The 72,089-nt window shown below is 35.4% G+C and overlaps 4 protein-coding genes across 4 annotated transcripts in view; 1 reads left to right on the top strand and 3 right to left on the bottom strand.

Annotated features, from left to right (window-relative positions):
* Positions 1–31,741: 31,741 nt before the first annotated feature.
* LOC108989033 (1-aminocyclopropane-1-carboxylate synthase 3-like) lies at positions 31,742–33,842 on the bottom strand. The gene is made up of 4 exons (XM_018962476.2): positions 33,533–33,842; positions 33,277–33,408; positions 32,976–33,136; positions 31,742–32,795 (listed from the first exon to the last, which is right to left on the bottom strand). Exons 1-4 carry the CDS (start codon positions 33,677–33,679, stop codon positions 31,805–31,807), a joined length of 1,431 nt encoding a protein of 476 aa, XP_018818021.1. The 5' UTR covers positions 33,680–33,842; the 3' UTR covers positions 31,742–31,804.
* Positions 33,843–45,946: 12,104 nt separating this feature from the next.
* LOC108989032 (squalene epoxidase 3-like) lies at positions 45,947–49,943 on the bottom strand. The gene is made up of 8 exons (XM_018962474.2): positions 49,296–49,943; positions 48,577–48,688; positions 48,211–48,385; positions 47,865–48,033; positions 47,404–47,622; positions 46,958–47,233; positions 46,475–46,753; positions 45,947–46,303 (listed from the first exon to the last, which is right to left on the bottom strand). The coding sequence occupies exons 1-8, from the start codon at positions 49,875–49,877 to the stop codon at positions 46,166–46,168; spliced, it is 1,950 nt and encodes a 649-aa protein (XP_018818019.2). The 5' UTR covers positions 49,878–49,943; the 3' UTR covers positions 45,947–46,165.
* Positions 49,944–66,958: 17,015 nt separating this feature from the next.
* Positions 66,959–69,863, top strand: LOC108982405 (pentatricopeptide repeat-containing protein At3g49710). The gene has a single exon (XM_018953778.2). The coding sequence runs from the start codon at positions 67,393–67,395 to the stop codon at positions 69,553–69,555; it is 2,163 nt and encodes a 720-aa protein (XP_018809323.2). The 5' UTR covers positions 66,959–67,392; the 3' UTR covers positions 69,556–69,863.
* A 1,939-nt stretch (positions 69,864–71,802) lies between these two features.
* The window catches only part of LOC109022319 (squalene epoxidase 3-like), a 4,012-nt gene continuing 3,725 nt past the window's right edge, over positions 71,803–72,089 (bottom strand). The window contains exon 8 of the mRNA XM_019005194.2: positions 71,803–72,089. This exon is cut by the window's right edge and continues 56 nt beyond it. Within this exon, the coding sequence (XP_018860739.1) occupies positions 72,008–72,089 (82 nt within the window). The 3' untranslated portion in view covers positions 71,803–72,007.

Below are 72,089 nucleotides of genomic sequence, written 5' to 3' on the forward strand. Positions count from 1 at the left end.
AACAGTTAATGAAATATAGATTAATGACAGATCAACTCCAAATAAAGTTAGTTTGAGATAATTCCAGTCACTCAAATGATATTCACACACCTTTTTCTTTCCGTAAATGCAGATAAATGGGGGTATTAATGGTGCTAACTGTTGCTCAATATATATTTGGATCGATCGCGGACTTTACAGCTAGAGACAACCCAAATGAAAAAGTCCTTAAAAATTCAGAAAATTGGAATATGATGTTCCAAATTTTGTATATTTGTGACGTAATTGGTATGTAGGGTTGCAACCCGAGCAACATTTGAGCCCGATCCGATCCGACCCGTGCTTCTGGGTGCGCAAGCCCGGCCCGGCCCGACCCGGCTCGACCCGACCCGAAGATTCAACCCGTCTTCTTCTAATTAGGGATGCAACCCGAGCAACCTGTTCAACATTTGAGCCCGATCCGATCCACCGTCTTCTTCTTCTTCTTTTTTCCCCTTACCGGGTACACGCCCAAGCAAACTAGAAATGGTTGCTGAACCCTACAACACCACCTCTTCGCGCTGGTGATTCCTGTCGGATTTTGTGGAATACTTCACCCAGAGTTGCGGAGGAAAGCAACGGAGAAAAGCAGCAGAGAGAGAGAGAGATCGAGAAGGACCAGTGGGATGGAGATTTGCTGCAGAGCTTCACAGTTTCGATGGCACACGGGATCTTCGACCAGAACATCCCTTTACTTTCTTACGCAGTTGCCGAGTGTTGTAGATAGCCCAGGTTTCGTCCCCTTTGCGCCGGTGATTCTGCACTTATTCAAATGGTTAGAGTCTGCAAAATGAGAGAAGTTGAAATGGGTAGAGACATGGACAAAGAGAATCAAAGAGAGTGGCAAAGGAAATATCGCGTGTTGTCAAAACCGTGAAGGGAATAGAGGCGATGGTGAATGGTATCGGGAAGAGAAGTGGCTAGGGTTTCATCTGCAGAGGATAAAAATGTGGGCTTGGGTGTTTAAAGAGGTGGATTGCCGGGTTGTACGGGTTGAACCCAAACATTAGTTAAAACCGATTTTTCGGGTCGGGTCGGGTCGGGTCGGATCGGATCGGATCGGGCTTGACGGACGGGCCAATCGGTTTCTTGCACAGGCCTATTGGTATGTACGTACGTAGGAGCCAAGAGATTAGAATTGTGACATGGAGATCGATCGCAGCTTTACGGAGATCAGAGTGATGACTCATGTACGTATGTGTGGATTAATTTAAAGTCCCCGTAAATTAAGAAAGACACTTACTGATCAGTACTTCCACTAACTTAGTGGCATATATATACTTGCTGTTAATCAATCAATATTTTACTTAATTTTTATGATCAGGATATTCGAAATTGAAAATTGAGATGCATGCAGCATGGGTATTCTCCCGATCGTAATTTTTCTGCCACATTGAGTTGTTTAATGTTCATCGCAATGATCTCCAGCTTGAGGTTATTGGAAATGTTGTTTGTTGGGGGCTTGATGGGCATATATCACGCCGATCGAGGAGTTGATCCCAAGATTGCAGGGTGAATAAATTTATAGGCTTAACTCATTAATTTCATAAACCGATTCAACAAGAGATGATTGTTCATTCTTGATAAATATGCCCATGACCTTGTCTATAGACAATATGAAATTATTCTTCAATGCTCTCCCTTATGTGCAGGTCAATATTTTTATTTTTTAATTCTTGTCATGGGATAAATAGCTAGTGTGGCCTTGCAGTTGTCCTATAGTAAGTTCTGATACTATAAAAAAAATTCATGAGCTTAATTCATCTTATAAAATCTGTTTAACAAGAAATAATTATTCATTTCTTATAAACATATCTAAGAAATGATTTACAAATAATATGAGATTATTTTACACACAGGGCATGCAAAGTCAATATCAGATCCTGGAACTTTAGTTGCATGCATGCAGGAGCTTTCAACACCACATCCGATCGAGCACGCACTTAATTAGCTACAAAAAAATTAGGACACAATAATGATGATTAATTAATGATGAAGCGAGAGGGAAAAGAGTAGTACACTAGTACTGACTGAAAGGACGAGGAGGAATAAGGCAAGACAAAGCTGGCAATTGTTGCAGGAGACATTACTTATTCAAAATCTTGTAGTTTCTCTTGGAGCTGAATATATTATATAAATATATATATATATATATATATATATATATATATATATATTATATAGCGCTAGGGATAGAAGTAGAACATCCGAGGAATATTGTTGTCCTCTTCGGGGTTGCCAAATTAACCTAGACAGCCTTTGAAGTTTTCTTCTAGGTAGTAGCTAGGTACGTAGATCGAGAGTTTTAATTAACACTCTAACTCGCCATGCATCGGTCTTTTATTAATTTCCGTTGTCTTTTATAGATCGATGTTATATATATATATATATATATATATATAGATGGATATAGATATACTCCATCTGTTAATATATATCAAGTAAGAACTGTTTTCATGTCCTGACGATTATGTCGATGACAACCAAGACGGCATCTAGCTTATAATCAACATCTTCCGATACTGTTTTCGTGAATCGTTACGGCCATTGATTTCATGCTCAGTGACTACTAGCTAGCTAGCTAGAACATGCATGACATCATGAAATTTCTTTTCCAAATATATACGATCGAATCGCGATCGTTTGCTTTATGTTTCAAATTAGCGTTTAACATGCTAGCTAGAAGAATAGAGGTTGATTATTTGGTAGAGGTTGGTAGTCATGTGTTGGAACAATATATGCTCCATTGGTTAATTGGTCGTAAAGTCTACGGGTTGTCTTTTCTTAATTAAATAATTTCCCACTCCTAGGGTTCGACTTTTCTTACAAGTCTAGCTTCTACCGACACATCACTTGAATAATCCACATAAAATTAAATTAAAAAGAAAAAAAAAAAAAACGTGATGCATGGTATGCATGTGTTACATGTTATGTTATTCATGAGCTAGATGATTTTAAAAAAAAAAAACAATAATAAGCAAAATATATATTGCTTTCATTCAAAGTAGGGGTAAAAAAAAAACTGGTGAAGTACCGGACCAAATCTATGGGTTAGGTCTAATATCGATTTCATTTTTTTTGAAAACTAGTCAAAACCAGTTTGATTATGATTTTTCAATTTCTAATACCGGACTGGTTCATATATATATTTTAATTTTTTATATTATATACTAAATTGTTAATTAATATAACATTAAATTTTAAAATCTTATTATTTATGTAGAATAATAATCTAATAACATAAAATTGATATAACATTTGACATAACATAAAATTAATCTTATATATAAATCTTAATATACCATTTGAAATAACATTATCATTAAAATTTTTAATTTTAAGACATAAAATTAATATAACATAAAATTTTAATCTTAAACATGACATTTGATCATATGTTATTAATCAAAACTATATATATATATATATATATTAGGGATAAATACATTTTATGACATAATAAATTATAATATATATTCTTTTTGATAAATACATTTCTATACATTTGATCATATACACACTCATATATATAAAAAGTGTATGTAACTATCATATTATCACTAGCATATATGTAACCAAGCATATTATTACTAACATACAAAATCAAATATTATATCACAATATGATACTATTATACATACATACATACATACATATATATATATATATATATATATATATATACACACACATACACGCACCCCCCAATAAAACTGGACTAATTGATAAAACTGGAAGTATCGATTTATAAGTTTAATCAGTTCGATTCTAAAATATATGTATATCATATGGATACCAGTTCGATTCTAAAATATATCTAAAACCGAATTGAACTGGACCGATTACACCTCCTAATTTGAAGTCAAAACGTATTGTACCATGCGCGCAACACGATCGATTCAAGCTGTAGAGGTCAGATATTGCCATGAGAAACAGTCTCCGATGACTTTCTTTCTAATTTTTTTGGTGGACCACTTAATTTGTAGCTTTGTCAATACATGTGGGTAATTTAATTAGTGTTGCTTTTGGAGCATAATTAATTGTTGTGGATTTAGTCAATACATGTGTAAACGCTTTAAAAGTCCATTGACAAAGTTAATTATCACATCAATCTCGATCGTCAAATTGAGTAGTAATTATTAATAAGTATTATACAATGAGATTAATACCCCCAATATAATATAATATCGCGGGTTCCGCCCATTAAAATTCAACAAGACCTACTCTAATTTATCTACCTTCTACTGTCCCAACCTTTGATAAATGACGTCCTATCTGTCGCACTATCGCATACTCGCAGCACCTCTTGTTTCGGTCTGATTCCTCGCTCTGTTATAGGCTTGTAGCACCTCTTGCCATTAGCCACGGTCTCTCTCTCTCTCTCTCTCTCTCTCTCTCTCTGTGATGGATTCAATATTCATTAGTTTATTTTATTGTTTAGAGTTTGTATTCTGGAATCATGCCCTGCTGTAAAACGTTTTCCATTTATGCTAATGGTCCTAAAAAAACAAAAGCCTTCAGTGAAGAGAAATGGAAGGGTATTATCTGAAATTTAGGCTATTAAGATTTTAACCCTTGGTTTAATTTTATTTTTTTTTGGGTTCACTTACATAACATTTTTTATTTTTGGGGTTGAGAAATAATCAATTTACTAGCCCTTCATTGCACTAATTATATCCCCTGACTATTACTTCACAAGATCAATATTGCTGAAGACATATATATATATATATATATATATATATATATGTCATCTAATTGGGTATATGTGATATATACTGTTATTCTTCATGTTTTTCTTCTTGTATTGTATACATTAATAACAGAAACCGCGTTCTACAAGCTTATTAAAATTTTTTGCATGTATTAATTTAGATATATATATATATATATATATATATATATATATATGAGTGGATGCATGATAGTATTAATAATTTCAAGGTCGACAAAGGTTAGTGGAAAAATATAATCATTAATTTTAGTGCAAAAAGCTTAATGTCCTCGACAAGAAGCAGCTAGCTAGCATGCATGAAAGAAAAAGCCCCAAGGATGCAACCAAAAACATACACCAAAGCTTTTTTTTTTTTTTAAATATATATATACCCATTAATTAGTGGCACACTGATCTGTCAATACCACGATGACAATATATAATGAAACACCAAATAAACCTTGATTCAAGCCTCCAGGCCGTCGCCCAAGCCCCGACAAAAACCCCCCGACGACCTTGATCAGGCTTCATGCATGCAGCCTTTATATAAATATATATATATATATATAGTATAAGAGCATAATAAATTGATAACACTCACTACCATGAATGATCAGCAGGTACGCTAGCTACTACTATTTCCCTAACCCCATGTGTTTCTTGGAGCAATCTAATGTAAAATGTTTTGTTTATTGTTAGTGTGAGCAGATTCATTGTTCTCTTTTTTCATTCTAAACCACAAAATATGAGCACAACGATTTTGTCGTATGTTTAGGGTTTGAATTAAGTTAACTGCTCTTCAATCATAATATTAAAATATATTATACGTACGTATAACCTGCATCACTTTTCTCAAAACTACTTAAATTGATTAAAAATATGTGTCTAATCATTCAAATAGTATTCTAATTAATGATAAGCACGAATTTCATTTGTATGTTTGAAACGAACTTGTCGATCATACACATTTTCATACAATAATTTGGTACGTAGCAACTGATCATGTTTCATATTGGTTCTCTTGTGAAGAAGTGTTTTAGCATATTAACCATATTATCAATGAAATCTGGCCAGGCGGCCTCTAAGGTTAATGTTCATGAGGAGTTTGACATTACATTCTTCTTCATTCATCCATTTAATTTGCGAGCTGTCTGCTTTAAAAACAGGATTCATGTTCATCTCCTACGTACGTATACCTAGCTGCAGCTTAGCATTGATCCATGATTTTGTCAAACTGTCTTGATTATATCTTTTGTCAAACCAAATTATCATGATTTTGATCATTGATCATAATTTATAACTATTTGATAGTTACTTATAACTTGTTTGCCAAAAGTTCCCAAATGTCTTGCTTATATACTAATTCGACGTGGGATGATCCATATATTGAGTTTAATTTTCCGTTTTGAAAATTACTCATGTTTATTAAAAGAGGAAACATATTTGCATATGGCCTAGCAAGTTTTGAAGCAACTGGACATAATTAATATTTTCGACTTTATCTCAAGATCAATCATTCAATAAATTTGGCCAAAAAATTAAATTGGAATCAAAATCACTTACGAAAATTAAAAGGAAATACTCCTTAAAAAAGGAGAAATTTGTGTAAATTGAGGTTCCAAAGGGTGAAAATTAACAACTACTTTTGTGGTCAAAACATGGACCACCAGACGAAGGATGGTAACCATGATGTGTTTATTAAAAAAGCTTTCGGAATGAGGATCACTATAAGAAATTTTATTTTTAGGGACGAAATTTAATTCGTCCTTAACAAATTTCATCACTAAAAGTAATTATTGGAGATGAAATTCATCTCAAAACTTGGCTGAGTTTCAAAATTAGATCGAACGGATAAATATTGGTTTGAGCTAGATATTTTGTGACAAATAAATTCGTCTAAAAAATGAAAAATTATTCGAACGAGAAAAAATAGATTTGAACATGGAATTAATGTATGTTCAAACAGTATATAATCTGTTCGAATAGTAATCTTGGCAGGAAATTAATTTATTTCTCTCGGAGAAAGTTCATAACCATTCGAACTTACATTTATTTGTTCGAACGGGAGCGATTTGGTGGAAAAATGTGGCGGGAAGGTTACTGGACCGTTCGGACAAAAAAAAAAAAAAAACCGTTCGAACCAGTTCGAACACCACATTTATTCATTCAAACAGCTAATTTGGTTGGAAATTATATAAAAATTGTTATGATTGTTAATTTGTGCATATATTTTTTCCATTAAAGTAATAAATATTTTTTCCATTAATTTGTTATCATTTTTCAAAATATAAAAAATGTTTATATATTATATATTATGATTTACGGTGAGTTAAAATATTTATAAATTTATAAATTAATTTCAAAATGTTATAGTGATTTCTTTTATGTTAAATTTATATAAATATAACTTTAAAGATAGTGTCATTTTTTATGTTATCATGAATGGTAAGTAAAATGAAAAAATATAACACTAAAAATAAAAACCATACATTAATTAGATCCCAAATATATAATATTCAATACAACATAAAAAAGTAAAATAATAACTAAAACTATTTATTTGCTAAGTAGATCAAAATCCTCATATAACATTTTAATGCGTCCATCCAGATCCTTAAGCTTCTCTATGATGGACTTAATGAACTCCACGAACAGAGCTCGTACCTGATCCAAAGTAGCCTCAGCAGGCTGTCTCTCGACACCTGCAGTACTACTAAAAGCTGGATAGGTTAGCGTACCACTATGTTGTACTGCTGCAGTGTTTCGCAAGTGCCCCTTGCTCTTGCTGAATATGATCTTGTTAAGGGTCCTCATTTGTGACGACATTCGTTCAGTCCCTTGCACTATAAACCCCGATCGGAGTAGGATGTTAGATATCAGTAATGCAAATGGTAGACTACCTCCACTGGAATAGTGTGACTCCGATCGAATGCAAATGAAGAAATAAAATGCCAAATCAATCGGCTCCCCCCGTGTTATCCGCAACAAAAATCTGGCTCGCTCAATCCTGAAATTAGTCTTGTATTTTTTCGGATCGATGTTATACCCAATAATCAAATTAAGTATTCTGAAAAAAGTTATACAGTCAGTCTGTCGGATCACCCTGCTGCCATCATATATATGGATGAGCTGAAGGGTCTCGCACTAGCTGATGAACCTGATCGTCTGTGAGACCTTCATCAGCTTGATCTTTGTCCTCATTATCATCCGAACTAGCATCCGACTCGACATTCAACACTAGTAATGAGGATGCGACCTGTGAGGCCATCATCAGAACGATCATTTCGTTCTCGTTTGCCAAGCGAATCAAGTTTTCTATGTAGATGATCCGAAGTACGGGAATCCATGGCGGGTAATGGAGAAGTTTGCACCAAGAAATGCATATGATTACATGTCATAGGCAAACGAATCACATGAAGTAGGGCTGAGCACTGACCCTTTCAGAGTCGGAGGGCCCAACCTCCGACTCCAACTCCGACTTTGTCGGAGGTCGAATCAGATCTCCGACTCCGAGACATACAGAATTCGCTCCGACTCCGACTCCGACTCTGACTTGTTAGAGCAAAGTCGGATTTTTTTATTTTTGACTTTTTTAACTTCATATTTGACCCACTTTTAAAAAAAAAATTGTGGACTTTCAAAATTCAATTTTCTCAACATTACAATCTAAACTAATAAAAACGACGCCGTATTGTATAGTAGTATACTAATTAATATGAATTTATTTTATATTATATATATATGAAAATTCATAAAAAAGTATATGATATATATATTATTATATATGAATATTAAAAAAAAGGCACCGTATATGAAATATTAGTAATACACTAATATACTTGATATATATATATATATATTAATATATATATATATATAAATATTAGTAATACACTAATAGTATTAGTATATTAGTATTAGTATTAATATTAGTTATACTAATAGTGATATTAGTTATACTAATACTTATATTAGTATTAGTTATTATTAATACTATATATTATAGTATTATACTAATAGTGATATTAATACTATATATAGTTATAGTGATAAGTATAACTATATTAGTATTAGTTATAATGATTTAGTATAACTATATTAGTATAAGTTATAGTGATTTAGTATAGTTATAATACTATAAGTTATAACTATAGTCTATATTAGTATTAGTATTAATTATAGTGATTAGCATAACTATATATTAGTATTTGCTATAGTGATTTTAATTTAGTATAACTATATAATAGTATTAGTATAAATATTATACTAACTATATCACTGATAGTATTAGTATACTAATGTCTAATACTAGTATATCACTATAGTTAATAGTATCATATAGTAATATAGTATTAGTAATTAATACTATAGTGATTTACATAGTAATTTATATATAGGCTTAAAGTGATTTACTAATAGTATTAATATTAGGCCATAAATCTAATTATTATACTAATGTATATTAGAATTACTAATATATTTATCAAAAGGAATATGTTGAGAATTTATTAGGTAAAAAAATATAATTGATACAAGATATTGTTATATAAAATTTATATGAATAATACTTTAGTTATTATACATTAGTATTATATGTTATTATAAATTTATAGATTAGTGTTTATCCATTAGTATCTGTATTACAATATTACATGTTGATGTTATTATGCATCTTAGTGTTTATAGTATATTATATATACATTAGTATTACATGCTATTATATTTATACATTAGTAATTTAGAACAACATAGTAGTAATATTGTAAATTCTTAATGGTATGATATTTACATATAGTCATATACTAAACTATTATTAGTCAATTTAGTCTATATATTATAGTATAAATATATGATTTAACTAGTATATTATTGATTTTAACTAACTATATAAGATATAGTTGATAAAATTTAAATAATTAATATATAGAAAAACACATCTTTTTATAAAATATGTATAAAATCGAAGGCGGAGGCTGAGGGTCGTAGTCGGATCGGAGCAGAGTGGAGTCAGTTCATCAATGACTCTGACTCCGACTTCCAAGAGGAAAAAAACTCCGACTCCGACTCCGACAAGTCGGAGCCGGAGCGGAGTCGGATTCAGATTCGGAGTCGGATTGTCGGATTTTTGCTCAGCCCTAACATGAAGAAGTTGATAGTCTAGCAAATAAAAAAACATATCAAGAAAATGAGTCAGACATCGATTTATTTGTTGAGCTAAGCCAAAATGACATGGTCTCATTGCGTAGAGAAGATGTTCAACCCGAAGTAATTGAAGGTGAAATGTCGGAAGGAGATGAATCAACTGAAGTGTCTAGTGAGGATGAGGGCGACTGGTCCAGCAAAACTAATAGTGAATGAATTTCAAACTGATTTTTGTGTAAGTATCAATCTTATAAATATCCGTAACATTTGTTCGAATAATAATTTAGTACAATTTCAACCAGATATGCCTCTCAAAACGCAAAGCAACACGTGCGCCATCCCTATCCATTACCGACTCCCTGTGTGGTTCATCTGTCATCAATAATGGACCAACATCACCAAATCCAGAATAAGGTATTTTATTAAATTAAATATTACATTTAATGCTCAATTTAAATAATATATATCTATAAAATAATTTAATTTGATTAAAATATATGCTTTAATTACTGTATATATTGTTGTTGTAAGCCAACGCCGAGGTCGAGGCACTACGAGGAGTGTCTATATAGAGAAAGTAAAGAACTGATGATTATACCGATGGCTCTGGAGATTCAACAGCGTGGCTTGCTTTTTATGTTGGTACGCTTACTCATACGTATTGACCAATGACTACATCCTCCTGGGCTAAAGTTTCCCAAGATGTAAAAGACCACATAAAAAAGTCGTTGCCTGGTAATAAGCTATATCCCAAGAAATTAAGCATAACATGTTAATTTAAAGTTACTTTGTATTTATACTAATTATTTATAATTTTTGAAAGGATGAGTTTGAACTTAATTTTGGCCGACGAGAAGATTAACTAATGGTTGATGAACTAATGTCGAACATATTCTGGAGGTATAAAAGTCGATGTCATGCACACTATTAGAAATTCGGTACTACAACAAAGATGCGCCAAAATCTATTCCAAGCAATGCCACCAAATGAATGGGAGAAGGTTTATGATATGCTTGAAAATCCTACTTATCAGATAATTTCGCTGCTATTCTTTTAATAGTATATGATAGATATATTAAACATATAGACATAATACTTTTTTAGCAACAGAGTATTGTGAACAAGGCATATAGATCAAATTTAATGAGTCACTATCATGTGGGTTCTCGATCTTTTCATCATTTGTCTAAAAAAATGGTAAGTTATTTTAGTCCCCGTTAAATGTTAAAATATAATACATTTTTCTGAGTTAAATTCTAATATATATTTTTCTTTTGCAGGAAGAAGAAAGTCCTGCTAACTATGATCTGACCCAATTATATGCTAAAACACATAAAAATCGTGATGGTGGTTGGACTAATCCTGAAGCAGAGACAAATTATATAAATTTATATTTCTTTAATTCCATTGTTTAATAATATTTTTATTACTTATACTAATTTTAATGTTTTGTTTTAAAACAAAATGATATCGCTTAAGAAAACTACTGCGGATCTATCTAATGAATCATCTGTCAACGATACTCAAATCATTTTTCAAGTTCTTGGATCACTATTTGAGGGGTTTAAAACGTTGTATGAAGTTATCCTTAACATCATCATCCTCTTTTCGAGCCAGATCGAATACCGACAAGACTAAGGAATCGGAGGAATCAACAGTACTTGAGATAGAACGATTGAGATCTAAGGAAAAAGAGTTGTTGACCTGATTAGATCAAACAACGAATTTTGAGGCGACATTAGAAGAGAACATGCAGAAGAGACTGGGGACGAAGGTACAAAAAGTGTATGAACAGTTACAGTCAATGATGTCCCAAAACTCTATGTCACCACCACAATCTTAAAATTTATTTATTTTTAATTGTCTTTCTATTATAATGTTCCAAAATATTTGAACAATTGTGATGTTTGAATTACAATATGTGTAATATTAGTATGATATTTTTAATTAAATTATGTTATATATGATTAATACCTTTCAAACGGTAAATAACCAATTCGAATAGTAAATCACCATTTGTAATTCCATTCGAATAAAAACATACTCATTCAAACAAACGCACCCATTCGAACGACAACCGAGAAATATCGTCTGTATGGCCGTTCGAACAATAAAATATTTTTTCAAACAACATTAATATGCAAAACCTCATTCGAACAGACAGAATTTCTGAAAATAAAATGTATGTTTGAACGGACAGAATTTATGTTCGAACATAAGTCATTTGAAAAATTTATTAGCTTGAACGCATAAAATATGTTTGAACACTCCGTTCGTTCGAACATGATCAAATATGGTTATTAGTTTGAATCAAGATTTATTATTATTCGAATGGATGTGTCGGTTTGAACTGAAAGGATTCCATTCGAACGAATTTTTGAGACAAAATTGGTCCGTCTAAAAAAAAAAGCCATTTCAAACTATTTCGACTGATTCCGTCCAATTTTATCCCTAAAAATCATTTTTTGATTTTTCGTTTTCCAAAAACCTTTTGAGACAAGTTTTTTAAGACAAAATAGAGATGAAATTTCTTCATTTCCAAAAATATTTTGGGACGAAAATTAGATTTTTTGAAACAAAATGATTTGTCTCAAAAAACTCAATCTCTTGTAGTGGATTTAATGACGATTTTGACACCTGTAGTAAAAGTTTTGACTAAAATACCATTGTATACCCGATATTGTCCCAATTCAAAGAAATCTCACTATCTCATGTTATATTTGCGGTGATCAGTCTTATCAAGAGAATCTAATGTTATCAACATAGAATCTTGCTGTTTTGTATCATCAAATCCAAATGATCCCTTTGCATAAAAATTTTTGTTATGGACAAGGTACCAAACCTAGCTTTTAGACAGCATTAGAATGTTCAGAAACGCTATATCCACTGAGAGTGGCTTAGTGATTAAGGAAATGTTTTGTAGCGATGTAGTGAATTTTTAAAAAAAAATGTTTAAAAGTATAAAAAAAAAAAAAAAAGGCTCTAGAATGTTTTCCTTTGGAAGTTTACCCCAAGTTTAAAAGGTACTTTATACTAAGAATGATGGCATAAACAGTAGTACTACTACTACTACATATAATCATTTAAAAAAACATGGCAAAACAAAGCTGAGATTGGAGCTATACTTAGAGATGCTAATGATAAAACTGTTATGGTTGCTAGCAAAGTTGAAGTTGAGGTGTTGCTTGTTGTATTTCGAGGCCTGCAATTATGTGCTCATATGGGTATTAAAAAGCTGATCATATTGAGTGATTGTCTATTGAGGGTAAGAGAGCTTCAAACTACAATAGAGTCTTCTTCAATACTGGAGATTTTATTGCAAGAAACAAATAAGTTATTGACTGTTTTTGAGGAATATCATATTCAACATGTGAGTAGGTTGGAAAATGAGGCTGCTCATTGTCTAGCCCAACATGCTTGGTCTGTTGAGTCTATTGAGATGTGGTGATGGTTTTCCGGACTTTATCTCTCAAGCAATTTGACTTGATATAGTTGTCTATAATGTTGATCATTAATATTATATATATATATATATATATATATATATATATAAAACATGGAAAAACTTAAAAGTTTACAGGTTAGATTGGCTGCAGCCATGGAGAATCTTCATGAGTAGGCTTAACCCGGAACAATGACCAGCAACATACCTTACTTAGATTTAACAACAAAATATTGGGGCAACAACATACACAATTTTTTGCCTAATCATCATGACTAACGCTTACACACTGATCCATTCCTAAAACTCACTAACGCATGTAATTTTTTCCTATAAGCTGTCTATATATATATATATATAATAGTGTTTTGCGAAGAATATTGAATGTGGCCCAAGAATTTGTTTAGGTCCGATCCAGTCTTCCTTCTCTACCTACCAATCAAGCTCCCAAACTAAGGCCTTTGTTTGTTGGGCTAGAAAGGGGTATCTGACAATAGGCCCAGAAAAGAACATAGAAGAGTCCATCTTATTCAATTAGATCAAAATTTCCTAAAAGTTGTATCGAAAGAGAAATGAGCTTTTCTCTTTATCATTTATAAACATCCATATCACACTTATTTTTATTTATTTTTTAATTTTATTCTTTCTAAACTAATTGAATTTTTGTACTCATCATCTATACACCATACATTTAGCCACTATTTGGATAGTGAGATGAAATAATATAGTTTTAGATAAAAGTTAAAAGTTGAATAAAATATTGTTATAATATTATTTTTTAATATTATTATTATTTTGGAATTTGAAAAATTTGAATTGTTTATTGTATTTTATGTGTGAATTTGAGAAAATTGTAATGATAAAATGAGATGAGTTGAGATGATTTCTCAATCCAAATGGAGCTTTAGTAAGAGAAAAAAATTTAAAAATTATGTGTGGTATGACGATGATGAGTAAAAGTTTTCGAGAGAAATATATATATATATATATATATATATGTATGAAGTGAACTCTACAATATTTATTATACATTTAATATTGTCTGCAAATCTAAATAGACTGCAATGAATTTAATAGCACCTGCCTATTTATATCTCACTTGAAACATCAAATTCAGACAAAACTCACTACAAAACAATAGGGCATTTGATACAAATTATTTGCGATGAGAATGACCATTTGGGATAAAAATAGACTCATTTTAACAGGAAATAATCTTTTTGGCAGGAAATAAGCTGTTTTCTTGTAGTGACTTCGAAGGGAATTTTAACTTTCCTATTGAGATTCAATCATAAAAATTAACCACTACACATTTTTGGGACTTGACCGTTTGTAGTACTTGTCAACACAACTCATAATTACATGAACATATATTAGATGATTTTATCATTTTGAGTTCCTTTTATACGCGTCATTAGGAAAGGAAAAAAACAAAAGAAAGGAAAAAAAGAAAAATAAACAGAAAAGAAAAGAAAGACAAACACGTTTCTATTCTTTTTCTGATCTTCTTCGTTTTGTTTAATTTTTCACACCTAAACTACTCAACTCTCAAAAGACATGGAGAGGAGGACCATGCATGTGCTAATTGATCTATCATTACCAAAATATGTACATCGATCATGTGGGAAATGCCCAAGAGCTATATATAGTCTTTCATATTTAATTTGAGCTACATATATGATGAGAATCAAGGTGGGCCTAATCTTAAAAATTTGTTGCAAGTTCTAGATGGACCAAATATATACAAGTTCAAGGGCTCAGAAATTCCATTCTCGCGAGTTCGTATCAATATAAATTCTGATCACAGATTAATGCGAGTTTCAGAATTGAAAATGGGCCATGCATTTTGGTGATTGCCGATTTGCCATTGTGCTTGGATAGCTTGGCTTTTATTTACGAGTTAAGAGTACTTGAGGAGCATTAATATTGGAGAATGGAGACCATCGTACAGGACATGGATGGTCAACATGCAACAGGAAAATATTTTCGTCGACGACAGCAATATTCTTAGACATCTACTTTAGGCACTCCTTACTTTTTGGTCAGCTAAAGAGAAGGTATAAGGGGATTCTGTATTTTTCATAAGATCTACCTAACGATTTGGAAAATAAAAGAGGTACCTAAAACACTCACCTAACGATTAGTCTGATCCCCCACGGCAATGGAACGGCATATCTGGGATATCTCAGCCACTTTAGGAAGCAATAATTTATAGAAAAAAAGGGAAACCCCAACTAGAAGAAGAGATCATGTGTTTGTTAATGGAACCTTTCAAACACCTTTTCATGTTAGTCATAGTAATGAAGCTTCTTGGAAAGATCAGTGATCCGTGCAGTTTCTAATTGGTTATTATCCTAATATAATATATATAAATATATATATATATATATATATTTCGAGAGCTCTTCTGGGCATCAGCCCATAGCCGCAGCACACCAGTGCTGTGGTTTTTTTTTTTTTTTCACCCAATACACTTAGTGTGCAGAGAATGTTATGCACAGTAGAATGTGATTTATATTTTCTCATATTTCGAACCCAATTGATGAGGAAATATTTTTCAACTGCAAATTCATGTTTGTCTGCAAAAAATTAAAAAAGAAAATTAAACTATCTTGCTTTATCATGTCTTACGTACCTTTAGTAGCGGCAGGAGTCTTAATTATTTCTTAGAAAATCTTTAGTTCATTTCCCCCATGCATAATAATGCATTGGAATATTTGAAGCACTTGATGGTTTTGAAATAGGTAGCTAGAACTAAGAAAGTAAATTTTTTCCTTTTTACCTAATTTTAGACTAATTAAACTACGGTTTGTTTAATTGGTGCTTATAAGGGGTGGGATATATCGAACCTATCCCACCTGCCTGATAGGTTCAAGAGATTAATATATGAAAAAATCTATTTATCATCCCAACTTTCATCATCCTCCCATCATTCTATGATATAAATATCAAAACTGCTACGTACAACCGGCATATGCAAACGAAATACAACCGGCTGTACGTGACAAAGCTTACGTGGAAGAGAAAAAGAAAGCAAAAAGAAAGAAGCAAAGAGAAGGCCAAAGTAAACACTTCTTCCGTCGAGTTCCAGATAGAAAAAGGAAAATCTTCTTACGGGTTGAAGATGCTGGGAAAGTAAAGTCTCTCCAAGCATTTCTCCACCAAGAAATAGAAAAAGGAAACCATCTATAGCCTTCACAATTGATATATTAAAAAACAATGGAAGCAGACGTGCTTGGAATTTCAAGAAGATAAGTCCCTCTCAAAGATGCTGGGAAGTTGACAACTGCGTGATTTCGAGGTTGAAGACTGAGGGAGATTCGAGTCTTGTGCATGACCAAATAACAGAGCCTCTTTTACTTATAAATGAAAGAAGATCATAGATGAAGAAGAGAAAACAATGAAGGCTTAAACAAAAAATATACAACGCATGTGACTCTGAACTTTGAATCCAACAAAATTTTTGCCTTTCACTTCTGTGATGCTATGCAATCCAACAAAATAGTCTTTCCAGAGTTCTTTGGCCATTTGTGTTTGAATTCGACCTCTTACCAAAGTGTCACTACAAAGTCCCAAACAAAATAGATCAGAGAAAGGGAGAGAGCAGCATTATTCAATAGCTCATTCATTTCCATTTTTTTTTTTTGTATTATTGGTCTAAATAATAGCTGGTACGAACTAGGTTTGTTCGGGATGGCGACTGGACGGTTAAAAATCGAAGAAACTGGCTATCCATGAGTTCCCAGGTGTTGATTATAGAGTCGGGGATAACAAATGCTCTGGGTCTGCAAGATGGAAATGGGAAATGGGTCTGAGGAAGACGATACAGGAACCAAAGCAGGTTAAGGGAGGTTTAGGGCATGAGAAGAAGAAGATGAGAAGAAAAACCTGCAAACGAGGAAGCTGCGTCGTCGTCGTCGTCGTTGTCTGTTCTTTGAGAGGGACTTTCGTTCTCTTACGAGTTGAAGACGCTGGGAGTAGCTCTTTGAGAGATAGGGAATTCAATTCTTCAGGGAGGGAATGTTGCATTTTGTTTCCACATGGACGCTGGTTACGCAAGGGTTCCTCTAGGCGGTTGCAACAAGAGTTTCTCTATAAATATATAGTATATTGAATATTATATATTTAGACAACCCTAATATCTAAAATCGGCTTACATGTATATATAAAAACAAAGAAGAAAAACAAAGTAACATATTTGCCCTATGGCTCTCTCGAGGCATGTTTGGATGCTTGGAGTGTTGTTCAAAACTTTGCGAGTAATAGTGAAATGACTTGAGTAAATATGTTTTATTAGATTTTGAGAAATGAAAGAGAAAAAGTTGAATAAAAATATTATAAAATAAAAAAATTGTTTGAATATAATTTTTTAATATAATTTTTATTTTGAAGTTTGTAAAAGGTTAATTAAATTTTGTGTTTGAATAATGATTAAGTAATTCTTAGTTGACAAAGTTGAAAATTTGAAATTGAAAACTGTTTAGTATTTGAATGATGTTTGAAAATGAAATTATGAGAAATTTTGAGAATTCTCATAGTGTCAAAACATGGCCTTAGTCTCTATTCTCCTTTCTCTTCATCTCTTTTCTTTTTCGCCTTTGCTTCTCTCTTTTCTTCATCTCCTCGAATGGTCAGAGCCCAAAAGTTCAGAATGACATCGTGTTACCTCCAACGTAGGGACACATAGTCACACCCTTGGGTCATGTCACCTCCAACAAGTGGGCCCATGATTGTGGCTATGGGTCTGTCGATCTTGACTTGCACAAACCCACGGTCGTGACCCGTAGATCTTAACTCACAATTTTGTGTAGATCTTGAGTTTGATTTGTGGAATTAGTTTTGTTTGTTGCTTTGCATTAATATATATTTTTATTTGATTTTGATTGGGTGGCAGTGAAATTGGATTTTTGGCTTGGATAGTGTCTATATTTTTTATTGGGTGGCGATGGCCCAAATGGCTAGGCTTGATAACCCCCGATCCTCACTTGGGAGGTGGTGTAGAGAGTGCAAGGGTGAGGACAAAAATTTGCTCTCTGCCAAAGAAGGGATGCAGAACCAGGAGGGTGGGTGGGTATGTAGCATCCTTAGCTACCAGCTACCAGTTCTGTTTGGGATGTGTTCCACATACTGTTCACCAACGCACTCTACCTATAACAAAGAAAGATGACGGCCCATAGTGTCTGAACGATCTTTGATGCCTAAATCAATGATACGTAGAAGAGGATGTCACTAAAGCTCTAAGTGTCAAGTTACTTGAATTGTTACCTTTATCACATATATAGGCATGGGGAATTGTTGATAACTACCAATTACAAGCTTGATCCTCTTATTGCTCTTATCAGCTTAACATGATAATTAATCTGAAAATGGCGGGCGTATCCCAACCTACTAGTCTAATCACCTTATTGGGCCTGCGCGGCAGTTACTTATGGATTCATATTGGTCTCTTGGCCAACTAATCTTTTCTTGCTTTGGGCTTATATCCAATGGGCTTTCTTTCAGGGCTGTGAGAGTCCCTCCAGTTACCCCGTTAATTCATCTCTCATGGGCGTGAGGGAAATTTAATGATCTGTCAGTGCTACTCCGCTTGTCGATCTCTGTTCCCACATCTTTGGCAATGACGTCATTTTCATATTGCTCTTCTCCCCAGTTAGGCATGTAACTGTCAACATTCTATCACACAGATGTGGTGCTAATTAAATGGGCAAAAGAATTAGTGCTTACCTTGGACAAGAATTCAATGAATACCCCACTTGACAATTCACTTACCTAATGTTAGGGGTGATAAAAGGTCGGTCCAAACCGGAGAAACTGACCAGACCGGATGTTTCGGTCCAGATCGATTGTTTCAGTCCAAACCAGACCAAGATTGAAACCAGTCGGTCTCGATACATGTTTTAGAGGATCGAAAAGTTTTGGTCTGGTCCTAGTTCAGGTTTTTTCCAGTCCGGAAGGGACGGGACCGAGCCGAATGAAAAATAAAAATAAAAAATATTACATATATTATTTATATAATAATTGTACAATTTATTATGTAATTTTCATCTAACATTTCACCCTTAAAAATATAAAAGTTTAAATATGTTATTAATACTTGTTAATATTTTATCAACTAACTAATATATAATATCAATTAGCTAATTATATAGTCATTATATAAATTAATAATGTAATTTTCATCTAATTTATTATTATTGACGATATAATTTTTTTATTGAGTTAGTTACATAATCAACATTAATAAGTCACTTAATTTTAATTTAGTATTTTCAATAAATTTTTTTTATTAATTGATTTTAAAAATAAAAAAATAATTAGACTGGACCGAACGAACCGACAGGTCCGATATCTATCGATCCAATCCGGTCCCTATGGGTGTTCGGTCCGGTCTGGTCCAGTCGTGGAAATTGATGGATCATGTTTGGTCCATCACTGGAATGGACCGACTAATTTGCACCCTTACCTAGGGCTTTGGGGACTCCAACGACCGCTTGCTTTCGCGACACATGTTGCCAGACTTTGGAAGTGATGTAATTGCTTCGTCGCCCCCTTTTCTATTACATCACTCGATCGTGTAATGATGTCGTTGTCAGCCTCTTTGTTTTTCCACTCATGCACATAACCATCACTCCATTTCTTCTTTATAACCATTTCTTTACTTTTCTTTCTTTCTTTTTTCTTATTATGTTTTTTTTTTAACATTCTCGCGCTTTTCTCTTCATCTTTTCCCTTACTCCCAGATTTCTCTTCGTCTTCGTTGCAAGATTCCAACTTTCTATGCTTTACAATTGCCCAACAGAGTTCTTCTCAATCTCTTGCCCATGGCACCCCCTCGTTGGCTCTAGAATCCTATATTCACAGGGATGTTCCTTATTTTGAGGGTGTATACTGACGCTTTGTTCTCATCCTAGGGACCTTACTAAGTTGAGGAACTCTTATGGGATTCTAGATTTCGTGATCGTTGAACTTCCTCGTCGGGTTGCCATCGACAAGGAAGGTTTCACTGAGAAGGTGGCTTTGTCAGTCTGCTCTTTTGTTCTTGGCTTAAGACTTCTCTTTTGTTTCCTGGTGCACAACATTCTTCACTTTTTGAAGTTGACGCCTGCCTAACTTCATTCTTATACTTGGAGGGTCCTCTTGTGCAATTGTATTATGTGGCTGATGGTTTTGGAATCTGCTCAAGAAGAATACCTAGATTTGATCGCTCGAGAATTCCTTGCGGTTTGCTTGATTAAGGGCTCAGCAGGCAACATTTGTAGCTTCCGTATGTATTTGGACGTCTTGCACAATTAGAAACTCCCCATTCTAATGCTAAACAATGACAGAGGAAGTTCTTGTTTATTTCTAGTCAAGGTTGGCAGTTCCCTAGTCGTGAAGCCCTAAAGGGTGAATTTCCCGTTAACGCTAATTAGCATTGAGTTCTTGACGACAAGGTGATGATAGTCACCTTGCCAGAGCGGGAGCAAGCTCGCTTTGATATGGTCCTCGCCTGGGTTAAGGAGAATGAAGACGCCATTTGGGATGAGGCCTCTTAACCCCAACCAATATTGACCCTTTTTGGTTATGCCCGATCGCTCCCTTGTGAGTGGTCATCTATTTTTTAACAAAGGTGGTGACTTCTCCCAAGAAGAGGCTCGCCCTTACTCCGCCTAAGAAAGTAAGTAAACGTCCTCGCTCAACAAGGGCCGTTGGTCAAGAAGAAGAAGATCCCCCTCACCACAGGAGCATTGGGATGCCCAAGTAGCCCATGGCCCCAAATGGCGCCATGACGAACATAGAGGCTTCTGTCTGTGTCGACGACCATCCTTCATCAACCCTACCTTCCGCCATTGCACAGTCGCCGATGCATGGAGCTACCCCTAGCCTTGACAGACTTGATGACTTGATAGGCCAAGTGCTTACTAACTTGGCCACCGCCTTCGATTTTGACCTCCCTTCCTGAGAGTTTGGCTTAGCTCACTCGTCTTTTTTTGAGCTCCCCCAATCCCTCCAACCGACTTGGCACAGGGCGGAGAAGAGGGAGACACAGATATCTATGCCAACTTCTCTTTATGCCTCTCTGCCTCAACGTCTCCAGGAGTTACCTTGTCAGTGGTCGAAGAGGATCAAGGATAGGAGAAAGAGCAGCTGATGTCCCCCAGCCCCCAGAAGGATCAATGGGAGAGAGAAGCCATCCAAGCTATCTTCCCAATACCGTCTTTTGGGGTGAGACCCCACCCACTGATTTGGAAGCGAGCGGGGAGCTGATTTCCATCCCTTCTCCCTTCAACTCATCCTTTGGGGGTGACAGGGGATCTTCCCCTCTCGAAGAGGGCATTCTCGCCACTAGAGGAAAAGGTGCTACCCGCCCCTTATGGACTGGGGCCACCCTTCCCTGCACCCCGCCCCTCATGGGGTGGGGGGTGTGGTTTTCACCCCCTGTCCCCTCGCCCCAGTGGGCGGGGTGTGGGGAGGATTCCCAATCTGCTCCGCCTCCGTCTACTTAAAAAAAAACTACATTTTACTTGGTTTAAAATGTAGATGGAGGTCTATGACCCGAAGTACCTATTGATGACGCCAATGGCTGTGCAACATCCTCTTGTGAAGAATCTCAGCGAGAAGACATAGCATCCATAATTTGCTATATAAATAATCTGAAACAATTAACAAACAATCTTCATTTAACATGTTATGAAAATTTTCTACACATTGAAAAGGAAAAACATATGTGTATCGTCGTGTTTGTGGTTTTAAAAATAAATAAAACATAAAAATTTAATGTCTGCTCAAGCAAAGGCTCGAGCGAACAATCTGTGTGAGCCTTGCTCGAGCAACACTAGAGTGTAGGCTCAAACGAACAATTTGTGTGATTCTTGCTCGAGCCACACTCCAGCGATGGCTTGAGCGAACAATCTTTGTGATGTTCACTCGAGCCATTCGAACGAACATCGAACGAACGTTATTTGAAGGGCACCATTCAATTTTTTCCAAACAAAATCCCACAAATCACATGACTAAAACCCTAAAAATATAAATCCCTCAACTCAAACAATAAACAACAACAAAAACTATAAAAAAATAAATAAATTTCACAAACAACTTCAACAATTTTTGAACCCTAAATCATTCAATTAACAAACAATTAAAATCCTTATAACAAAATATTAAGATGTAAGGCTTACAAGAAAAAACGGCGAATAGAGTTCCCTCTACGGTGGCTCACAACAGTGCAGGAGATGGGTAGAGAAGAAAGAGGGGGAGAAAAGATGTTGGAGAAGGAGAAAGGAGAGAGTTCATGTGCGAGAATGAGGGGGAAAAGTGAGAACGACGTCGTTTTAGTTAGGCCTTTTTAAAAAAAAAAAAAAAGTGTCGGAGTAAAGGAGCCGGAGTAACTCCATCTCCAACTCTGATTTCTGAAAACTCTGACTCCGACTTTGGATTCTGAAAACTTCAACTTCGTAGAAATCGGAGTGTTGTCAGGGCTTGGACAAACTCGGAGTGGTCGGAACTTTTTGAGCAAGACTGTGGATACTGCATGAGGTGACACCACCAAGTATATGTAGAGCGTGTCTCCCTGCTTGGGCCGCCTCAATAGTGGCGGATTTGATAGGCATTGCTTTAGCTTTGGAACGACTGGTCACATTCGTCGTTCTAGGGATGCATTTTTCGTAAAACTCTGAAAAAGGGTAAGCATTTATCCATAGACCAGCACACCAATCAATTTAGAGTCGCCACCCTGCCTGTTAGCTGTTGATCTCGCTTATGTTCCATTGCGGTTTCATGTTCATAATCGCATAAATCTTTTTCATGTTTGCTTTGATTCCCCTTCCAAACATGATGAAACCTAAGAACTTCCCTGAACACACGACGAATGTGCGCTTCGCCGGGTTCAGCTTCATTTTGTATTGGCGAAGTACCACAAAAGATTCTTTTAGGTCGATCAAATGATGGGTGGGTTCCTTACTTTTTACCAGCAAGTCGTCGACATACTCCTTTATGATTCACCCGATTTGTTTTTTGAAAACCCGATTCACAAGCCTCTAATAAGTCGCCCCAGAGTTCTTTAAGCCAAAAGGCATGACATGGTAGTAGTAAAGCCCCATGTCCGTGATGAACGACATCTTCTTTTCATCCATTGGATTCATACAGATTTGGTTGTACCCTGAATAGGCATCCATAAAGCTTAGCATCCTATGTCCTGCCATGGCGTCAACGATAACGTTGATCCATGGTAGTGGGAAGCTATCCTTCTAGCATGTTTTGTTTAGATGAGTGAAATCTATGCACATCCTCCACTTTTCATTTTCTTTCTTGACCAGGATGACATTAGACAACCACTCGGGATAATTGGCTTCTCTAATAGACCATGCGGTGAGGCAGTCCATTTCTTCTGCTACAGCTAGATACTTCTCTACATTGAACGATCTTCTATTCTGACGGACCTTTTTGCAGTTGGGGCTGACACATAGTCTATGTTCAATGACTGTGTTGTCAGTCCCAGGCATTTCTTCATGACTTCATGCGAGCATGTCCCTATATTCAACTAGTAGTTGCTTCAAGGCTTTCCGGACGTCAGGGGAAAGTTGCGTGTCTACCTGTGTTGTTGTATCGGATTGCCCTAGATGCAACGTCACCAGCTCCAATGGTTCGTTTGCCTTTGTCTGTTGTAAATTCTGTTCATTTTGCGCCTCCACACCATGATTGAGGAGAACTAGTGGCGGGGGCGGTGGTTCATCCTAGGCGTGATCCTCCATAGTGCAAACGTCGAACCCCCTACTTTGAGCTCCTACACGTAACATTCTTGAGCTAGGGTCTGCTCGCCCCGCACTTTCCCTACTCTCGCTACTGTTGGAAACTTCCCTTTAAGGTGGTAGGTGGATGTAACTTCCTTGAGACTATTTAGGGTTGGTCATCCTAATATAGCATTGTAAGATGACGTGGCCTTGAACACAAAAAAGATGGTCTTCATGGTAGTTGCACATAGCCCTTTTTCCTGTTGTGACAGGCAGGGTTATGGCGCCTACTGGTAAGATGTCTTTCGCGTTAACAAATTTGTCGGCTCTATCCATAAACTCCCTCAGGGTTGAAGGAGTTTTCCTCGCCAACTTGGCCATGAATAGGCTCCTAGGCCATACACCTCCCAGAAGAACCACCATGGTTATCTTTTTTACTTGGTTGTCGGTTGTTAACCTCTCCTTTTTGAATATAGTTAGGTATGCCTTTAAAGTTTCTTCCTCTTAATTTTTAATGGTAACGAGATATATAGAGGGCTGTCGGTGCCTCCTGCTTGCCATAAATTGCGTTAGGAACTGCTTGGCCAACTCTTCGAAGCCGTCAATTAACCCAGGTCACAATGTTCTGAAGTAGCCTCTCGCCATGCCCTTCAATGTTAGTGGGAAGGCTCGGCAGGCTATTTTGCTGAGAAAACCGTACAGAGTCATGTGCACTTTGAAATTCTCTTGGTGGTCGACTGGGTCTCGGGACCCATCCTACATTTCTATCTGTGAGACTTTAAACTTTGGCCGGAGTGGCGCAACCATCACCTCTGCACTGTAGGGTAGGTCTGTGCGATTCAGTAGCTTGACCGAGGATCATCCCCCCATCTTTTTAGCCATCTCTTCATATTTATTGACAAGACTACGCAACTCGTCGCGTAGTCTTTTCTTTTCTAACTCTTCGGCCTTTGTCCCTTCAACACTTTGCACTTTTTCTTCTAACTTCTCATTATGGCTTAGTAATGTGGCCTCATTGAGTTTGGCATCACGACACGTAAGCTCTTCATTCTCCCTCCATAGGTCCTCCATTGTTTCCATAAATTTCTTTAATTTCTCCTCGGTTTCTGCAAGCCGCATGTCCATGTATGCAGGTGTTATGTCTTGATTGTGAATTGCTTGAGAGTGTATAGTGGTTGGCATGTGGAAATCAAGCTGGAATTCAACGGGAAACGGAACTCGTAAATTCAAGGGATCCCACAGACTGTGCCATTGTTCAAGATGTGTTCCATACACTGTTCCCCAACGCACTCTACCTGCATCAAAGAAAGTTGATGACCCAGAGTGCCTGAAACACCTCCGATGCCTAAGTCAATGATATGTAGATGAGGATATAACCAAAGCTTTGAGTGTCAAGTTACCTGAATTGTTACCTTCTTATCACATATATAGGCCTAGGGAATTGTTAATAAGTACCAGTTACAAGCTTGATCCTCTCATTGCTATTATCGGCTTAACATAATCAATCCGAAAAGGGAGGGCTTATCCCAACCTACTAGCCTAATCACCTTATTTGGCCTGCATGGCGGTTACCTTATGGATTCATATTGGTCTCTTGGACGACTAATATTTTCTTGCTTTGGGCTTATATCCAATGGGTTTCCTGGTCGTGCACATTCCTTTCAGGGCTATGAGGGTCCCTCTAAGCCCGAATGCTCATGCTATATACCCCATAATTATCTTGTTGTGATCATTTGATTATCCTAGAGTCTGATCTTGAATATACCAAATTAAAATTATTGCCATTATTGAGAATCTTGAAGCTTAGTACTATTCTATCTCTACTTCATAAAAATTAATAAAACCTTGAAGCAAGAGCTGAAAAAGGACGAATACCATTTCTTAGAACGAAGTCCTTAATTCCAAAGGAAACATCCCAGCCCTATAGCCGAGCAAAAGGTATACAAGCTTTAGGATTTGTTTGGGAATACAACTGTTATCATATATTTTCAAATTATTTTACTATTATTTACAAAGTATTCGTTATTATTTTATTATTATTTACAAAATATTTACTATTATTTTACTATTATTCACAAACTATTTCACAACTATTCATGATAGATATTCTGAAATAGTCTTAGTATCCAAATGAGTCCTTAGCTTTGTTCGTTATTAAAGATATATGCCATGGAAGCTATCAACTCCTATCAGACCTTTTTTTACATCGGTATCCTAATTTCGTCCGTCCGTGGTGATGATATCAAGTTTCTTTCTAGAGAAGCCAGATCATTTGATTTTTGCCATGCAGGCACGGATGATATTTAAGGGCACGGCTCACCTAGCTTCAACGACACACCCATCTTGCATCCTCCCACTTTTAAATGGGAGTATGATGCGTGTCCTAAATAGAGTTCAACTCTGAAAATATATGATGTTTGCTAAAGGTGAATTATGTGGCAAGTTTAATATTTGTTTAAGAGCTTTGTTACTTATCATTCATATATATACTCTATACACTACATTTTTTTTTTTGTTTTATTTTTCCTAAATTAATTGAATTCTTCTACTAATTATCTATATACCACACATTTGGTAAGAGAAAGAAATAAAAAATAAAAAATTATGTAGGTATGGTGTGTGGTGCAGTGTGCATGGGGATCATGCTAAGTAGATTTTTTATTTGTTTAAACTAAGACCTAATTGTTGCTAACTCGACGCAGGCAGAGTGGATGATCAGTTTGTTCTCCTTAACTCTTTCCGAGCAGCAATGAGTTCAGCTAGACGGAGTTCTCGTAGGCTTCAAGAGTATTTGAGCTTGACACAAAAGCTTCGTCTGTGCTCCTTCCAGGTACAGCCCATGACGAGTTGTACGAATTAAGATGATAATCTTCTATTCTCACTTGAAGTTCTTCGCTATCTGCCCGATTCAGCCATGATAACCCTAGCTACTAGTCTCCTTGTTCTTTGTTAAGGGCCACCAAGTCAATCAGCTACTAGAAAAAAAGTAAAAAAAATATGGAAGTAAAAAGCTGGATCATCAATATATATTACTACAAGAAAAATGGATTTTTATGACTATTTAATTGCAGCGAAAAGGCTATTTGTGAACAAAACAGATTCATTTTAACTGTAAATAATCATTTCGTTAGAATTAAATGACAAAAAATGAGCAGTTTTCTTATAGTGTATGCATGCCCGATAGAAAAAATATATCTTCTCATTAAAAAATAATAATAGAAGCTACTACATTTTTCCAATTGATCAGCATGGCCCTTAAATGAAGACAAACCTCTTATATATTAATCATTCAATCATTCACATAGAAATTCCAAACGAACACCAATCTATATGCGTACGTAGCAACAGGGGGGCCAGCTGATCAGCATATATACAAACAATTCTGGGTAGAGGGGCATGAGGGAGAGTCGTCGGTAGTGGCATTACTAGTGTCAGAATCAATGAGCTGCCATGTTCGCATGGCCCCCCTCTGTCCCCGTAAGAGTGAGCATCACCAAAGGGAGCACATACCAGGTTGCTCCTTCAATGACCTAGCTAGGCAACAGAAGAAATTAAACCCTAATATATATATATATATATATACCCTACGCCCATTAATTACCTGTGTTCAAAATATTGTGCAGGTGTTCTCTGTTCACTAGCATGTGCTTGCTCACATGTGAAACCCACATGTCAGCCATACCCACGTAATCAATTTTGTCACGTACGTACTCCAGCATGCATGCCTTGAAGAATAGAATAATACAAATTAAATATTACGTACTTGTAGCTATAGCTAGTTAATTTGTTCAATAAATTTGGTGCTAATTGATTAGTTAAAGCCGAAGTGAACGTACGTACCCATCGATCGATAGGGGGTTAATCTGAAGTGCTTATCAAACTATATATAAATACTTTAGGGTTTTGTCATTGCCGTTAATGAGCTAATTAATTATCACTGTCCCCGTAAGGTTTGGGAGTACAAGACATTCATTGTAGGGTGATTATGGTCTCATTTGTGATGTTTGATGTTTCGAGTATATTATCATGTCAAGCGACAAAAAGCTTATTCATTAATCTAAAGTAGTATAGACGTTATCATGTCTCGTTGTTTTTAATATTCAGTGTCTGTCTGCTCGGAGAGCCAATAAACTTTGTAATTTGCTGACTTGATGATCAACACTGCTAGCTCAGTACTGAACTTTGTCGCTTTTCCCGTATTCTTTTACTTTTTAGGCAAAAAGATGCGGCCAAGAAGTCCAAGTAGTCGTTTAATTAATTATTAATTAATTAATAATGTTATCGCAGGACCGGAAATTTCCTTTCAGTACATGATCGATCGTGTGTGTTCTGTCGATCGAACCATGCATGATAATATATATGATATATTTATTGAAAATAATTAAGGGAAAAATTAGAAGTCTGCTTCTTTACATGATGCATGCATGCATGCATTTTTTTCCTTAAGTGATTATTAATTAATTAAAGAACCATTTGTTTTTCCTCAAGTGATTAATGTCTAAACATGACTTCATTTAAGATCGATGGGTTGAAGTTGATCAGTTGGCTAGCTAGCTAGCTAGTGAACGTGATCGATGTGCAGCAAAGGCCAAGTTATAATTAATTTTTAGCTAGCAGTCAACCAAGAACGTGGTGATCATCGACCAAAATTCCAAACCTGGATAGTTTATTTCACTTCAATTCCAGCTTCGATCTTAATTAGGACCTTACATAATGGGAAGTACATTTTTTTAAAAAAAAAGTGATGCTATACACAGTCGTTGAGTGTGCAAGCGCTGTACAGTCACTTTAAAAAGAGTGAGATCTACTATTAATTTTTTTTTCATGTACATATGTCTCGTATTTATTTATTTTTTTTCAAAATGATTCGTGACGCTTGCATACTCACAATTACAACTATCATTTCTTAAAATAAAAACAAAGAGAATAGTTAAATATAAGCTAGCTATGAGTGAAAATTGATTAATTTCCCACAAATCTTTTGAAAAAAATTAGACGCGTAATTTAAAAGCCAGTTTTTTCATATAGATATATTCCAGTCTTCTCTTTTTTTTTTTTTCAAATTGCTTGCATGCCTTATACTAGCACAAATCATTTCTTTCTATTTATATTATATATTTATGAAAGTTTTAAACCTTTCCAGTTAGCTGTACGTATATACATTAACCGAGCTTCAAGTGTACTGTAGCTATATATATATATATTTCTTTTTGATTTTTTAAAATAACCTGAATATTCAATAAATGTTTCATGCAAAAAAGGTAAAATTTCATCATGAATGCATATTACATAATTTGTCATGTGTCAATCCAAACAAATTACGTACGTAGTACTACTAGATCTAGAAAATGTTTCAAAACCATTTTTGTTTCGCCTGAAAATAATTTTTCAATTTTATTAATTTTGTTTTTTCCGTCACATATATAGAAAAGGCAGAAGATAGCTAATTTTTCCATAAAATCTCTAATATTAATTCCACTGAAAATATTTTCATACTGGAAAAAAAAAAAAAAACTGCTTTACGTATAAATTACGTCAAAATTTACAGCATATGCAGCTATGAAGTACACAAAATTTCATCCTATATATATATAGTCTACCGGCCTTTTTAATATATAATATAGGAACATGAAATTTATTCGATCTATTTTCATGTGATCAGCTTGCCTATCGTGTCAAGGGCATAAAGAGTATTATTTATACAAGAGTTTCAAATAAATTTTTTTATTTTATTTTGTTTTTGCCGATCGTGTCACGCGCGTACATGCATCAGATATGAGCACGTGATCACCTCTTGAACATATTATTAGCTAGCATGCATTGTATTTAACTATACTACTTAAGCTATATATAAATATTTTCTAACTAAGCGATGTATAAATTAATATATATATATATATATATATATATATATAATACAAACTCCACACTTAGTGATCGAGTAACATAATATTGATGATCGAGTCATCTTTTATTGATTCGTACCATTTCACATTCATACGATGCGTTAAATTAACATGTAAAAGGGTTTGATGTGATTTAAAGAACATCGACATCAGATTTTCTTGATATCCGATCCCCTGCCAAGATGCTTGATAACCGAATATCATCTGAGATATGCTTTGTTCCCTGTGAAGTAACTCACATTAATTCAAGAATAGAGATAAGAAAGACTCGTGCATAAATTTTGGCCATGCATAATATTGTTAACATCCTTTAGACCAGGTTATAGTAACTCAGGTTCTCAGAACTTGGACTTGTGAAAATAGAGAAGAAGGCAGTTGAAAGAGGGTGACCTTGGGGTTGGAGAGTCCCCGATGTCGAAATTAGTAAAATCTTTTAGAAATTTGTAAATAAGTTATAAGAGAGTAGAGATCATAGAGCGTTTCTCGTACCTAGAAGTTGCTATTTATACCAAGAGTCTGGGGGATAGATTGTGTCTGCCCCCATGGAGTCCGTGTGTCAGAGTCATTTACTAAGGCATAGGTCTGCAATGACATCATTAATATGGTGTGCAGCTCGAGTACTGGTGTTATTAATGTGGCATGATTCCCATATTTGCCTCACCCTAATGGTGTCTTTGGTGGTCCGTCGATATCTTTGACGTCAGAGGATCGATTGAAGGTCCCCATACTTTCCACCTATGATGTGGACAAATACTCAAGGGTTGGACATTGTCCAAGGGATTTCCAAGTCGGTGAGTCTCATTCTTCTGCAGTATTAATGTGAGTCGAGTCAAAGAGTCTACTTGTTCTGGATTAAGTCTGGCTTCTTGTCTCCTTTTAGTTGCCCTTCTCGGACCCACACATATATAGCCAGAAACCGCGTAACCTGTGCAAGCTAGAGAATATAAAGCTAGCATTGATTACACCCCTAGAAAGTTTAAAGGGCAATTTGACTTTTGTGATTTCTTGCAAGTTACTCTTTATCGCCCTGCATGCGTAGTTGGTGACGATTTTGAATATCCCAAAGGAAACAGCCTCAGGACATGTCAACTTTACTTGCATATTAATTTCTCTTCCAGTGGAAGATCAGATCAGAGATACTGGATAAGTGCAGGAATTCCAACGACGTCCTGCTCAAGATGGAATGTACGTAGTTTGAAACCCTAATACGTACCAAAGTCACAAATGCATGACTTCTGCTTCTTAATTGGCCTAAGGCCCATGAAAGCAAAAACACGGCCAAATTTCATGTTTTGTTTATTTTCTCATTTCCAGGGTATTAATAAATAAAGTAGTGGTCCCATACGTACGTACGTACTCACTAAAAAAAGCAGTGTAAATGATAAGGTCGGTCGATCGAGATAGGAAACAATTAAAACCGCCCACCGTCGGCAGGAGGGCAGCACAAGTTCAGTACTCCGCGTCTTTGGCCGCTTATCTCGCGGGCGCCATTACGTACGTACGTATTTCATTGCAAGCGGAAATATCTGTTCACACATAAGCTGTCAAGTGATAACTAAAAAGGCAACGTACACTTGTAAATAAATTACACCGTAATTGAATTTTCGAGATAATTAATTAGTAGATAATGATCACATATATCACGGTGAAGTTATCATGAAGACATCACCAAGAATTCATGCAAGGTGCAATATGACACGAAGTACTTGTACAAACGAAGCTAGAGACACTTCTAATCCAATAAAAGGATAGAGTGCATGACTTCTACAATCTTCTCAAAAAAGAAAAAACAAGAAAAATCAGAACTTGGCCGAAAAATAAAAAGTAAAAAACTTTTCGAATGATCATGAGTAATGCCCTTAAGACCAGACTATCGTTCATCGGACGACTCGCTGTCACGGTCACGGTCACGAGATGATAGCCGGAAAACCCACTTAGTGATCAGTGACTTTTTTTTCGAGTTCTTGGCAGAATAATAATGGTGCAATGATCTTTTGTTGCCATTGTTGGTGGTGGAGTCCACAACAAAGTTCTTCAGCCGTTGCATGGCGAGGTTCAAAGTCGCTTCGGACATGTTAGCAAAGCAAATACGAAACCATCCCGGTTCGGTGCAGTGGCAGGACGATCCCGGAGAGATATTTAACCGGACGTCGTAAACAATTTTCTTCCAAAGCTCCATTTCCGATTCGAAAGTGTTAGAGTGCAAGAGGTGCCGCATGTCCACCCAGCAAAATAAAGCTGCATTGCTCTTAAGGCAGCTAATGCCAGCTTTCTGCAGGCCCATGACGAGCATTTTCTGTCTTTGTTCAAGCCTCTCCTGGTTCTCGAAGAGGTATTTCTTCGTGAATTTCTTGTCAGAAAGCAATGCAGAAAGAAGGTATTGGGTTTGGGAAGAAACTAAGCCAAAGCTTGACATTTTGGTTGCCGCGGCCACGACCATCTCATCGTTGGAATAGATTGCCCCGATACGAAAACCAGGAAGACCCAGGTCCTTCGAAAGACTATACACAGTATGAACTCTGTTCCAGACTTCGGTGTTTTCGTAGCCATTTAGAACTTCCATGACGCTTACGAAGCCTGGAGAGCTAAAAACGGTGCCGGAATAAATCTCATCGCTTATGAGATGGATATCTTTAGCAGTAATGAAGTCGATGAGGAGATTCAGTTCACTTAGACTCAATGTGGTTCCCAATGGATTTGACGGGTTCGTCACCAACACACCTTTCACTCTTAGATTACGTTTATGTGCTTCTTGGTAGGCTTCTTCAAGAGCGGATGCAGTAATCCGGAAGCCATTGGAGCTAGTGCAGTGTATCGGTACAATCTCAACCTCGGTTCGCCACTTGAGATCCCTATCAAATCTGCAAATTAACCAAGGAATGCAAGCAAAATCAGGGAAATGCATTTTATCGTGTAAATAATGAGCCACTTCGTAATTAATTTATGTACGTATTAAAAGAAGTAATAGATATATCTTAGCAGTTAGCAGAGGCCGGGGAAAGTAAACAGGAAGATATTTTTATATGTACGTACGTACGTACCCAGGATAGTATGGAGTCGGAAGGAGAAAGGCTTCGCCAGCTTCAGCTAGGCAAAACATGAGAGTCTCGTTAGCTGAAGTTGAGCCGGCAGTGAGAACGAGGCGGCTGGGATCAAAGGACACTTTGTTTCCTCTGATTTCTGCCATGAATTCTGCCAATGCCTGAAAGAGATTTTGAATGCCAGAAATTTGAAGTTAGAGACAAACGTTAATATATACTAGAGGAAAAATTTTCATTTCTCTGAGGAAGGAAAATAATAATTTGCTATATTATATATATATACACACACATATAAATATACCTTTTTGAAAGCGGGGAGGCCATGATAATCTTGGAAGAGAGCAAGCTCTCTGAATATGGAGTTTCCATCTCTTTTGAACCCTGCTGCGTCCGGGTTCATAGCAAGCCACGATTCAAGAATATCAAAGGAGAGCTGTACGTTCAAAATGTTGCATTAAAACGACGTAACCCACCACACTTTGTAAGCAAATTCAAGCTGGAATTAAACAATATTGTTTCATTTTGGAGTACGTTTATATAATTTGTATATATCTAACCTGATTCTCCGCGAGACCCATCTGAATGATCCCATTTGGATTCCGAACCTCGTCGAAGGGGTTATTCTCGTATTCCTGCCACCCTAGGAAGTATGAGGAATCTTGCCCGTGAGTGTTGCACGTGACCTTTCTAGACAAGAGCTTCATTTCTGGTACTGTCTCTCTGCGATTAATTAAGCTATGAAGAAGAAGCTCTTTCACAGAAAGGTGCAGAAAACAGAGAATGACAGCAAGATCCAAACTATTTCGGGGATCAGAAAGAGAGAAAGAAAGCTTTGAAACGTCTTTGGATTGAAACTTGAAGACCCACAGCTAGCTAGCTAGGTTAATTGGTGCAGTGGAGAGCTCTATGCACATGTGTGTATATATATTAGATAATAGAAGTACTTATCGTCAAGTCTCTTTGAGATGGAATGCCACGTCGGATGCAAAAAAATACATTTGACCACAAGGAGAGCGACAGGCCGGACCTCTTGTTTCAACATGAATCTAATTATATTAATATATTTGTACTGTATGCGGTACGCGCTTTCCACCGCCCCGGCCAAAAAAACTTCCAAGACTTTTGAATTCATGAGTTTTTACTCTTTTCTTTTCAACTTCCTATTTCTTTATCGAGGCCCGTTTAGACAGTAAAATGATTCATTTTATCTTATTTTTATAATTTTTAAAAATTATCTTATAAAATATAATAAATAATTTAATTTTTTTAAATTTTAAAATAATAATATTATTATTAAAAAATAATATTCCAACAATATTTCATTCAATTTTCAATTTTTATATACAATCATCTTATCTTATCTCACTATCCAGTATCTAATCCTATGATGTGATCAATCACATTAAGCTCATGTATTATATATAATATCACATATATGTATAAAGGGAGAGATATGTAGAGACATTAAGCGCATCACTCTCTCTCTCTCTCTCTCTCTATATATATATATATATGTCTTTCAACGAAACTAAGACAATTTTATTTGCATCTCATTATTGATAAGAACAAATTATCAATGCAGAAAAGTCTGAACCGTTTACTCTGTGGAAGTTCTGAACTGATCACAATCTTCAATATTTCAACAATTCAAGGCGAATTTGAACAATATAATGTTAGGAATAAGGACAGAATATATATCTTCCACAGAGAGTTTCTGAAAAGCATCTTTACACAAGTTTTTCTAATCACGGAGCTAGCTAGTTGCTGCTAGGAAAATACCTAGCAATTTCACCGGCAATTCTCAAAAAATTTATAAGTTTACTCATTCCTATTAGCTAGATAGCTATCTTTAATCCCGCAAGATGAAAAACTTAAGGAAATATATATATATATATATATATATATATATATACACTTGACACTGGCCTTCAACTACGACCAAATGTTTTTAGTTTTAGTTTCCAAAAGATCATAGGGAGGTTTGGTCAGTGAATTGAGATAAAAGATCATGAATAAAATATTGTTAGAATATTATTTTTTAATATTATTTTTATTTTGAGATTTGATAAAGTTGAATTATTTCTTGTATTTTGCATGGGAGTTTGAGAAAGTTGTAATGACTAAATAAGATGAACTAAAAGACTTCTTGTATCCAAACAATAATCCCGAGTGACTTGAATGTAGCTATCAAGAAAATTACAATCATGTGCATCTTTGGTTAAGATCACCAACCTGTAAGATTGTGTCATATATATATATATATATATATATATAATTTATTTTTGATTCACCTTAACGGTTAGATCGAATTAGATCAAGAGTGTATTATACATAAGTTTTTTGTAGTTAGAATGTGTAATGTCTTACTTTTAGTGGTTTGTAATTAAACGACTGCATGCACGACAACAAAATTACCTTTTAGGGAAGAAAACACGTACAAATTCATCCTCAAATTATTTCTTCCCTACAAATCCAATTTATTGTTGATATATAGTTTTGAGAGTGAAAATTAATTTAAGTACAATTTTTCAAAAAGGCAAAGAAATAGTACTAGTACCATTAATTGAGTTCAAAAATTTCAGTTAATTCTGCGTGAATGTTTTAACCTAGAATAGGGAAATAATTGGAAACAAAAAAAAGTTTAAAAAAAAGAAAAAAACAAACTTTAAGACAAGGTAGGGATCGAAAAGTGTTGTAATGTTGATCAGAAAGCCATACCGACAGCAATAAAAAGGCAAGAGTGACCCACAAGCTGGTCCGCGCGCGCTACGACCCAGCCAAGAGTACTGTGCCTCCATGGCCCATATGCTCCCTTGCTGGACTTGCCGCATCAAATACTTGTCGGCCATATCCTTCACCTTTAAGCCTCTCCATTACTTCCTGTTCATGATCAACTTCCAAACCAAATGACTTGATTATTTCAGGTCAAACTTGTCGATCGGTAGTAGTACTACTACTATCTCTAGTAGTGCGCGCGTCCAAAACGATAATATTATTATGATCTTAAGAGATTTAAACCCAAGATTTTGTATTCTGCAGAAAGATCATGTTTTGCTGAAAATCTTTGCATTTGGTAAAATATGATGCTGATATTGCTGATGATCAAGGGGTTTGAATTTGAGCAGGAACTCATCATGTGTGAGGTGATCAGGTGTATAATTAAGCTAGACCTTTTTTCCGTCGCAATATGGCTCGAGCCCCGTTCTGAGTGCAGGAGACGTGTGCAAATTTAACAAGATAGAGTTGGTGCCTGCCTGCCTGCCTGCCCATTGAATATTAGAGTTGGTGGTAGTGTTTTAGTCATGATAACATGACACCTGCACGCCAATTGGACGCCAAAGACTGGACTACCGTCGCGTCCGCCCTTAGTTTTAGCTACCTGATTTGTTAGGTTTACAAAGTGTGAATCTTAGGATAAGTTTAATTCACTGAAAAAATTCATTAAAGAAAGTGCCTTTTCAGTACGTAATAGATCAAGTGATTAAAAAGTGAGCAAGCAATCGAAGGGTTATTTTTGTTAGCTGGCTCTAGCTTAGGTAATTAGGTAGGTGAGGTGTGGCTTCCAGATTCCGAGGTCCTTTTAATTTTCTCTCTAATTCGTCGTTGCCTTCAACATTTTTGAGGGATTTCATGAGAAAAGTGACAGACAGCTCATCATGAAGATCGATCGTGTTTGTACTTTGTATATATGTCAAGTATATATAAGTTTACTTGATCCTTGTTTCGTTTTCAGGTTTGATATGGGGTACTTAATTTTATATATATATATAGGAAACCACCTCCAAGCAACCGCGCGTATATATATGAAGGTCTGCTGCTAAATTAAAGGAGTAGTTGCTATTTGCTAAACAACTAACGAGGATCGAAATCAGTGCAGGTGATGATCATCACATGAGGAAACTACAGTGAAGCAACCTTATTGCAGACTATATACGTGTAGTAGTACTGTAGTAGTTAGGAGTGATAAACGGTCCGGTCGGACCGAACGGACTGACTTGACCAACCGCTTTGGTCCAGACCGGACCGGACCGAGACTTAGACCAGTCCGGTCCGGTCCACATTTTAGAGGACCGATACTTTTCGGTCCGATCCACGGTCCAAGGTTTTTTCAGACCGGACTGGACCGGACCGAATGAAAAAAAATATATATATATTTTATATATAATAATTGTACAATTAACAATATAAATTTTTAAATATATTATTAATACTTGTTAATATTCTATAAATTAATAATATTTTATATATATCTTCATCTAACCTATCACTATTAACAATATAAAATTTTAAATATGTTATTAACACTTGTTAATATTCTATGAATTAACTAATATATAATATCAATTAGTTAATTATATAGTAATTATATAAATTAATAATATAATTTTCATCTAATTTATTATCATTGATCATATAAAATATTTTTTTTATTGAGTTTGTTACATAATCCACATTAATAAGTTACTTAATTTAATTTAGTATTTTAAATAAATTTTTTTTATTAATTATTTTAAAAAAATAATAGGCTGGACCGACTGGGTGTCCGGTCCGGTCCCTTTGGGTGTTCGGTCCAATCCGGTCTGGAAAAATGATGGACCCTGGACCGGACCGGACCATTTGCAGCCCTAGTAGTGGTTGATGTCAGCAATGAGGGCACCATCAGTGGCAGAACCAAAAATTTGTTTTGGGGCGGGGGTCAAGCAAAGCTAAAACTATAATAAAATATTTTTTGTTCTATTTTTATATAATTTTTTCTGCTGTATAGAACAATATACTAGTAAGATCTAAAATAAAAATAAAATTCATTTAATACAACCTATATATTAAAAAAGTATATGATATGTCAAGAACAAGATATCATTGAAATAACATAAAGACAATCATACAAATATATCAAACAAAAAAAATACAAAATGTCTAAAATTGTAACTTGCGTTCTTTTAAAGAAACAAAATCATCAAGTATTGAATCTAATTGGACTTATAAGTAATTAATCTATAAAATCAAAATAATTTTGTAGAGGGAACCCATACAAAATAAGATTAATATAATCCTATTAAATTAGGTCCGTTGTTGGGTACCATGCATATATATTTGATTAGGTGAATGCACGAAAATACCGAGCTAGGTCTAATTTTTCTCTCATTTTCTTCCTCAACCCTCTTATACGTACAAGTTTATCTTTTTTACGGTTTAATTAATGTACATTAATTTTTAGATCTAGTTTGTTTTCGTAGATGAGATGACATGAAATGAGATGAGTACTTGAGATAAAAATTAAAAAATAAAATAAAATATTGTTAGAATATATTTTTTTAATATTTTTTATATTGTTTTGAGATTTGAAAAAATTGAATTGTTCCTTTTATTTTGTATAAAAATTTTAAAAAAATTATAATAATTAAATAAAATGTATCGTGGAAATCAACTTGTCCCACTACATTCAATTCAAACTTGGTAGTGTATATATAATAGTTGTTGATATTAGTAATTATGAGGGGACCAATGTGTCTTGATTCGTTGAATGGCAATTATGCCTGGATCTTTGTCTGATCTCCTGGTCTCTCGGCGCTTTCTTCCGCAACGGCCTCTCGTACAAAGTTCACATTTGCATGGACCTTTTAACAATCTATATAATAAACTAATTCCAACTCAAAAATTGGTACAATTAATTAAGATTTTGGGTTATCCTAGTTATCTCATTCCTTCATATCTCCCTCTCTCGTTCACCCCCAAGTTCAATTGCATTTTGTTCATGCTTGAATAAATAAATGAATCAAACGAGTCATGTCGGGTCAACCGATATTATACATACTACATATATTATACGCATATACCAATTAATTAAAAACAAAAGAGAACATTTAACCGTCTGATCAGATACTAAATCAAAATGTATACATGATGATATATATATTGGCACAATGGCTAAAGATACAAGCTAAAATCAATATATTATGCCTGTAATATTTGGCCCCAATGAAGTTTTCTTCCATACATGTATAGATATATATAAATTATACTTGCTTAAAATCAAATATTAGAAAAAAACAAACAAACAAACAAAGGAAAGAAAGAAAATGCATGGTACGTACGTAGTAGTAGTAGTCATTAATTAATATGAAAACACGGCTTCAATTAAAATCATAAAATTTGAGCCGCAGGACTTGGCCATGGGAGAGATCATCGAGATGGGGGATGATCAAATGAGCTAAGAGCAATTATAAAATGAAACATAATGAGAACTTGGAAGTGACCTAGCTAGCTAGCTAGGTTAGTCATGCAGAAGATCAGACTTGATTTGATCACTATTAACGACAACAGGATGCTAATTCCAGTTGTGGAATTGATGCCCACGTACCCCACATAATATTATATCACGCAAATTACTTGGCTATCATCTGAATTCCTAATAAATGGACAATTCTGCTGATCATTGCAGTTTCGCGTTTGACTGGAATGATCTGATTGATGCAATTCATGACATTTCCGCTTGTAGGGCACACACACTTGACAAGCAAAGACATGATACAAAAACCCATGCAAAAACGTAGTCTTACATGCATTCTAAAAAACCCGAATCATAGTTGGTAAATTACATGGACTCTCATTTCCAACAATCATGATCAACCAGCTGTTTCCCGGGCAGGAGTAGTTTTGGTTTGTCAATGGCCACAACTTGGGTATATATGTTGGTATCCCTTCATAGGAGCACAAGTTGGTGTGAATTAGACATATTTTAGGGTTAAAATTGATGCTTATAACTCATGCACTATCCGGCCAAGTGACTTAACTCGGAGTTAAATGGATGCTTGGGACAACCCCACTTGCGCCACATGGTTTGTAGTCGAAGAATGGTTATTAGGGCATGTGAAACCCTTGTCTAAGTGCCCCCACTTCACACCCTATATATACAAAAGTAGATTCGGGACCATTTGAGGGCTATTTATAGTACTGCGCGCATGGTGACAGCTAACATGATGCTCACGTTAATTAGTCCATTTCACACTCTTTTCCTAGGAGACATTAGGGAACATTTGCTTCCGGTCTTCAATAACGTAGGCCCTAGCGTCTCCAGCCCTCCATGATCAGTTCTCTCTCCCCTTCTCTCACAGAGTCTCTGTCGATGACATTGATACTTGACGTATGTATATATGCACTTATAATGTACTGGAAGGTCAACGAAAACTATTGATACCAACTTAACTAAATTAGTAGAAACAAAACGACTGAAACTCCAAACAACAAGCTGAGAAGTACTACCCCAAAGTCTTTTCTAAAGATATGAGAATTTTTAGTTTTTTTTTTCAACCATTGACTTGACAGAAGGTGATATTGATCCCCCAGGGGCTATTAATTCGAAGTTCAAAATTGATGTAATATGTTTGCTAACCGCGTTAGAGATCTTGCAAGTACTTACATATCTATGGTTCTAGCATGGCTCGTTCCTGTGAAGGAAGGAATTCATGTAGGGAGTACGTGGGAAAATCATGTTGCTCAAAAACTTGATGCGTGTTGTACATATATAGTTGAGTGCACTAGTATATTAATAATATGATATTGTTGCATGGAATATTGTCTTAATTCTTTACTTAGTTGTTGTGATCTAAGGTGATCCTAGCTAGTTAATTCTTATCCAAATGACTAGGTATTCAAAATTCAATATGAAAGGAATATGTCAAGTTATAGACTATATATATATATATATATGTATATATATATAACTATAATGTTGCATGATGTTAATTGTTTGTAATGAAGTTGATAATTAAGTTTGAAGGAATTAAAGAAGGAAAACATTGAGCTATCGGAAATACCTGCACTGGTATATCTGACAGAAAATGATAGAGAGAAATTCCCACTTTAGTAAACATCTTCGATAGATCATTGATTAATTCCCTCCCCATGCAATTATTTTGATCAAATCATGTTGCGACGTTCCTGAATTCTCTTTCTAAGGCAATGAAAACGGGGCGAATGCCTATATATACCATGCAGCTTCGAGTCTTGGCACTTTTCCCTTTTTATTGCATTTTTAACAACAAAGACCCTTGTATTTTGTTGGCGCATGCAGCAGTAGAAGATCATTAATGGGAATATCACAGAAACCTAAATCTCTCTTTCCAGATTTGTTCTTTCTTTTCCCCGTTATATACTGTCCTCTAATAATATTAATTCATCCTAGAAGAAGCATCCTTTTACAGAAAGAATGGGAAAAGGGGCAAATGCTCGGCCAATAATTTTAGCTATATATTTACGTTTATATTGACTTATTGTCAACGATTCCACTTGATCTTTCACATTCCTTTTCTGTATATTACAAAAACCCTATATTACAGCTCCAATAATTCGATTAATAAGACAAAAGAAAATCAAGTTCTCCAAAGTCACGCTATATATCTACCTGCATATATACAAGATATCAACTGATGATCAGGAGTGAGGACCATTTACAGTCAGTCAAGTAGTCCTACATGCATGGGGTGTTTTGTTGTACTGTACAAGTGGGTCATTAATTATGGGTAACAGCCAAGCATGGAGTGTGCCTTCACTCACACATCAAAGGGTCGATGTGTGTACAGTTTTTAGTTGTTCCAAATTAAAATGCTAGTATATATGTCGTTCAGCACATTTTTCTAATTATTTGCTGCAATTAAGCTATCGCAATCAAACAACGCCAACCATGCTGTACAGTTTGCATGCATGCCTTATTGCTATTTAGATGGCGACTCAAGAACGGCCCAGCTTGAGACTCAGAGTACTACTGCTGCTAGCTAGCTTGTGGTGGCCTACTTCATTAATGTAGTGCTTGATCAGCTGTAAAGTGGGTCGGCGTATTTTGCATGCATGTATTTAATCATCAGCTTGGGTAGATGCTAACATGAATTGTGACTTATTTTGTTAGGTTTAATTTGTATCTGAGATTATGCCTTACTGTTGAAAAAACAGGATGGCATGTTAGTGTTTGTGTCACTCAATCCCAAAAAACGAATGCATTAATTAAGCTGCGTAGGCAAGGAGTTGCTCTTGTCGAATACGTGTTTAATCACTTCATTTCTCATTGATTGACCTAATTAAAGGCTTTAATTAGGAGGAAATATCGTTTCTAACAGCGACAGCCAGTTTTTGGGCCACTCTTGCTAATAAAGGAAAAAGGAAAAACAGTTTTGGGCCACTTCAAATCAAAACATGACGAAATGTTGCCATTTGCATTTAACATGGATGCTGGGTTCCTGACCAAGGAACACCAAACTATTGATGGGCCAGACCCACCAAGAACTAGACACTGAACTGTACATTGCTTGAATAGTTCATGAATGGGGGAAACAAGTCTGCTTCAAAAATGGTCATCAACCTTTAGGGATCCAAATCTCAAAAGGAGTTGTTAATTGAAAGTAGCCTTTCGAAGGCGTACATATTTCCAATAGGAAAGTGTAATACTAATGCTATAGGGTCCTCTCATAGATGGTGTGTGCAAGGACGAAAATTAGAGAGAAGTAGAAACATAGGAGATTGTCATTACTAAACATCTCCTTATGTAGCTGGAATACAATTACTTCAAAGAAATATTTTTCTCATCAACCACTATTCCCTTCCTACAACCCACACCTTACGCGGACTTCCTTTTTTTTCACTATCTCTTCTTCCTATTAACAAAAATGAGTGAAAACTTGACAAAAATGAGAGAGAGGGATCCGATGAGATGAGAGTGAAATGATGGGTGAAAATGATGAGAGAGAGAGATAGAGTGAAACGATGAGAGAGAGAGAGGGGAGTCTGATGAGAAGAAAAGAAAAAACTAAAAAGAATTTGAAGAGAGAGTGTGAGGGGTCCGATGAGATGAGAGAGAGTGAAATGATGGGTAAAAATGATGAGAGAGAAAGAGAGAGAGTGAAATGATGAGAGAGATAGAGGGTTTGATGAGGAGAAAAGAAAAAATTGAAAAGAATTTAAAGAGAGAGAGGGGTCCGATGAGATGAGAGAGAGCTTGAGGAGAGAAAGCTTGATGAGAAAGACAGTGAAATGATGAGAGAAAGAGGGGGTTCTCATAAGGAGAAAAGAAAAAATTGAAAAGAATTTGAAGAGAGAGTGAGGGGTCGGATGAGATAAGAGAGAGTTTGAGGAGAGAGAGCTTGATGAGAGAGAGGGGAGTCTGATGAGATGAGAGAGAGTGAAATGATGGGTGAAAATGATAAGAGATAGAGTGAAATGATGAGAGAGATAGAGGGTCTGATGAGGAGAAAAGAAAAAAATGAAAAGAATTTGAAGAGAGAGAGTGAGGGGTCCGATGAGATGGTGGAGAGTGAAATGATGGGTGAAAATGATGAGAGAGAAAGAGAGACATTGAAATGATGAGAGAGAGAAGGGGGTCTGATGAGGAAAAAAGAAAAAATTGAAAAGAATTTGAAGAGAGAGTGAGGGGTCCAATGAGATGAGATAGAGTTTGAGGAGAGAGAGTGTTTGATGAGAGAGGGGTCGATGAGATTAAGTTGAGTTGAGGAGAGAGAGTGAAATGATGGGTTGTACGAGGTGTGGGGTGTACAGTGGCTGATCTATAGAATTACGCATGTTAAAAGGCCTGATGGTTTTAGCAGAAGAAAAAACATAGAGAGAAAACTTATCACTACAAAAGCCACCCATTGTTGCCTATACGTACACCAGTGATATAAGCACATACAGCTTTCAAAGTCTAGCTATGATCGTATTGGTTTGGAGTACACAACTTCTCAAGGCAAAGAATCTCTACCTTATCATCCGCTGCCACTACCTATAAGGGTATTATCTTTGTTAAAAGAAGCTAAGTTGTGGATGCTCCAGATGAAGCCGTGTCAAAGTCAAATCATTTTAAAAATTCTCATGAATGATCAACCTCAAAGAAGCTGAACCAAGGCAAGTTTGTTCCTATTTGTCATTGTTCAAAGATCGTCAAAGATTCTGACTACTCGGTATAGACAAACAGGTCGTTTGTCTGGTCAAGTAAGAGTGTCAATTGACAAAAGTTTTATAATTGAAATTTGCTTGTAATTGATTTTCAAGTAATAAAATTGACTTTTATGGGTTTGGTTGTCCCGTAGGGTTTTACCTTTAAATAGTTCTTTAAAGGGTTTCCTTTTGTTACCAATTTTTGTGTTATGCAATTTATGTACTCTACGTTATTTCTTTATTATTAAATAATTGCATGGTTGACAACTAACCAATTTGTTGAGTAAATTGGTAGATCTTTGTGTTACGCTACAGGGGTACTTGAGTAATTTCAATTGGTATCAAAGAATGGTTCACTCATTCAAGTATGATTCGTGTCCCTATGTAAATTATATCATCGTTATATGTTCCGCCACACTTTGATGGCAAAAACTATGCTTATTCGAAAGTTCATATGAGGGTTTTCCTAAAGTCTTTGGATGAACGTGTGTGGCATGCAGTTGAACGAGGATGAACTAAGCCCGAGACATCTCTTGATGCTTGGACTAGAGATGAGATCAACAACAATTACTGAAATAGTAAAGGACTTAACACTATTTTCATGGTTGTATCTCCCGATTAATTTAAAAAAATCTCAATATGTGAGATTGCAAAAAAAACATGGGATATTTTGGGGGTTACACATGAAGGCACAAAAATTGTAAAAAACTTAAAATTGCAGATGCTAACCTCAAAATTTTAAGAGAGTAAAATGTTGAAAGATGAGAGTTTTAATGATTTTTATGCTAAACTTAATGATATTGTGAATTCTAGGTTTAATCTCGGTGAGAATGTGGAGGATTCAAGAGTTGTGAGAAAGATTTTAAGATCCTTACCTAAAAGATTTCGCCCAAAAATTACAGTCATTGAGAAAAGTAAGGATTTGGATGCTATTAAAATTGAAGAACTAGCCAACTCCTTACAAACATATGAGTTGTCTCTTCCTGAAACAAGAAAAGGTAAGTCCATTAGTTTAAAAATTGTTGAAGAAGATCGAGATGATTTTTCTGATGAAGAAAATCTGAATGATGAGGATATAGATCTCATTGCAAGGAAATTCAAAAAATTCTTTTTCAACAAGAAAGGCTAGTGGAAAGAGGTAAAGAATTTCCTGCAAAGAAAAGTTATAAAGAAAAATAGAATAAAGAAAAATTTGAGAAAAATGACAAATTACAGTATCATGAGTTCTCCGGCTATGGTCACATTAGAGTGGACTGCCCAAACTTTAAGAAAAATAAGGGGAAAATATTGAATGTCACACTTAGTGATGACAGTTTAGAATCTGAAAATTCTGTTTCGTCGTCTGATAATGAAAATTCCTTTATGGCTTTTACCATTGTTGTTGATGATTTTTCTGAAATTGTGCTAACAAAATCTGAAAGTGAATATGATGACAGTGACTCGATGTAGCTTTTTTTGATGCTGACCATGAGCTGAGTATACAAGAAGCTTATAATGATTTATGTGAAGAAATGGTCAAGCTGAAAAAATTAAACAAGAAGTTGTACAACAAACTCACAGCTGTGGAGAATAAAAAGAACAATGTTTTAGAAGTACTGAAAATTTCTAAAGTTGAAATATCAAGGTGTAAGACTCAAAAGGATGAACTGGAAAAGGAATTGAAAATTTCTCAAGAGTGCCAACAAAAATTTGCAACTCAGAAATTGAATAGATGTTAACCTTTCAAAACTCTAGCTATGGTCGTAGATTGGGGTACACAACTTCCCAAGGCAAATAATCTCTAACCTCATCATTCACTGCCACTATCTCTAAGGGCATTATCTTTATTAAAGGAAGCCAAGTTGTGAATACTCCAAATGAAGTTGTGTCAAAGTCCAATCATTCAAAAAATTCTCATGAAGGATAAATCTCAAAAGAAGCTGAGCCGATGTAAGTTTGAAGGTAAATTTGTTCCTATTTGTCATTAGTAAACCCCATAACATAGTTATCCAGATTCTCTAGCGAAATTTACTTTTTTCTTTATTAAAGGAGTTTCTTTAGATTTTCTATAAGTTAAAGAGCAAATGCATAATTTTGAGTTCTAACAGAATGATTGTTCATATAGTTACAGCAGTTTATAGCGGTCTCAATGTATAAACAATTATGCCATGCCCTCAAGTGGAAATATCAAGATACATTAAATTTAATATCAATTATTTTGTTTGTATACATATATTTGCTTGCTTGTGATGACTCTCTGCTTTTACTCGACTGCAACAAAGCCTCGGCTACTTGATCTCTGCCATATCCTTTTGGATGTCTTGCTTGATAGGAGGAGCTCTATAGTATGCTGAAACGGTTGCAGGGAAGAACATCTGTCTCACTCCTTCTGCCTTGATAATGGGAAATATTATACTGGATGCACTCTGAAAAGTACAAAAATTGTTCAATAGGCATTGTAGGGGATATTTATTTATACAGATGAGGTTATTAATTCATGCCTATAGATGTAAAAACAAAAAGAAAAAAGGATAGAATAACCATTTGGACTTGGCATTCTACCAAAAAAAATGCAAAAATTGATGTGGAATACGCACCGAAATCAGCCTAGCTCCAATCCACATGCCTTTGGGTGAAGGAAATGGTAGTAGCAGACGACCAACACCATATATTGCAACCGCAAAGAAATGGAGAACTAAATTCAATGGACGTGGGTTTAGACCAGAGAGTAAAGCTACCGGTCCTGTTGAAAATATGCCTCCAAGGCTTAAATAGTCAAAACATGCTTGGCGCATCTCCTTCCTTGCCTGATCAGGTGAAGAAGAAAACACCTTGTAGAGGGCACCAGCCAGAGTATTTATTGTAGAGGCCACCGGCTATAATGACAAACCATATCATACAACAATGTTAGCGTGAATTAACATCCCTTGGACATTAAAAGGTTCCTTGACTTTTCAAACATCATCATTTAACAAAGCAATTCAGAAACAACGGAAAGAACACTTTGCCATCCAATTCTACAAGCACCACATGAATAAGCAATACGTGCAGCAAAACACTTTTTGTTCTAGAGAGTTTACCTTTCGCAAGGTGTAAAAGGATTCAAGATACTTGGACAATGAAGGTGCATCATTCAGGTCACGCAGTGGCTTAAGAAGATCTCGGAGTACGACAATATCGGAAAGTGCCACAGTCATCCCACCTCCAGTTAGAGGATGCCGCATGTTGAAAGCATCACCCATTAGAAGGGCTCCAGGAGTAGGAAGCGGATCCGCTGGCATGCTTCTATTTGGCATGGTTCTAATATTTCCTTTATCAACTGCAGATATGAAGGCCTCCTTAAGCTCAGCTGGAATCTGTAATTGAAATTCACTAGATTAATCCAAGGTGCAGGAACAGATGTTCTTGTTGAAGCCAACGCAAAAAAAGGATGAAAAATACCAAATACAGTACTAGTAGTACTGCCATTGGAATTGAGTCGTGGACTTCAAAATCAAAGATCATTTACAAAAAAAAAAATAGATACCTGTGGAGCCACCACCGTTTTCAAATAGTTGGCCATTTCACCTTTAGCAACAGAAGGTAATTTCTGACCAGGTACATCAACCAAACAGCGAACCTCAGTACTACTGATTGGATAAAACAAGATGGGTGAAGGGTCGGCTAAAATGACATGTCCATGATTTGCAAATGGAAGTTCACAGTTCTCCAAGACTAAACCCACAAAACAAGATGGCACGTCTACCTGTTGAAAAATGTTAGTTTTCCACAGAGTCAGTCTCAATATGGAATGGAGCAAGAATGCATATGCCCAACCGCAAAATAGTAGATGTGTATGCAAAAAAGAAAAATTAATTTCGCTAGATCCTGGGTTATGATAATATATATTATAACTGTCCAAATATGATCAGTGAACAATTCTCAACTAAACTCTAACTGCACCAGGCAAACTGTAACTATTAGATAGTTCCAAGATGGTAACTTCACCTTAGGGTTACAAAGAGAGCGGCGCAGATTTGAGAAGCAACCATCACACACAATTGTAAGAGGAGCATAAGCTTTAAGTTCTTGGCCATCCTTCGTTTTGTACTGAACCCCCTTAATGGTCCCATTTCCTTCAAGCAGGGATGTAACTGTACCTTGTTCCAATTGCACACTGAACATGGACATAACTATGTGCTTAGTACAGTGCAAACCTTGAAGACCAAATTCAAGAAAAGTGGAATGTGCACAAAGCAATATTTTAACAACCTACAGTGTAGGAGATTCATGGAGCAAGAATAGCATAAAACTTTACTATGCGAAGTTGAAAGTAAGCAGCAAGAAATATTACTTGGGAAGAGTGGCAGCTTTTTCTCTCATCCTTTGTATAAAACGCCCGTTGTGGAAGCTCCTTCCAGCCACATCTGAATGAAACTTTTCCAAAGGATAAGACAGTCTAGCATTTTTCCCATCCTTGAAGAGAGCGTATCCAACCACTCGCTGAGCATCAATTTCCTCGACGCAATCTGATATCCAAGCACAATTGTCACCAATACACAACCAAAACCAATATTAAGTAATCATTATACCAACGCCAACAAATTCTCCTTGGAATACGAGTCAGTTCACAACCACGTTTGCAATAATCCTTAAAAAAATTTTATTGTACTTCAAGGATACAGGAAATTACAATAACGATGTGAACTTCCAAGCATACCTTCAAGGCCCAATTCAATTAGTTTTAGGTATCCCCCTGGCTGCAGAAGTTCACCGACAATTCGGTCTGGCTCTGTCAAGTCTCTTTCAATCACATGAACCCGTCTTCCGTCCTGAAATTAGTCGCAAAAAAAATTTAGATTCTACTTGTAAAAGGAAATAAATCAACAATTTAATGGTAAGTGGTTGTTGAGGGGTGATATTGCAGGTAAAGTAGGCAACTTTAAACACAAGAACTTCGTAACACGGTTTACAGCTATTATGTCAAGTAAATCACAGGAAATCATTAATAATTAGATGCTGCTACATGCGATAAAACTCCAATACTGGTAAATCTTAAATCACTTGTGAGGTGGCTGTCACCTCCCTTGAAACACAATGCATTCAGTTAAGCTTCCAATTCCTATTGATTAAACTATCTAATACAATTTTCTATTAAAATTGCACTTGCGTAATTTACTTCCACACATATTCACCGACCCAGATTCCCCAATAAAATAAAAGTATGCGAAAATTAATTAAAAAAAATTATTTTCAAGCCTTGATGCCAGATTCCTGAATTTGATCAGTGCCTATATATATGCTCCAGAATTCTCTGGTTTCATAATACCGGAAATTTCAAAAGACCCACCAATTTTCATACCCATGCAAAAAGAATTGAAGTCGAGAATTTTCAAATTTTAGAAGTTCTTTATTGTCTTGAGAAAAAGAAACAATTACCTTGCCGAGGGTGTAAGCGAGGGCGGCACCCGCTACACCGGCGCCGACGATGATAACGTCAGTGCCGGAGCCCTCCAATGGGCGAGATTCTCCATCGCTAAAGCTCTGTTTCGCGCATTCTTCCGGAAAACTCTTCTTCTTGAGCTGTTTCTTGTTGGCATTGCTACAATTCCAACGACGGAGAGAGTAGAGAAGAACGAAGCCGAACAGGGAGGCAAAGAAGGCCCAGAGTACGTGCTGGTCGATAGCCATCATTGTCTTCAGCGGGATGAAACAATGAGACCCAGATGAAGAAAAAGAGGAAGAACAAATGGGTTGGATCAAATCCTCCGTTTCACCCTCTACCCTGTTCGCAATACCGGCTCTTGTTCTGGTTCTTCTAAGTAATATGGATGTGGGTGGTGAGAATTTAGGAGGCAACGAGGCTTTATAGAGAGAGATTACAACGCAGCGGTGGTGAAGAACATATGGTTGTGACTGTGAATGTAAATGTGCATGTGAATCGGTGGATTTATAGCAGCAACTGTGAAACTTGAGATTGTTGTGCCATTGTGGTGGGTAAGAAATGGCTGACTGCCTCATAAGGGACCTTGGAATTGGTTATTGTCATTTTGCCCTTTCTCTTGAAAGTCATTAAATAAAGTAAGTTTTAAGTAGGAGGAATACAGGGTTGTCTTTGAGGTAAATTCCCTCTAATTCAGGTCTTTAATATTGACCCCAAAAAGTAAGTATTAATAAGACATGGACTGACTCTATATATATATATATATAGAGAAATGATACTTGCAGTCGTGAGCGTGCAGTCGCCGTGCAGTCGCTTTGAAAAAAGTGAATAAATAAGGGACCCACCTGAAAAGAAATTAATTAACTAGGGAACATTATAGGCTAGTTTAATGGGTTGTTAAATATTTATTGGCTACACTAGTAAACAAGTTAATCCTTTTTCAAATAAATTAATTAATGTCTCTATTATGTGCATTGCAAAGCAAAGCTTAGCTTGATAGAACTTCCTTCTCCAAAATAAATTAATGTCATCAGAAAAATGAATAATACACGTAGCAAATTAGCGACTTCCTTCTCCAAAAGCGTGGCTATGATGTAAGCATTAAAGCTTTAAACAGTTATAAATACCATATAATTAATTGATAAATTCTATTTACAGTCTCCACTTGAAAATTATATGTGCAAGTCCTTTATTAAATGATAAAAAATATCATTTTAGGAAGGATATTTTTATAATTTTAAAAATTTTAAAGAAAAAATTATCTAAACTTATATTACAATCTCTAAAATAAAAATTGTACATAGCATTATTTTAATTAATTTATATTTATATTTAAAAAAGTTGAAGTCCTAAAATCTTGAAAACAACAGTTTTAAACAATATTAGTAATCCAGCATTAATGCATGGTTGTCGTTGCCATCAGCTATATATATAAAGAGTAATGTTATATATATATAGACGTAAAGTGTATATACGTCACGTAATTATTTTAAAAAAAATTAAATTAATTATTAAAAAAAAATTTATATAAATCTTATATTTACTTATTATTTAAAAAAAAAATTACACGACGCGACTTGCCCAACCACAACTATAAATATTATTTCTCATGCAACTTGTAAAATTTGGAGTAGCTGTCCGGCAATGATCATTAAATGCGAGTGAGTTAAATTATTCCGGCCGGTTGGCAACAGATTATTAGCAGCGCGGAGCCTAGTTTGTATAATCTGGTGACTTTTTTTTTTTTTTTTCGTTTTTCTCGGCTAATTAATTTGTATTGCCTAATTGGGGTGCTAAATTATTTCGAACTTTATATTAAATATATATATAAATATATATTTTTTCTTTTTTTCGTTTGCTTCAGGCCAATCTTGTTAATTCATATTGTTCATGTTGTCTATTTAAAGCAAAAAATTATTTGCAATTTCTTTAATTTATAGACGCATCCAATTATAAATTAATTATGTCAAAACATATCTTGAATTAATATAAAAAAATATTGATACATATATTTTGAATTTTTTTAACAATTATAATAAATCCCACACAATATATGAAGGAGCTATAAATAACCAAATTTTTATGTAAAATATCTCAAATGAGTAAGGCTAGATACAGTCGGCCTAGAGTGTACAAATCACATGTACTACTCTCTTTAAAACAAAAATAGGATTTACTATTAAAAAAAATAATTTTTTCATATGAATTCTAGATAATTTCTCATCTCAAATATATAATTTAAGAGTAATGATATATACAGTTTTAGGGTGTACAAACCCAGCACATTCTTTTTTAAGATTTTAAATTTATCCACTTTTTTCTAAAATAAATAGGGAAAGTTTATACACTCTAAGATTATAAATATTATTTCTTATTTAAAATATATATACATATATTTTTGTCTAACGAGATTTATATTGATCAAGTGAACCACCTGAAATTGAATCCTGATCAAGGTACTACTCATCCTGATGGTGCTGCTCTAACCATTAATTTAACCCTAATATATATCTCCGTCGTGGCTAAACATGCATGTGCAATAAGGTACAATCATGTGGCATAAGCTGCATGCATCCATGCCGTGAGATGACATTCATAAAGGGTTGGAGGGGCTGAGGTTGAAAGATGGGACTAGGAAGTGGGGACTAATTGCGTGCGTGCTTCGTTTTAATGCCTTTTACGATCTGTTGTTTTCTTGTACGTGTAGTTGCCTGCTTAATTTGTATCGATCCATGAAGGCTTGAGGACCAGAACTTCTTTTTTTAGGTTTTTTTGGGTGTCGTTATCACAACAAACAACAAAACAACACCGATTTCTTCCTACAATTAGGCTCAGATCTCGAAACTTCTAGGATATAACTAACTGGTTAGCGCTATTTTGCCCTCTTTGTTCACTTGGTGTGCCCGCAAATTGTACCTTTTTTTAATATTTTTTAAATATGTTTAAAAATTTTAAAAAATTAAAAACAAATACAAATAAAAAAAATACCAATAGGCTCTACAGCCACCATTGGGGCTCCCATCAATGTATTTTTTTTTTACGTATTTTTTAACACTGTAAATATTTTTTAAAAAAATAAGAAATTCATAATATTATAAAAAAATATTTTTTTAATCACTAAGTAAAAAAAATTAAAAAATAAAATAAAAAATCCCAACGGGAGTGTAATGGGAGTGTAACGGTATTGCTACTGCCTACTGAAATCAGAACAAGAAATACCAAGAAAGGATTGGAATTGAACTTCAAGAATGATCTAGAAATGAAGACGTCAACCAAGAATCCACTTTTATTCATTGGAAGAGATTCTCGACTAATCTCCAAACTCTTCAACACTAATTGAAACCAATGTTTTGAATACCGTATCGGACGTTGTACCGGTCAAGGCACTGGAACGAAATATTTCGGTACCGGTACCGTTTCGGGATAGCATTTCGGGATAACGTTTCGGGATAGTCGATATATAAATAAATTATATATATAAATATATATTTCAAAATTATATTTCAAAATAATAGTCTATATATAAATAAATTATATATAAATACATATATATAAAAATTATAAATAGTCTAGTCTAAATTAAGGGTTAAAATATAAATTTGTAGTATGAAAAAACGAAAAAAAAAAAACATACAGGCCGAAATATAGGCTAGTACAGGTCGAAATTCAATCCGAAATGGCCGGTACGGGCCGGTACGGCCGGTATTTTAACCGGTACGGAATAGATATAATACCTGTACCGGCCGGACGGCCGAAACGAAAAATTTTGACCGTACCGGCCGGTACGATACGAAATTTAAAACTTTCATTGAAACAACTAACTTCAAAATTCAAGATCATGAATACAATTTCTATCTTCTGTCAGTTTTATACTACATTTACAAGTAAAACGCAACATTTAATACAATTGGAAAACGACACCGTTCTTGCTCCTTCCTACTGGATGCTGCATTACTTCTCTAAACGCGTTGTTTCACTAATTCTGCAACACAATGTTTCGATACAAGACAGTTAATTTTGTTACACTTCTTCAATTCATTCCTTCATCACATTTCACTTCTCAGCCAACTCACTTTCCACCACAGATCCATTACATCTCCTCCCCTTTAAGGCTCTTGTCCTCAAGGCCTTGACAATTCTCCCCCTCTAAAGAACTTTGCCCACAAGGATTTCCATGAGCTATCCTCAACTAGTGCTCCAACCCATTTGATAAGTACTTCAATTATGGCATGATTGCCATGCTTATTCATTCTCCTCTCTAAAATCAACTTTGGTTAAGGTTGAATTTGTCCTTGGGCACTAGTTGGAGGCAGTGTTGGCAATGAGGCTATACTCTGACCAAGTTTCTTCTTCAAACAATAAACATGAAAAACACGATGTATTAAAGAAAAGGGTGGTAACTACAACTTATAAGCTATTGACTCTATCATCTCCACCACTTGAAAAGGCCTATAAAATCTTGTGGATTGTCTGTGGATTGTGATGAATAAACTATAAAATTTTGGCTTGAAAGGAATCACCACCAATCTTCCCTTCCTTAGCAATAATCTTTGATGCAAAGAGTAATGCTTAGGACCCTCATGTCCTTCTTAAAACTTAGATACAATTTCAGATACTCTAGGGCACAAAGAGTAACTATTTTTAAGTTCATTTATCCATAGAGGGTTGGGAAAAGAAATCAAAGCAACAGTTATTGTGTCGTCTTCATGTTTCCTCGAAAAGGCATTAGCCACCACATTTTCTTTTCCCTTTTTATAGTCAATGGTAAAGTCATACCCAATCAATTTGGATATCCATCTGTGTTGATGTAACACTCGGGTCTAGCACGGAGCTTGCATTCAATATCTATTATTATTATTATTATTTATTTGTTTTTTTTCTCCCAAATGTTTCTCTTCTCACTCATCTATTCCTGCCCACGTACAAGAAGTTCCCCGCATCAAGACACGGCAACTGCATGGTAATCGCTGCCCCTATGCATGTAACCACCCTTTCCCATGCGCTCCTTCAATTCCAGCCATTTCGGTTTCTCAATACACTTCACCTTGTAGATCGATGCTCTCTACCTCTTTTTTTTTCTATATTCTCTGCACCAAGTCGCAAGGCACCTGGAAACCCACCACGAACCAATTGCTGCCAACGTGAACCTGAGATACCCACCAACCTTCTCGGCGGAAGCCACCAATACAACCACGAAACCCAAGCCTGTGTGCGTTCGGCCGAACGGAAACCACCCCGTGGGATTTTTTTCCCCCTGCATGATGAGAGCCACTAACCATTGTCTAACCCATGTGAAACCGTAAGCCACCATAGGCCAGCCCCTGTTTCAAGCACTAAAAACAGGGCAAAAACCATACCCATTTCCACACCAAAACCAGCCCTTGTTTCACCGTTCAGACCACCAACCGCTACGTGTTAGCCACTGCCGTCGTCAATTATGCACCCCCCAACCCCAAGGTACCTCTCGGAGTCCTCACAATCCCACCCCCATTTACGTCCATCAGCACCATAAGCCTCTCTCTCTCTCTCTCTCTCTCTCTCTCTCTCTCTCTCTCTCTCTCTCAGTGCCCCGTCGTCGCGAGCACCACTGTCCACCGCACCCAGACCCATCATGGCTCCTTCGCTCTTGGTCAGTTCTGAAGTGTTGCCCAGGGTCACACGTTGGTTCCTCCCGTAAGCCATTGTTTCCCTCTAGTGTTTTAAACTTTTAGTTCCAATTTTTCACATACAAGTTTTCCTCGCCCTTTATTTTCTTTTGGGTTTGGGCTGTTTTGTTTACGCAGTGGTTCTTATATTTTAAGTGAGCTCATTTTATTTTAAAATAGTTCATAAACTTTATTTTTTTTATAGCAAATATTTAAGGGATTTAAATTATATTATTAAGCATTAATTTTTATAATTTAATTTTAGAAGTGGACTGTGTAATTTTATTTTGAGCACTATAATTCTAATCTAGTTTATTTTTTTATTAAATGAAATTTTTATTATTTACTGTAATAGATTTTTGGGTATAATTATATTATTTAGTATTAAATTTTTATAGTTTGTTTTCACTAGTAAATAAGTTAGCTTTTTAATGTTTTAGTAGAATTTATTAAATGGACTTTGATGATCTTAGAAAGTGATATTATATTTTAGGATTATGAGAATTTTAAGTTTTGAGGAATTAAAATGGGTTATTTTAGAAGTTTAGGCTTAAATGTTGAAATACGTATTCGATTGAAAATTTATGAGTATTACGTGATTATTTTATAGGTGACGATTAATATTTGTTCAGCATTGTTGAGGAAATATTTGAAAGATTAGGAAGTCCAGGTAAGCGGGGTTCATATACTATTTTTGCATAAAAGAAATGAAATATGGTTGACTTTGAAAAGCATGTTTGTTTTTTAAAAGAAATCTGAAAACGACCTCAGATGTTTATTCAACATATGCATAAATTCTATATAAGAGAAAGTATTTTCTGTCATAACTAGTGTAGACTGGAACTAATTTTTTACATTCTGTTTCTGAACTATGCAAAAAGAGCGAATATGAAAATTTAAAAGTTTTTGTTATGAATAAATGAAGTTGTTTTGGATTATGTTTATTTTGAACATGTGAACTGATCTGAAGCTTTAGTATTTTGTTTTGATATGATGTGTTATCTGAAAACCTTGACATAAAGTTCTGATTCTGTATCTGAATGCGATCTAATTTCGATAATGTTCCGTTCTGTTTCTGTTAAGGGCTAGCCACGGGGTGAAACATGGAATATGGCCCAGCCACGGGGTATAATGATGGTTTATAACCCTACCACGAGGGTGAAACATGGTATACGGCCCAACCACGAGTATAATGGTAGTTTATAACCCTACTACGGAGGTTAAACATGTTATTTGTCCCGATGTGATACTATGAGATTATATGAATTTAATGTTTTAGTTTGGATATGCCAAAGAATTTCTCTTTTTGTGAACAAGTTTGTTTTTATGAAAATTTCGCTCTAATGTTTTATACTAAGTTAGTTTATGCATTCCGAAAGTAAATATGTTGTTTCTGAATTCTGAAAACAAATGTTTTGTTCTGCATACCAAACTTTATAAATGCGCATATTTACATGCTAGTATATGCTCTCTACTTGCTAAGTTGTTGATAACTCACCTCTTATCTTCACAATATTTTTCAGATAATTTTGGATATTTCAACCGGGGATCAAGATTTTGAAGGTTTGGGTGAGATGATTTAAGAATAGTGGATTAAGTATAGAAAGTTTTTTTATGAGTATTGGCGATTTTTATTAAGAAATTTTTTTGTGTTATGATGACTTGACATTTTGGAAAATTGGTTATATTGAGGAAATTAGTTTTGAATCGAAATTTCTTTATGATATTGAGAATTTAGAGTTTATAATTATATTATTGAAATGTGAGAGTAAGTGATAGGAAGTAACTCTCCGACCCGTGCGAGATCGGGGCGTTACAGTTGAGCTTGAGTCCCAATCTTTTGTTTAAGCAAATACTTCAAAGCTTATTGGTCAATCTTGACCTTAAAAGTATGTCCCAAAAGGTAAAGTCTCCATCTACTAACTACAGAGACAAAAGCTAACAACTATTTTTCATAAGTAAATAGCAATAAAGTCTTTCCCTTTAAGGCCTTGTTGTAAAAGGCAATAGGCTGGCCGTCTTGCATAAGAAATACCCCCAAGCCAATGCCTGAAACATCACATTCAATTGTGAATACTTTGAAAAAGTCTGGCAGTCTTAAAACTGGAGGATGACTCACAGCTTTCTTCAACTGCTTGAATGCCAATGCAGCTACTTCATCCCAATGAAAGAAATTTTTCTTCAATAAAACAGTCAATGGAGCTGCAATAGAACCATAATTCCTTTTAAACTTCCTGTAATAGCCTATAAGACCTAAAAATCCCCTCAAAGACTTCAAAGTTTTGGGAATAGGCCACTCTACCATAGCTACTGTTTTAGAAGGATTTGCATGCAGCCCTTGCCTGAAATGATGTGGCCCAAGTACGCAATCTCAGTAGCCCCAAACTTACACTTTGACATCTTAGCATACAAAGTGTGTTGCCTCAAAACTTCCAATACAGACTTCAAATGTAAAACATGATCATCAACATTTTTACTATACATCAGTATGTCATCAAAGAACACTAAAATAAATTTTCTCAAAAAGAGTTTGAATATATCATTCACTAACCCTTGGAAAGTGATTGGTTCATTTGTAAAGCCAAAATGCATGACTAAAAACTCATAATGGCTCTCATGAGTTCTAAAAACTGCCTTTGGTATGTCTTGTTCTCTAACACGAATCTGATGATAACGAGCTCTTAGATCCAACTTAGAAAACACTTGTGCTCTGAAAACTTCATCAAGCAGCTCATCAATGACAGGTATAAGAAACTTGTCTTTGATGGTCTAATATAAACACATGGGAATGAAGTCCCTTGGACCCTCAATCAATTTGAAAACTTATCCAAGAAAGTCAAAATCAAGCCAATGAAAAATTTAGACCCGTTGAGAAACTCGTTTCAAGAACCTAGATTATATGAAAATTTAGACTCGTTAAAGAACCTATCTCAAGAACCTAAATTATAAAGAAGAATGTCACAAATGTTGTGATTTGCTCTTGATAAGTTCAAAAGTTCATTCAAGAACAAGAAGAGATAAACTCAACTCATAATGAATAAATTCATTAAATTTCATAAAACTAATGAACAATGTTGCAGCTAAAGTAACTTATATATCCTTTCCCCTAAAAAAAAATATACCCTAGGCCAAGATAAAGCCCACTTGTTCCCAAAATACCCTTGAACAAAATCCAACATTCCCAAAAGAAACCCTAGCTGAAAATTAAAACAATCTCTAAACTACTCTTAAAAACTTCTTTTGGAACCCTAGTTCATAAAACATATGTGGGTCAAGCATCCTCAAACCCAATTATTCTAAATTAATAAAATAAATCATTTAAATGATTTAAACAAATTGAAAGTTTTCAATAACAATAGGCCCAAACAATAACTCTAAGTCATGTCTTCCACAACTTGTATCAAGTGGATCAAAACCGGTTCTTCTTCTTTAAAGCCCATCTTGTGTGTTGGGTTCTTACCAGCTTTATCCCAAGTGGATTGCACCAATTCTTGCATTGCTTCCTTGATCTTTTTAACTATTAATTTTGTAATTGGCCCATTTGAAACTTGTAAAGGATCTTTAAGACTAGGTCCATGTTGGTGCCCATCATTCCTCCTCTCCTCAAAAAGATTCGACCTTGAATCTTCACTTAAATCAAAAGGAGAAAGGTCAGAAACATTGAAAGTAGCAGACACATTGTACTTACCTGGAATATCCACTTTATATGCATTGTCATTAATTTTCTCAAGAATTTGGATTGGTCCATCTCCTCGAGGATGCAACTTAGTCCGTCTATGGGTTGAGAATCTTTCTTTGCGTATGTAAACCCAAATCCAATCTCCTGGTTTAAAAATGACACGCATTCGCCCTTTATTAGCTTGGGAAGCAAACCTCTCATTCTTTTGGACAATTTGAAGCCATACCATCTCATGAAATGACTTCACTAACTCTGTCTTCTTCTGTCCATCCAAGCTACTCCTGCCACCAACAGGTAAAGGCATCAAGTCTAAGGAGTAAGTGGATTAAAACCATAAACAATTTCAAAAGGAGAATATGAAGTAGTTGTATGCATGGTCCTATTATATGCAAACTCTATAAATGGAGAATAATCCTCCCAAGTTTTTAAATTCTTATGAACAACAGTGCGTAAAAGCTGAGTTAAACTTCTATTAACTACTTCAGTCTGACCATCAATCTATAGATGATAAGTAGTGGAAAATAAGAGCTCAGTACCTAATTTCCCCTACAACAACTTCCAAAAGTTGCTAAGGAATTTAACATCCCTATCAAAAACAATACTCCTTGGTACACCATGAAGTCGCACTATCTCCTTAAAAAATAAATCCGCTATGTTTGTGGCATCAGCTGTTTTATGGCATGTAATGAAATGTGTCATCTTACTAAATCTATCCACAACCACAAAAATAGAATCTCTACTCTTTTTTGTCCTAGGCAGCCCTAAAACAAAGTCCATAGATATGTCTACCTATGGCTCACTAGGAACGGGTAAGAGTGTATACAACTCATGTGGCAAAATCTTAGATTTGACCTTTCTACATGTAATGCATCTTCCACAAATGCGATTGACGTCAATCTTCATCTTAGACCAAAAGAAATGTTCATGCAAAATGTCTAAAGTTTTCTTGACACCAAAGTTTCTCATTAATCCCGCCATCATGTGCTTTACGCACCAATAACTCACGCATAGAACAACTTGGCACACAAATTTTGCTTTCTTTAAACAAATAACCATCTTACTTGTAAAACTTACCAATTGCCACCTTATCACATGACATATATACATAAGAAAAGTCAACATCATCGGCATGCATGTCTTTCACATATTCAAATTCAAGCATTTTCGCACTCAAAGAAGTAAGAAGGACATACCTCCAGGATAACGCATCAGCAACAATGTTATCCTTACCTTGCTTGTAACGTATGACATATGGAAAGGTCACAATATATTTCATCCATCTAGCATGCCTTTTATTTAACTTACCTTGATCCTTGAGATGTTTCAATGATTCATGATCGATGTGGACCACGAATTCTCTAGGCCACAAGTAGTGCTGCCAAGTCTCTAAAGCACGAACAATAGCATAAAGTTCTTTGTCATAAGTAGGTACTTTAGGGATGCCTCACTTAGCTTCTCACTAAAGAAGGCTATAGGCCGCCTATCCTGCATCAAAACGGCTTCAATCTCTATTCCTGAGGCATCATATTCAATCTCAAAAGTTTTATTAAAGTCAGGTAATGCTAACACAGGTGCAAAGCACAACCTTTCTTTGATAGTAGTAAAAACATTCTCTTGATCAACACCCCAATGAAACCCAACATTCGTTTTAATTACTTCAATGAGTGGTGCAGTAATGGTGATAAAATCTTTAACAAAACGCCAATAAAAGCTAGCTAAGCCACGAAAGCTTCTTACCCCAGTGATGCTCTTAAGCGTTGGCCATTACTTGATGGCCTTGACTTTTTTTCATCCATCTCAATATTTTTTGTACTAACAACATTATCAAGAAAAACAACTTTTTCCATGCAAAATGTACATTTCTTAAAATTGGCATACAACTTTTCACATTTCAACACATCAAACACATATCTTAAATGCTCAATATGTTCATTTAAGTCCTCGTTGTACACTTGGATATCGTCAAAGTACACAATCACAAACTTGCCTATGAACGCACGTAGGACATGGTTCATTAATCTAAGTACTAGGCGCATTTGTAAGTCCAAATGGCATAACCAAACATTTATAAAGCTCATAATTTGTCTTAAAAACAGTTTTTCATTTATCACCCTCTTTCATTCTAATTTGATGGTACCCACTTTTAAGATCAATTTTACTGAAAATATATGAGTAATGCAATTCATTAAGCATATAATCGAATCTAGGAATAGGATGGCAATACTTTATTGTGCTATCGTTGACCGCCTTGCAATCAACGCACATCTTCCACATTCCATCATTCTTTGGCAATAGTAGCACTGGTATTACACATGGGCTCATGCTTTCTCTCACGTACCCTTTGCTCATTAAATCCTCAACTTGCTTTTGAGGCTTCTTTGTCTCATTTAGATTACTCCTATAGACTAGTCAATTTGGAATAGCAGCCTCGAGTATAAAATCAATCTAATACTCAATACCTTTAATGGGTGGCAACTCATTTGACATCTCCTTTGAGAATACATCCTCAAAATCTTGCAACAAAAAAACAATTAAACTAAGAAGAGACTGGTTAGTTTCATCAAGATTGAGATAAGACTCTTTATAGACAAGAAAAATCATTGTGTGATCTGCTAAGAAAGCCCTCTTAACCTCACTCTCTTTTGCATAGAAACTCATTTTTATCTTTCCTTTTCTCTCCATGGGCTCTTTTTCTTTTTTTTTTTTCTCATGGCTCCATAGAAATCATAACTTTCTTTTGAACCAACTCCAACTTCAAGAGGGCAAGGATGTGAAGTAATTTATCACGACCACCACATGAAATCTGAAAACAAAAGAAACAAGACATTAAGCTCATTACTAAAATGATCCTCATTGTCTAAACATATTAAAAGATAAGTGTGCATATATGGGGGATTAATGAACATAAAACAAATCCATACAGGTCAATGTACCCAAAATTACTTAAGAAAATTAGACAGACAATTCACCTTAACTTTCACAAAATGCGGTGCAATAACAAAAGTAACTCAAACACATTATATAAAAACATATGAACTTGTTTTCATCATTGATTTGAAGATGGAGATAGGAATGCATAAATAGCAGGACGTGGCTGACTAATGTTGCCTGCAGTCAGGTTTATTTTACTTGAAAAAATTGTATAGCTAGAGATATTACAACATTCCGTCTTTGCAAGAAAGATGAGAGAAATCATGAAATATGTTGACAATGGCGAGAAACAAGTAGAGATGATTTCAACATGTAGTTACAATTTTTTTTTTATTGGCACCATGGTGTCTGAGAAAAAAGTCCTGACTAATCCTGAGATTGCAGAGGCTCTTGGCAAGGAGTTTCGGCAAGTACACATTGGGTAATTCAAGGGAAAATTCACCCAGTCCTATCGTCCTAAGAAATTGTTTGCACCCAAGGATTTGAACCTTAGACCTGGAATGAGCATACCACTAAAACTAAGATCTTTATCACTGGAGCTTACCCCAAGGAGTTTGGCCCTTATGATTATCTTAAGAGTGCCCATTACTCATACAAAATAATATGATTCCTACGCAGAAGTACTAAGGTACATGGCCAAAGAAAAATTAGTCGAAAGGCAAGATAGTTTTTCTAATAATTACTGAAATGAGCATATCAATTTTACCCAAAATTGCTAAACATTTTTTGGGATAATCTCATCCTTAATATTTCCCACTTCTGGCAAAGTCAAGATGAAGGGAATGTGTAAAACCAACTTCTTCAATTTCTCAACATCACGAATGCAAATAAATTGCGATGCCTTCAAATTCTGCTTGGGATTGGATAGACATGTGAAGCGTTGAGACATGCAACACAAGATTATCTACCCCGTTCATGACATATAAGATGTCATGTTCCTAATATGAATTTAGTATTATGTAATATTTGCAACGAATAATTTTTTTCTTTGGCTATACTATCCACAAAACTGAAATAAATACTTAAAGTATACTTCATACATAATGACATACTAAACAACTGATATCACAATACTAGTCCAAAATGGATGTGTTCAAAAGAGTGTAGGAGATTGAACTCCATAAACACAAGTAGTAATATAAGGTAACTATTATATTGTCATTTACGTCGCACTGTCTCTTAGTTGACTGTTTCCAGTTAATCGATTACCGGTTCTCCTTCAGATCCTGTAATAAGATTAACTATTCGGAGAGAATGATAGTTGAGACTACTACAGTAAGATTTGATTATAAATCTCAACAAGTTAACAAAAAACCTTCTCACAAGTTAATGATGCATGCATGGCAATAAAAGTATAAATGCATAATCAAAATCATAAGTAATTATAGTATAACTTGACATACAATATAACATAACTGACATAACTTAAACTGAAATGTGAACTAAACTTGGCTTGTTTAAACTGAACTGGACTTAAACTAAGAGTTGACTTGATATGAACTGATCTGAAACTTTACTTAACATGAATTTGGACTTGAACTGAAACTTAACTTGACATGAACTGGAACTTGAACTGAAACTTGACTTTACATGAACTTGAACTGACTTCTTTACTTAACATGAACTTGGACTTGAATTCTAACAATCAAAATGATTCCATCATGAGTATTTTAAATGAGATACCCTAATAATCAGAATGATTACGCTAGGAGTGACTACATAACTGAACTTTAATTGAATTTTTTACTCAACATGAACTTGAACTTGAATTCTGACAACCAAAATGATTTCGTCAGTCGCTTCGTCAGGAATAGTGAACAATCAGAATGATTCCAACATATTTCGTCAGAGATACTCAAACAATCAAAATGATTCCATCATAAATATTTTAAATGAGATATCCTAACAATCTGCATGATTACACCAGAAGTATCTACATAACTGAACTTGAACTGAATTCTGACAATCAAAATGATTTCGCCAGAAGTACCTCGCGTGAATTACAAATGGAGATGCTCTAGACAATTATATTGATTACATCGTGAGTATCCTAGACATAACTGACTTGAATGTAACTCAAAAGATATGACTTACTTGAGATAGAAATATATTGTAACATGGCATAACATGTAACAAACAACATACTTAACATGACATACTTGCAATAATGAATACTAAATGACATGATATACATGTAACAAATGGCATACTTAACTTAACATGACATACTTGCAATGTATAGTAATACATGACAGAATATATTGTGTAACAGATTAATAATTTGTGACAGAATAAATTCTGTGTAACAGATAAATATGTAATGATTTGGCATGACACATATGATAACATTCATACATACACTGTAGTTTCTTTACTTATTACTTATACACATTAAACTGATAGTAAGTTAAAAACTAACTTACCTCGATCTTCGCATTTCTAGACAAAATTCAAGTGCAATCATGAGAAACTGAAAGTAGTGATTTCTAAAACTTAGAACTTAATCACTAACAATTAGAAATATGAAAATCACCAAAATTTACATGTGGGAACATGACTATTTTATCCCTAACTTAAGGATTTTGCATCTTAACTCAAAAAATCACCAAAATTTACATAACTCATGTAAATTTTATCCTAAACTCAAATATTAATTCAAAAAAATTTAAAACTAAACACAACTATTAAAACTCTATAGGGGCCGAAACTTACATAAGTTATTTCTCTTGATTTTTGTTGCAATTATTTCAAATTTCAAAACTCATAATTAAACCAAAACTTTTCTTCTAATATACTCATAACATATTTTTAAGAATAATTATGTTTTGAATCATAAACAAAATTCATCAAAATCACTAAAACCATACTTGACCTTTTCGGTTTTTCTTCCAAGTTCAAAATAGATTTTTGTTTCTAACTTGTTTTGATCAACCTCTTGATCCGAGATTTAAAAAGATGTGATCTTCAAACCAAAACATCACATAGTTTAAAATGGTGTCCTAAAACAGATCTAGCTTTAAACCCAAGATCACATGGTTACAAATCATCCAAAATATGAATTTAGCCAAGAACATCATCACTTTGGCCTAACTAAATATCTCATTGCATAAAATTTCATATCTTTGAAACTAACATAAAATATCTTTAAAACAAAATTCTAACATGTATTTAAGAGGCTTAGGATCCTCGAGTAAAAATATCAAAATCATTGCAATAAGATTAAACCATAAAAGATTTAAATTATCTTAGAATAAAAATTGTTTTTCCTCTTCCAGTTTTTAAGTTTCTAGATCTAAGAAAATCTTTCACCAAAACTTTTAATCATGTAACAACTCCTGAACAAATAATCATATACACATGTTAAAAGCACTCCATAAAAATTTTGGACCAAGATCTATTCATTAACTTGGTCAAAATCTCCAAAATATAACACTCTCCAGTTTATCGCCCAAAAAGACCTTTCTAGGGTTTAAAGAATTTTTAACCAATTAAATGATCTCCAAATGAAACAAATAAGATATCCACGTAAACTAAACTCAAGAATGAACCACTTTTATCAAGGAAACGTGTGAGAAAATACTTACAAAATCTTAGAATCAGGCGTGCAAAGTAGTTTAGAAAAGTTGTTCGAGAGTGCTTTTTATGTTCTATCAAGGAAAAGTGTAAAGAATGGTTGTTTTTTGTGGGAAGTGGACTGGAGAGCCTCTTACACAAGTTATGGAAAGGGACATGACTGAAATAAAACTTGAGTGTTGGCCTTTTTTTCCCATTACATTATACAAAAATCAGCCCAAGATATTTCTCTTGGTGGAGTGTAGAAGTGAAAGAGTGAGGTGACTCATTAACTTTTTACTTCAAAAATCCTCTAGTCCATCTTGAACAAATCTGGTTAGCCATGTGGGAAGTGAACTTGCTTAGTCAAAAAATAATGTTAAGATGACCAAATTCGTGGGCCTTAATGGGCCTAAATTTTGGAGTTTAAAAGGGTTTGGATTGCTATCAAGCCCAAATTCAATATTTTTTGGTCCAATCAAATTTTCAAGGTTAACAAGGTTATATAATGATGTTCTAACACCAATTTGAATGATTAATAGCATGTAGAAGTAATTTAATCAAGCGATTAAACACAATGCTAGAAACTGATTCATTTAGGTTTTTTGGAGGTCAACTTTATGGTTTGGATAAAACCATTTAGCATTTTGGTTTCCACCATGCTTTTGGGTTCTCAGTTGGATTTCAACCCTATAGGATTTCACTAGGGTGAAAATTCTCTTTGGTTTGGCACAATTTGATTGGTCGGATGGAATATGATTTTTGATTAGGTAACATGATCTCACACATTGATTCATTCAAATCTATCAAACGTTCTTCATGGTACCAACTTTCTAATACTATTAACTATGTGTGGCTAAGATCTTGCCAAGTGTCCAAATAAAATGTTTCTAATATAATTTGGACATTCCACACTGTGATTTTGAAAACACTGCAATAGGTGTGCTTACTGAGGTAACTATTCACTCTAGAAAGTGAATAATAAACTTAGTACTGAAAAATCCTAAATATTCATATTAGCTTATAGGGAAAATCAATTACCGAAAATCAATCCTGAAGTGCTCCTAAAAACAATTCGCAATTTCAAATAGGCATTTCGTCTGAAAATATGAAAATGAGTTATTGCGCCATAAAATCCTAAATAATTAACTGAGTTTAATGACGTAGACCATAACATATTCTGACACTTCTAATTACCTGAAATAATTAAAAATCTCACTTATAGCACCATAGTGAGTGATAATTCTGACTATACTCATAAACTAAAACCTACGCGATTGGTCGAATCGTAAAAACTTATAGTATTTTCACGAGGTTACTAAAGTCTATAAAAATATTTTTTAATGATGTTATGAATTTTTTATTTATTTTTTAAATATTTATGATGATTAAAAAAATATATTTAAAAAAATAAAAAAATATTATATTATTTGGAACAAATTTTAGATTTCGAATTCGAGACCCGCTTTTTCATAAAGAGTTTTGCTACACAACCTCTACCACACTCCACACTCCACATTTTTTTAAATTTTTTAAATTTTTAATATTTTTTTAAATTTTTTTTTGAGTTTATTCTTTTTAAATTATTTTAAATTATTTATTCATTATTTATATAATAAATATTTAATAAAAGAAAAAAATAGTAAAAATTAAAAATAATGTGGAGTGTGGAGGTTGTATGAATAGTAAAAAGTTGAATAGATTTTTTGTTTCATGAAACACTAAAAGTACCAAAATAAGTGAAGTGGCACAAGTACACAGTAGAAATAGACCTTGATGTGACAGACATAAGAAGGCATTGACAACGCTAGGGATGCTGATAGAAGTAGACCAGCAGCTGACAAGCATTTTGGTATACAAGCAGGTGTGGAAACCAGAACATCAGGAGGTCCTGCTCGTGCAGCCCGCTGGAAGCAAAATTTAGAACCAACACGAGTTAACAAGAGAATCAAACAAAAGATACTTAAATTATAGCTGTTGACACAGTTCTCGAGTTGGGACAAGAGTAAATGCACTCGGAGCAAGCTTGTTCTTTGAACCATTATCAGTAAACAGCTTCTGAAGCAATGGAAGGAGATACGCAAAGGTCTTCCCAGAACCAGTCTTTGCACGAGCAACGACGTCTTTACCTTCCTAAAGTAAAAAACTCCTAGATTGTCTGAGCAGCCAAACAGAGGATGGACGAAGTAACAACATAGAGTTAAAAAAATCTCACCGCGGTTGCTTGTATTTAAACACGACCGTGCGTTTGCCTAAGGTAAAGACAGTTGTAGGTAAGGGCATTAGATGAACCAAATCTCATGGTCATGTTCCCTCCAAACCTTTCGTAACCTTTTGAAAACATGCATTGCCCAGAAAGAACTCCTCACTGGCAAGTCCCTCCACGCCCTCTACGTCAAGTCCCTCGTCCCTCCCTCCACCTACCTCTCCAACCACTTCATCCTTCTCTACTCCAAATCTGGCCGCCTCTCCACCGCCCGACACGCCTTCGACTGCACCCCAGACCCCAATGTTTTCTCCTTCAATGCCATCATCGCAGCCTACGCAAAAGAATCTAAGACTGATGTTGCCCACCAGTTGTTCGATCAAATCCCCCAACCGGACCTTGTCTCGTATAACACTCTCATTTCTGCCTATGCCGATCGCGGCGATTGTGAATCCGCGTTAGGTGTGTTCACGGAGATGAGAGAGACGGGTCTTCACATGGATGGCTTCACTTTGTCTGGGGTGATCACGGCCTGCTGTGATGACATTGGCATGATTAGGCAATTGCACTCTTTGGCGGTGTCCGGTGGGTTGGATTCTTATGTTTCGGTTAACAATGCGCTTGTAACATTTTATAGTAAAAATGGGTTTCTGGAGGAGGCGAAGCAATTGTTTTATGGGATGGGGGAGATTAGAGATGAGGTGTCTTGGAATTCAATGATCGTGGCTTATGGCCAGCATAGGGAAGGATCAAAAGCGCTGGGATTGTTTCAGGAAATGGAACGAAGGGGATTTGACGTTGATATGTTCACTTTGGCGAGTGTTTTGACTGCATTTACGTGTGTGGAGGATTTGTTGGGTGGGCTTCAGTTTCATGCTAAGTTGATAAAAACTGGGTTTCACCAGAATTCTCATGTGGGTAGCGGTTTGATTGATCTATATTCCAAGTGCAGGGGTGGTATGTCACTTAGTGGCAAAGTATTTGAAGAGATTCCTGGCCCAGATTTGGTTCTATATAACACAATGATTTCGGGATTTTCACAGAATGTGAATTTCTCTGAAGATGCTCTTGACTGCTTCCGGCAGATGCAGCGTGTCGGTTACCGCCCTGATGATTGTAGTTTCGTCTGTGTCATTAGTGCATGCTCCAATTTGTCATCTCCCTCTCAAGGAAAACAGATTCATGCACTGGCAATTAAATCTGAGATTCCTTCAAATCGAATTTCAGTGAATAATGCCTTGATTGCAATGTACTCAAAATGTGGGAATCTTCAAGATGCAAGGAGGCTATTTGATAGGATGCCAGATCGTAATACTGTCTCTTTGAATTCAATGATTGCGGGTTATGCCCAACATGGTATTGGAACAGAATCATTACGTCTTTTTCAACAAATGCTGGAGACAGATATTGTGCCTTCTAACATAACCTTCATCTCTGTCCTTTCTGCATGTGCACATACCGGGAAAGTTGAGGAGGGTCAGAGTTATTTCAATATGATGAAGGAGAAGTTTGGAATTGAACCAGAAGCAGAGCATTATACATGCATGATAGATCTTTTGGGTCGTGCAGGAAAATTGAGTGAAGCTGAAAGGCTGATTGAGACAATGCCATTTAGTCCTGGCTACATTGGTTGGGCTGCATTACTCGGTGCCTGTAGAACGCATGGAAACATGGAGCTAGCTGTAAAGTCTGGCAATCACTTTCTTCAGTTGGAACCTTCAAATGCTGCTCCATATGTCATGCTTGCTAATATTTATGCCAGTGCTGGCAAATGGGAAGAGGTAGCAACAATTCGAAAGCTTATGCGAGATAGAGGTGTGAAGAAGAAACCAGGTTGTAGTTGGATAGAGGTGAATAAGAGGATACATGTGTTTGTGGCTGAAGATAGTTCACACCCAATGATTAAGGAAATTCATGAATACTTGGAGGGGATGTCGTGGAAGATGAAGCGAGCAGGGTATGTGCCAGATGTGAGATGGGCTTTGGTAAAAAATGATGAAACGGTGCAGGGAGAGGAGATTAGGTTAGGGCATCACAGTGAGAAGCTAGCAGTTGCATTTGGGCTGATCTCTACTAAAGATGGGGAGCCAATACTTGTGGTGAAGAACCTAAGAATTTGTGGGGATTGCCACAATGCAATTAAAGTAATCTCTGCCATTTCCGGTAGGGAAATTACCGTTAGAGATTCTCGCAGGTTTCACTGCTTTAAGGAAGGACGATGCTCTTGTGGGGATTATTGGTAGTAATAGATTTTATCGGTTAGAATGAGGGAACCGAACTATGCTTTTACAACAGAAGAACAGGCACGCCCATGCTGTATCGGCCCCCATAGAAGGCATGATATCAGTGACTTGTGAATCAAGGTTATCGATTCACCGACCAAAATACCAAAACTCACCAAAATTGTTAAGCAGTCTCTTGAGATTTTGCGTTAATTCACATCATTTTCACTCTTGAACCGATGAAAATGTAGAATTTCCATTCTTTCTTTGACTTTGCCTACTGCAGATCACAAGTTATAAGTTTATAACCAGTAGAAACTGTTCGGTAACACATGTTTGTATACAATGTTTAGAACAAAGTTACAGAACATCAGGTAATGTCGTTAACATCTGTTGCACAAAAGCTAATCACCCACCGCAGACTACAGACAACGTTTTATATGAGAACCGGACAATTTTACTTTTGTGGCTTTGTTGCACGTACGAGAGAATAATATGTTATCACAAATCCGAAAAGATCAAGCTTACATAGACAAAAACATTTGGAATGTTGGGATCAAGCATGACCTGCCAGCAATAGATTTTCATGAAATTATCCAGAAGGAATAACAGAACCAAGAAAATTACATCTAGAAACCTTTCGAAGGCGTACATATGTCCAATAGGAAAGTTTAATCCTAATGCTATAGGGTCCTCTCATAGATGGTGTGTGCAAGGATGCAAATTAGAGGGAAGTAGAAACATATATAGGAGATTGTCATTACTAAACATCTCCTTAGTTATAATGGAGAATTGAAGAATTTAAGTAGCCCTTTCACCACCATAAAACCAATAAGAACCCATAGTTATTTATTTATTTTTTTTCAAATTCTAAAAATATATGTATTGAAGTTTTTTCATAACTAAAAGTTTAGATTTACATATAAAAAAATAGGATTATTCTTAAACATAATAGTTTGACCCCAAAAACTTTTGAAATCCAAAAAATATCATTTTCTAAAACTCGCATTGCTTTTCGGACCCACCCCTGCAGAATAAACTCTGATCCCGTGCACTGCATCATCGGAAGTTTTCCTATACATATAGTTCCTTAAAAAATAAAAAATAAAAACTCTGTACTTTCCAATAATTCAGTAGTTTAAAATCAGGATAAAGTTCCTAAAGTCCATGCATAACAGGCCAACGGATTTGTATGTTCATTCCCAAGTAAAAAGATAAGCAGCGAAATTTCTTCTATTTTCTTCTAACAGAAACGGGGCCAGATAAATTTACCTTGAACCTTACTAATTGCTTCTCTATCTTGTCCAAATATACATATACTAACTAAAAACATGTGTTAATCAATAAAGCAAGCACACCCAAGAACCAAGTAACTTATCAAAAAATAGTTGGTTCTGTTCACCAATTTAACTTTGGGTTGCTGAAAAGGAGTTTGAATAGTGGTGCTTTTTACCTCAGATGAGTAAATGGCAAGACCGCATTGATGATTTGGATCTTAGATCTATTTGTGTCACCTGTGTGTCGTGCATTTTAGACGAAGACAGAGTGGAAGAGAGAGGTGGCAGAGTTGAAGTTAAAGGGAAATTGTTAATTATTGTGGGGAACGTGAGTCGGAGAAAAATTGTTTATAAAACATAAATACTTACTCTCTAAAGATAAAATAAAAAAATTTGACTTAGGCATCGGAGAAGCTGATCACCCCTGAGCCCTCACATTCCTTGTGTTGCCGGAGCATCAAGCCCGGTGACCGGTGTGTAACATATTTATCTATTATTTCTGTTGTTCTCAAACACTACTTGCAGACCGTGTGGTTATCATGAGCCGCACAGAACAAGAGATATGAATGGCTTCCTCAAACCAAAGCTGGTGTAATTTTCTTCATATCTCTGCTAGTGGTTGTTCTTTGGCCAACTTGGATCTTGGCTTGCATCAGGGTCACGAAGGTTCTACGTAGTTGTCGAGCTACAGTTGCATTCACCTCATAATCACCAGGAACATAATTCACACAAATACTTTTTCTGAAATCCAAGGCCTAGTTGGTTGGTCCCATACATAAAGTGAGGCTTAGTAGCAACACTTCAAGATAATCTAGGAGCTGCTCCACAGTCCTCACACACATAGTTGACGATAATTACCAACGAAAAAAGGCGAGAGTTTGGATTGGGAAGTAAGCCCATAACATAGTTATCCAGATTCTCTGATGAAAATTACTTTTTTCTTTAAAGGAGTTTCTTCACATTTTCTATAAGTTAAAGAGCAAATGCATAATTTTGAGTTCTAACAGAATGATTGTTCATATAGTTACTGCAGTTTATAGCGGTCTCAATGTATAAACAATTATGCCATGCCCTCTAGTGGAAATAGATACATTAAATTCCATCAATCCCCCCTACCCACCCCCTTTTGTCTGTATACATATATTTGCTTGCTTGTGATGACTCTCTGCTTTCACTCGACTGCAACAAAGCCTCAGCTACTTGATCTCTGCCATATCCTTTTCGATGTCTTGCTTGATAGGAGGAGCTCTATAGTATGCTGAAACGGTTGCAGGGAAG

Source organism: Juglans regia, chromosome 8, assembly GCF_001411555.2.
Source record: "Juglans regia cultivar Chandler chromosome 8, Walnut 2.0, whole genome shotgun sequence".
NCBI lineage: Eukaryota > Viridiplantae > Streptophyta > Magnoliopsida > Fagales > Juglandaceae > Juglans > Juglans regia.

Bases quoted from the DNA above. Each gene is read 5' to 3' on its own strand.
- LOC108989033 (XM_018962476.2), bottom strand. From the start codon at position 33,679: ATGAAGCTCTTGTCTAGAAAGGTCACGTGCAACACTCACGGGCAAGAT. The intron at 33,137-33,276 runs GTATATTTATAT...AATCTCTTTCAG, and splicing joins GCCTCCCCGCTTTCAAAAAG to GCATTGGCAGAATTCATGGC. The intron at 32,796-32,975 runs GTACGTACGTAC...GTTAATTTGCAG, and splicing joins CCGACTCCATACTATCCTGG to ATTTGATAGGGATCTCAAGT.
- LOC108989032 (XM_018962474.2), bottom strand. From the start codon at position 49,877: ATGAGGCAGTCAGCCATTTCTTACCCACCACAATGGCACAACAATCTC. The intron at 48,689-49,295 runs GTAATTGTTTCT...GACTAATTTCAG, and splicing joins TCGCTTACACCCTCGGCAAG to GACGGAAGACGGGTTCATGT. The intron at 47,623-47,864 runs GTGAAGTTACCA...ATTTTTCAACAG, and splicing joins GCTCTCTTTGTAACCCTAAG to GTAGACGTGCCATCTTGTTT.
- LOC108982405 (XM_018953778.2), top strand. From the start codon at position 67,393: ATGAACCAAATCTCATGGTCATGTTCCCTCCAAACCTTTCGTAACCTT.